The sequence below is a fragment of the Arachis hypogaea genome, chromosome 20 (genome assembly GCF_003086295.3).
Source record: "Arachis hypogaea cultivar Tifrunner chromosome 20, arahy.Tifrunner.gnm2.J5K5, whole genome shotgun sequence".
NCBI classification, from domain to species: Eukaryota; Viridiplantae; Streptophyta; class Magnoliopsida; order Fabales; family Fabaceae; genus Arachis; species Arachis hypogaea.
Window position 1 is genome coordinate 21,051,612 of NC_092055.1, and position 72,089 is coordinate 21,123,700.

General features: G+C 35.9%; 1 long non-coding RNA gene across 1 annotated transcript; it reads right to left on the bottom strand.

Moving 5' to 3' along the window:
• Positions 1 to 30,511: 30,511 nt before the first annotated feature.
• LOC112784441 (uncharacterized) lies at positions 30,512 to 32,190 on the bottom strand. The gene is made up of 3 exons (XR_003193901.3): positions 31,217 to 32,190; positions 30,972 to 31,096; positions 30,512 to 30,884 (listed from the first exon to the last, which is right to left on the bottom strand). It is a non-coding gene; the product is annotated as an uncharacterized lncRNA (long non-coding RNA).
• Between the last annotated feature and the right edge of the window lie 39,899 nt (positions 32,191 to 72,089).

The window sequence follows — 72,089 nt, forward strand, 5'->3', positions numbered from 1 at the left end:
CATCAACAGCATAAATTAAAGAAAGCAATCATAAATTTGAAATACCTCAATTTATATTAAATAGGAAATAAAATTAAATATAGGAATCCAAGAACCAAATTGGCAAAATAAACAAACTAAAGTAATAGAATAATTAAAAGTAGAAGAGAAACTAAAGTAAAGGAACATTGAACCTGGGATGAAGAAATAACCATAAACCAAGAGAAATCCTAATTCTAAAACCTAAGAGAGAGGAGAGAGCCTCTCTTTCTCTAGAAAACTACATCTAAAACCTACAATTGTGAATAATGAATGTTCTCTCTTTTGATTCTCCCATTCTCCAGCCTCTATTCTGTGTTTCTGAGCTTGGATTTGGGCCAAAAAAGGGCCCAGAAATTGGTGGGGGCAACTTCTGCAATTTTCTGCACGTGGCATCCGTCACGCGTGCGCGTCGTCCATGCGTGCGCATCTCTGCCATTTTCTTCAAAACTTCATTTTGTGCGTTTCTTCCATTTTTGCATGTTTCCTTTCTGTTCTCTAAGCCATTCCTGCCCTATGAAGCCTGAAAATACTTAACACACAGATCACGACATCGAATGGTTATAAAGGATAATTAAAATTAATATTTTTAAGGCATAGGAGACATGTTTTCACATATATCACAAAATAAGGAAGGAATTTGTAAAACCATGCAAATCTTATGAATAAGTGGGTGAAGAATTGATAAAAACACTCAATTGAGCACAAGATAAATCATAAAATAGTGGTTTATCACACGCATAGGTGAATTTTTTTTCATGTGGAAGGATCATGGGTGCGTGCACACACAGGTCCATGCACATGCACAAGAGCGAAAAGGAGAGGGGTTCAGGCGCACAAGCTGTGCCAACGCTCCCAACAGAGGGAGTGTATGGACATGTGCATGCGCACAAGCCGGTGCGTATGCATAAGGTGCACAGAAGGAAGGTCGCGTCTGTAGCCACAGGGGCGTGCGCGCGCACAGGTCGCAAAACACAGGGGAATGCACACGCACAAGGTTTGCAAGCGCTCCCAACAGAGGGCAAAAAAGCTAGTGTGCGTAGGCACAGCTCAGTGCGTACGCACAGAAGGTGAATTTTTGTATTTGTGTGCGTGCGCACAAGTGTGTGCGCACGCACATGTCCTGTTTTGCAAAAAAATTTTCTTCAAAATTCTAAGGTATTAAACCTTAGCTCAACAAAATTCAACCCCAAAGCATTCAAAACATCAAAAAATCATGATCCATATGAAAACTAACATATCTAAACTCAAAATTAAGCTAATCCTAAGCTAGCTAAAAGAAGCAAAAGGCAATGAAACAAGACTATAAACAAAGAGAAAGGGTAAGAAAGATGTTATCATGGTGGGGTGTCTCCCACCTAACACTTCTATTTAGAGTCCTTATGCACATATGTACATATTAACATATTCACCTATTAACATATTCACATATGCACATATTAACATATTCAAAAACAAACTATTCCATATGCACATATTAACATATGCACATATTAACATATGCACATATTAACATATTCACATATTAACATATTTATAATCAACCAAAATAAGCTATTCACAATATTTACATATGCACAATAGCCAGTAACAACACCATTGCAACTCCTCGGCAACGACGCCAAAAATTTGATGAGTGACCAAAAGCATAGGTTTGGATTTTCACACTAAAAATTGAATTTGTCCGTTGCAAGTATAGTCCAAACCCAACAATTGATCATCAATCAAATTTAATTTCTAAATATTGTCACAATTCAAAACACATATTAACCGAGAGTATTTAACTCCCGGGTCGTCTTTCCTAGGAGTTGCAATAAAATGTCATATTATTGGCTATGGGGGATTTTGGATTTTTAATTATAAGAGGCAAGAAATTAAAATGGCAATAAATGAAACAAGCATGAAATTAAATGGAAGCAAGTGAAAGTAATGCAAATGGAAATTAAATAATAAAAGGGACTCTTGGCAAGAATTGGGTAATTAAGGATTCCTATCCTAGTTGTGGACCATAAATATGGTAATTGTGTGTGAATTAATCCCAATTAGTCAATCCTACATCGAGGATAAGTCAAAAGAGCATAATTGATTCCAATCCCTAAGTCCTAGTCAATACTAGTGGGTCACTTAGAGTCAAGAGAAACCAAATCAATTAACAATCTTCACACAATGTGGAATGGACATCCACAACTCAATTTCACCCAATCACCCAATTTCCCAACCAAGAGTATGAAAAACTAGGTAAAAACCCAACCAAACATTTTGTCAAATACTTGGTGGGCATGAAAAGAAAGCATGATAAAATAACAAGAATTAATAAATGCTACAACTACCAAGCAAGAAAAGTAAAGATAGCAACTCAATAAAGCAATAAATGACATGAAAACATAATTTGCATTGAATGTAAATTAAAATAACAAGAGTGCTCATAAACATAAAAAGCAAGGAAAATGAGAAATTAAGACAATAAAATAAAGAAAGGTAGAAGAAACTAGATTAAAACAAGAATTAAACGTAGAAATTACAAGAAATTAAACTAAGAAACCCTAATTCTAGAGGCAAGGGGGAGCTTCTCTCTCTAGAATACAACCTACATAATATTAAACTAACCTTAATTTCTCCCCCCTTTCACATGGAGTGAGGCCCTCCTTGATATAGGAAGAATTAGCTTCAGAAAGTCTCAAAATTGGGCTCTGGAGGCCCAAAAATAGTCCCCAGCGATTTGCATTAATGAGGTCACGTGCTGGGACGTGTGCGTACGCACAGATGTGTGCGTATGCACACATGCTGGTTTTTTTTGTGCGCACACACAGGATGTTGTGCGTACGCACACATAGCTTTGTGGTTCTTGTGCGTGCGCACAGTGGTTTGTGCGCACGCACACTCCAATGTGTGCTTCTCCTTTGTTTTCTTCATGTTTTCTCCCTTTGTACATGCTTCCTTCCACTTTTGCCTTGCCAAACTTGCCTCTAGGACCTAAAATCACTCAACAAATATGTCATGGCATCGAATGGCATAAAAGTGGGATTAAAATCACTAATTTAAGCACAAAAATACATGTTTTCACATTTAGGTACAATCTAGAGAGAAAACACAAAAGCATGCTATTTTAGTGAATAAGTGTGAGTTTATGTTATGAAATCCATTCAAATCAAACCAAAATTTATCGTCAAATATGGATTCATCAATTCTCCCACACTTAAACAATAGCATGTCCTCATGCTAATCATAATCAATGGAGAAGGATAAAGGAGGGCAAGCAATTTATTTAATGCAACTACTTATATGCATGCAACTATACTAAATACTATCTATCTACATCTATACTATGGTTCCTATGAAGGTTGGCAAAAACAAACAATAGAACCTCAATCAATCCAAAACAAGCCTTAGGGCCAAGACAAGAAAATATAGCAATATAATCAATGTTCAAAGATTTTATTTGAATTTTTCACAAACTAACAAGCAACTTGCAAGAAGATACAATATGAGGGGTGGAATCATAGAATTGAGCGATTGAACCCCTCACCGGATGTGTTTACACTCTAGTCGCTCAGTGTTTAGGGCTTAATCACTCAATGCTCATTTAATCATATTTTTCAAAGATTTGCAAGTCATTAACAATCAACTAATACTTGATGAATGAATACAAATATCATGAGGTCTTTGGAGGGTTGTAATGGGACTAGGGTAAGGGTAGGATTAATATGGTTAAGTGGACTTAGTAAATTGGATCTTTGATTAGCTCAAGTATCCCACCTAATCCTATATCATCCTATATATATAACAAAACAACCTAACTACCTATTTATCCTCTTTCTCACATTCACTCATGCATCCTCTTTCCAATTCACACACATATGCATCCTTTATTTACATTCTTATTGTCATTTTATTTTCTTTTCTTTTACTTTTTTTTCTTTTAATATCAAAAAGAGATGCATATGTTTTAAGTGATGAATTCATGAGTGTTTACCCATTTTCCCAAATTTTCTCAATGAATACCCAAAGAAAACTAACCACCAATGTTTCTCCACAAAAATTCCCCCACACTTGAATAACACATACGCCTCAACCCAAGCTAATCAAAGATACAGTTCATGGACATAATGGTTTTTCACTTAGGGCAAAAGATGTGCTTAATATTAGAACAAAAGGGGAATTAAAAGGCTAAAAAAGTGGTTTATAAAAGTAGATGTAAGGGTTAGCCATATGGGTTAAGTGAGTTTAGTTCAAAAATGGCCTCAATCATACTAAATGCATTTAAAACAACAAATATAGGACATAAAAAATTCAAGCAAATCGAAGATCACAATCATAAAAGGAGTATATCACACAAGAACAAAAATTGTGGTTAAAAATGTGCAACCATCCATTAAAGCTCAAATCTCACTAAGTATTTGTTCAAGCTCTTTTCTATGTTCCACAAAAAGATACTTCATGCAAGTTCAAAAACAAGTTTTCAAATCTAATCAATGGAATGCCCTAAGAGGGATTTCTTGAAAATTCTTTGTTGTTTTTTCCAAACTTATTTACTATACTAGGCAACATGCAAACAAAACTAAAGGCAAACTAAAATATACTAGGCACATGCAAATAAAATTATAAGCAAACTAAGATATATACAAGAAAACTAAACAAAGTGCAATGCAATGTAATGCAATAATAAACAAATATTCACAAAACTTAATAACTAAGAACTAGAAATTAATGCAAAGTGTTAGGAAAGAAAGATTTATGCCCCGAAAATTGCGGATCTTCCCTCATACTTAAATGTTGCACGGTCCTCCGTGCATGCACTCGATCCAGGGTGAAGAGATGTGAGGCTTCACCTTCAGCTGGTGGGCACCAGGGGCTCGGGCTACTGTAGAAAGAAAATGAATATGAATTGAGGAAAAGGTCATAGTAGTGTGGTATGATAGAACACAATGTGTGTATTCTAAGTGTGCACGATTTAGAAAACACACATTGGCCGGGTAAAACGACAACCACATAATCAAAAGAAATAGTTAAGAATGATTTTCTCAATTAAGTAGCCTAGGTTGCAAGTAAAGAGAAGTAAAACTTAAGCCACAAGCAGCCCTAGGTAACCAAACTCAAGTGAATTGATTATATAAGACATTGGATATTGAAGTTGTGTAAGTGAAAGCGCAAGGTAAATAGAAAATGGCACAATCAACAATAACCAATTCAATGATGAAAAATAAACTACCTGTTCATCATGACACATAATGCAATAGTCACATAATCAAGGTACTTGTTGCAAAAAGTGATAAGTTTGATAACAATCAAGTTAAGTCACTCAAACAAATGCAAAGCATTAAAAACAAACAAGTGCCTTGTAATGTGATTATATTGACATGAAAATCATGATGATAAAGTAATTCAACTCAATTCACAAAAATAAAAGTGCACAATTTAAGATGCCAAACAAGGATAAAGTTTAATGCATGTCGTAGCTACAACATATGAATCAAACTCACAATTCATCTAGGCAATCAAACAAGGCTTTAATGCTCAGTGCAAGAAGCAACCCAATCAACATCAATCAAACACTTGCAAATTATTTAATTAACAAGCAACTAAACTAAATATAATATAATTACTAAAATTAAAAGTGAGATGCAAATACAAAGGAACAAGAACAAGCAGAAAATAGGGTGACAAGGGAAGAAGAGAGGAGAAGAGAGAAGAAGAGAATAAGTAGAGAAAAGAGAAGAAGAGAAGTATAGTAGTGAGAAAACAGGGGCGTGCGTACGCACAGGTACGTGTGCGTACGCACGCTAGGTGGAAAAGGGAAGGGTGTGCGAGCGCACACTCTATGCGAGCGCTCCGGGCAGAAGAGGAATTAAGGAGTGTGCGTGCGCATAAGGGTGTGCCCACGCACAGGTGAATTTTTTTTTCATGTGGAAGGGTCATGGGTGCGTGCGCACACAGGTCCGTGAGCACGCACAAGAGCGAAAAGGAGAGGGGTTCAGGCATACAGGCTGTACCAACGCTCCCAACTGACGGAGTGTATGGACGTGTGCGTGCGCACAAGCTGGTGCATAAGCATAAGGTGCGCAGTAAGAAGGTTGCGCGTAGGCACAGGGGCGTGTGCGCGCACAGGTCGCAAAACACAAGGAATGCGCGCGCACAAGGTTTGCGAGCACTCCCAACAGAGGGAAAAAAGGCTAGTGTGCGTACGCACAGCTTAGTGCGTACGCACAGAAGGTGAAATTTTGTTGTTGTGTGCGTGCGCACAAGTGTGTGCGCACGCACATGCCCTGTTTTGCAAAAAAAATTTCTTCAAAATTCTAAGGTATTAAACCTTAGCTCAACAAAATTCAACCCCAAAGCATTCAAAACATCACAAAATCATGATCCATATACAAACTAACATATCTAAACTCAAAATTAAGCTAATCCTGAGCTAGCTAAAAGAGGCAAAAGGCAATGAAACAAGACTATAAACAAAGAGAAAGGGTAAGAAAGATGTTACCATGATGGGATGTCTCCCACCTAGCACTTCTATTTAGAGTCCTTAAGTTGGACTTTATTGAGAAGCTCTCACCCAAGCTTGTATTCTCCAAAGAAAATAAAAACCAAAGGTAATAAGAACAAATAAAATAAAGTCCTAAAACTAGCAAAAACAAGCAATCAATCAAAAACAAACTATTCACATATGCACATATTAACATATTCACATATTCACAATCAACGAAAAATAAGCTATTCACAATATTTACATATGCACAATAGCCAATAACAATACCATTACAACTCCCCGGCAACGGCGCCAAAAATTTGATGAGTGACCAAAAGCATAGGTTTGGATTTTCACACTAAAAATAGAATTTGTCCGGTGCAAGTATAGTCCAAACCCAACAATTGATCATCAATCAAATTTAATTTTTAAAGATTGTCACAATTCAAAACACATATTAACCGAGAGTATTTAACTCTCGGGTCGTCTTCCCTAGGAGTTGCAATGAAATGTCATATTATTGGCTATGGAGATTTTGGCTTTTTGATTATAAGAGGCAAGAAATTAAAATGGCAATAAATGAAATAAGCATGAAATTAAATGGAAGCAAGTGAAAGTAATGCAAATGGAAATTAAATGATAAAAGGGACTCTTGGCAAGAATTGGATAATTAAGGATTCCTATCCTAGTTTTGGACCACAAACATGGTAATTGTGTGTGAATTAATCCCAATTAGTCAACTCTACATCGAGGATAAGTCAAAAGGGCATAATTGATTCCAATCCCTAAGTCCTAGTCAACACTAGTGGGTCACTTAGAGTCAAGGGAAACCAAATCAATTAACAATCCTCACACAATGTGGAATGGACATCCACAACTCAATTTCACCCAATCATCCAATTTCCCAACCAAGAGTATGAACAACTAGGTAAAAACCCAACCAAACATTTTGTCAAACACTTGGTGGGCATGAAAAGAAAGCATGATAAAATAACAAGAATTAATAAATGGTACAACTACCAAGCAAGAAAAGTAAAGATAGAAACTCAATAAATCAATAAATGACATGAAAACATAAATTGCATTAAATGTAAATTAAAATAACAATAGTGCTCAAAAACATAAAAAGCAAGGAAAATGAGAAATTAACAAGATAACGTAAGGAAATTAAGACAATAAAATAAAGAAAGGTAGAAGAAACTGGATTAAAACAAGAATTAAACATAAAAATTACAAGAAATTAAACTAAGAAACCCTAAACTAAGAATATGACCTACATAATGCTAAACTAATCCTAATTTCTCCCCCCCCCCCTTCACATGGAGTGAGACCCTCTTTGATATAGGAAGAATCAACTTCAGAAAGTCCCAAAATTGGGCTCTGGAGGCCCAAAAATCGCCCCCAGCAATTTGCATTAATAAGGTCACGTGCTGGGACGTGTGCGTATGCACGCACAGGATGTTGTGCGTACGCACAAATGGATTTGTGGTTCTTGTGTGTACGCACACTCCAATGTGTGCTTCTCCTTTATTTTCTTCATGTTTTCTCCCTTTGTACATGCTTCCTTCCACTTTTGCCTTGCCAAACTTGTCTCTAGGACCTAAAATCACTCAACAAATATGTCATGGAATCGAATGGCATAAAAGTGGGATTAAAATCACTAATTTAAGCACAAAAATGCATGTTTTCACATTTAGGCATAATCTAGAGAGAAAAAACAAAAGTATGCTATTTTAGTAAATAAGTGTGAGTTTATGTGATGAAGTCCATTCAAATCAAACCAAAATTTATCGTCAAATATGGATTCATCAGAAGGTGAAGAGGGAGAAGCGGTTGTTGAATTACCACGCCCGTAAGAAAAAGAATTTGTCCCCAAATTCTACTCCCTAAACTGGTCAATAAGGATCACGAGGTAATCTAGGTATTACGTTGGTGAACCTTTGCTATCAAGAGAGAAAAGATTTCTCATGATTAGTTACCTGTAAACAAGCCTGGAAACCTTTGTCTCATGTCTGCCTCTAGTTTCCATGTGTGGTCTCTTGAACTGTCGCTACCCCATGCTACTTTTACCAGTCATATCGTCTTGTTCCTCAATTGCTTCACACTTTTGTCTAGGATATCTATGGCTGGTAGGTCAAAAGTTAGGTCATCTTTGAGTGCTACATCTTCTCGTTGTAACACATGACTTGGTCATGCTGGTACTTTCGGAGTTGAGACATGTGAAACATGTTATGTAGTCATGACAAATTTGGAGGTAGGGTGATCTGGGATGCCAACTTCCCTATGCGTCGGAGAATTTGAAATGGACCAAATTACCGAGGGTGTAATTTTCTCACCTTAAGAGCCCTTCCTATCCCTGTGGTGGAGGTGATTTTCAAGAACACGTTATCACCTTCCTGAAATTGAAGAGGCTTTCTTCGTTGCTCTGCATAGCTCTTTTATCGACTTTGGGTTGTACGTATTATTTTCTTTATCTTCTTGATATCCTCTATGGTCTATCTTACTAGCTCTGACTCTAAGTATTCTCTCTCTTCCGGTCCATACCAACACAAAGGAGATTGACATTTTCGTTCGTAAAGGGTCTCATATGGCACCATCCTAATACTAGCATGATAATTGTTGTTATAAGCAAACTCAATTAGTGGTAGGTGACTTCCCATTTTCTTGGTTTGTCTAGCACAAAAGCCCTCAGCATGTCTTCCAATGTCTGCATGGTCCTTTCTAACTATTCGTCTAATTGGGGCTGATATGATGTGCTTAAGCATAGTCTTGTTCCAAATGCCTTCTGTGACGTGCTCCAAAACCTTGATGTGAACCTTGGATCCATATCCGAGACTATGGTTGATAGCACTCCGTGCAACCTTACAATTTTCTTGATATACATCATGGCTAGCTTTTCCAACGAATTAGTCATCCTGACGGGCGGAAAATGGACAGTCTTTATCAGCCAATCTACAATAATCCATATGACATCGCATCCAGTTCGAGTATGAGGCAGTCCCATGACGAAGTCCATCGATATACCCTCCCAATTCCATTCTGGGATGCCCAGGGGTTGCAATATTCCCAAGGGCTTTTGGTGCTAGATTTTTACCTTTTGATAGACCAAACATTTATTCACTATTGTAGCCAAATTCTTCTTCATCCCTAGCCACCAAAACATCTTTTTCAAATCATGGTACATCTTCGTCATGCCAGGATGAATGGTGAAATCTCCCTTGTGGCCTTCTTCCATTATTTTTTCAAAGTTTACCTTCCTTTGGGACACAGATTCGACCTTGGTACCCCCACACCTTGTCCTCTCTCTTGGTGAAGCCTTTCAACTTCCCTTCTTTGATGAGGCGTAGGGTCTCTTGAAATTCTGGGTCTGAGACTTATGCCTTGGTTAACTGCTCCTTGAATTGACTTGTTACTGCCAGGTGGCTCAAGCGTATGCTATTCAGGGTGAGGGTGACTTTTAGGTTCATGTCCCTGAAGCTCCTTATAAATTTTGTCTACTTTATCATCAGCCACGATGCCTTGAGTATTTTTCGACTCAGAGCATCAGCTACCATGTTAGCTTTTCTTGAGTGATAATTTAGAACAAAGTCATAGTCTTTAAGAAAATCCATCCATCTCTTCTGATGCATGTTAAGCTCCTTCTGGTCGAACAAGTATTTTAAACTTTTATGGTCAGAGAATACCTAAAACCCAACTCCATATAAGTAATGTGTAACAACCCAGTTTTCGGGTACACAATATCTTTTCTGAAGATACGAAGTTTTCCGGAAGACCAATGAAGGGAACATCTTTTACATATCATCAAGCACCTCAATTTATATCATCGTTATGTCATCAATAAGCAAGAACCTCTTTTGAGATAAGTTTGACGTCACAGTCGCAGAGAACCTAGTTTTTGAACCGTATCGGTCAGGAACTTTTGATTTTGGTTTCCGTAATTAGTCTTAGTTTGACGAACCGGACTCGATTCATGAGAGAAGAGAAATAGTAATATGATATTATTATTATATTAATATTAGAGATGCTTGAAAAATATTATAATATTACTTGATCTATTTTAGTTAAAAACAGGACATCGGTTTAACCGGGTTCACAGTTTACTGGTGCAGCTTAGCACCAGCACTCTTTGATGACTTTAGCAATGCTAATGCCTCATCATACATGTTCTATTCTCATATTAAATATTTTACTAGTGTCATTTATGCTAGTAGCTCAGAAAATAATTTTTAGAGATTTTTTACAAGTGTTTCGATACATCTAGTTTTAGTAGTTATACACCGGAGATATTTTAATATTATTTTAATCCATCTCCAAGCTAACCAATCACAACTCACCCTACACCCCAAGACCCCCAAGGCTGTCTCATTTTCACCTTGTGGCCAAAAATAGGAAGAGAGTAAAAGAGAGAAAAATTCTTAGTTCTAAATCTTCAAAGCTTGATTTCTTCTGAACTAAAACTCAAATAAAAATTTCAATCTGATCAAAATGATCCTCTCTTCTTTCTCTATATAACTATATGACTTATCAAGTCTAGAATCAAGGTGAGTTAGCTGCACCATCTTCCTTTTGCTTCGGTTTCAAGGAAACATGCTTAAATATGTGTTTTCTTGATGTTCTTCCTTAGGAATCATGCTTAACTTGACTTGTAGGCCAAGAAACATTAATTTTCAGCAAGATTAAGGTGAGGCATCTCATCCTAAAACTCATATGAAGGTTCCGTCAGTTGAGGGATTTTGTGTTTAAAGTTTTTTTTATGCGATTTAGGAGGAAAAAGTGCTTAAAGACCACCTAAGAGCATAACCGAATTTGGAGCAGAAAATCATGGCAGGGTTTGATGAAATTAATCTTGATTAATTGTATTTGAGTTGTGTGATTATTATATGGTTTGGATGTGCTTGAAATTGATGGTTTATATGAGTGATTCTTGTTGAAATTTTGGTGAAAATTTGATGAAATTCAACTTTGAATTTGTGTTTTTCATGGCTGCTGGAAAAACAAAACCCTAATCCTTAAATTTGGAGTTCAATTTGTGTTGAAATCAAGTGGAAAAGATGGGATTTTAGTGGCTGGAAATTTATTATGAATTATGGTAAAAATCGGTTACTGAAAAGATTGAAAAACAGGTGAAAACAAGGAAAGAATCTGAAACATTTACGAAAAATATGAAGAACACTTTGAATGTAGTGAATAACATTGAAGAACACCTTTTTTATCCATAAAAAGGCAAGAAAGTAATTATTTTGGTGTTTAAGGGGTTATTTTGTAATTTCTAAAAGTTAGAGTGGTTAAAGTAGAAATATTAAAAGTTACCGGGGTAAAAAGTGAATTTTAAAGGTTAAAAGGTAAAGGTAAGGTAATTTTCAAAAATTTAATAATAAAATAATAAATAATAATAAAATATTAAATAATATTATTTAAATAAAAATAACAAAATAATGTAGAAAAGGTCATTTTTCGTAAAAGTTTTAGAAAAACAACTTTAAGCGCAGAATCTCATAATTACCTTCATAAAATACTTAGGAAGTGGTAATAACATATTAGTGAGCCAAAGACAAAGGAAAGAAAAAATTTTGAAGAAAAGATAAAAAATCAAGGAAAAAGTCTGTAAAGTTTTAATGACAGAAACTAACAGAGATTTGTGAACGAACTAGGGCAACATAGTTAGTTCTTGAGTTGTGCTTAGGGTTAGGTATTATATGAAAAGTTGAACTGTTTCAATATAAACTTAATGAACCTATACTTGGAACAGGCTAACTATTCATACCAAAATCTACATAAGCTTTGAATAAATACGTTAAGCAGAGGAAAGAGTAATCAGAGCAGAGTAGAGAGACACAAAAAAAAGAGTAACTAGAGCAGAATAAAGAGATACAAGGAAAAGAGTAACCAGAGCAGAGTAAAGAGATACAAGGAAAAGAGTAACTAGAGTAGAGTAAAGAGATACAGAGAAAAGAGTAATCAGAACAAAGTAAATAGACAAAGAGAAAAGAGTAATATGATAAAGAGAATAGAGAATAAGCAGAGGGCCTGTTGAAAGGTCATTTGTTGCATTAAGGCAACTCCAGAGATATTTGTATATTCATCCGTTGCTTTTTCGTTAGCTCTAGAGGTCCTGTTGGTCCAAGTTCACCTACAGTGAGTTGTTATTCCTGTAGGCCGAAGTTCACCTACAGTGAATATCAATTGTGTATCTCAGGGTGTTGCTCCTGTAGGCTGAAGTTCACCTACAAAAAGTTGTGATTCCTGTAAGCCGAAATTCACTTACAGGGTCACTATTTCTGTAAGACGAAGTTCACTTATAGAGGTGCCATTTCTGTAGGCCGAAGTTCACCTACAGAAAGTTGTTGTGTTGTGTTTAGACTATTTCTATAAGCCGAAGTTCACTTATAGAGGTGCCATTTCTGTAGGCCGAAGTTCACCTATAGAAAGTTGTTGTGTTGTGTTTAGACTATTCCTATAAGTCGAAGTTCACTTACGGGAGTGCTATTTCTATAGGCCGAAGTTCACCTACAGAGAATAAGCCATATCTAGGATTAGTTCCTAGGTAATGTCGGGCTACAGGGTGTAAACCGACACGTGAGCTCATGGCCTGCATAGGACAAATATGCATCATACTTGGTTGTGCATTTCCTCTATTATGACTGTTGTATGAATGTATGTTTTCTTTGTTTATATTTTATTCTTTGTATTTGTGTTTTATTTCTTATATTCTTTTGTTTGTGTTCTGCTTTCTATTTTCTCTATTTTCTCTATTTATCTGTATCTTCTGTTTACTGCTTCTCAGTATTTTGCTATTCGTCTACTAAACCACACAGAATTAATGAACTTAACTAATAACCCTGGCCCTACTAAGAACTCCCCAGTGCAAGAGTACCCTTTCCTAGTTTGTTGATGATCGTTCCGTAAAGAGGACTCCACTCTAGGTAGTCTTCTGAGTCTAGAGTGAACTCCGTTATCTGTTTATATGTATATACTGTGAGACCAATCAACGTCTGCACCCCGTTTGTACGTGAACTTTAACCTAAATCTTGTGTACGAGACTCCTGTTATGTGGCTACTTGATGAGGTACCAGAGAGACATCATATGGAAATGTCTGATCGTGCAGAGGAGTAGTAGATGATGTTCCACCTTATATATGTATATAGTTATTATCTAGTTATATCTACGGGTGTTCTAACTAAAGATCTTTACTCTAATAAAGGCTGGTTAACCGAATGTTATTAACTGTTGAGATGTATATAAGTGTGGTTGTTTATAACTGTGGTATTTGTTATTATTTGCGAATTGATTGTGAATGATTCAGTTTATTAACCCAAATGTTAAAAAAAAAGTACCTCGCAAAATAACTACGTTTTTAACAACGAATTAGGCTCATATAATAAATAATAGATAATAATTAGGAAGACAAGTTGGTAGCGCTCAGTTTCTAGTATGATCATGACGCACCAGAAATTGGGTCGTTACATAATGCCTCCATGTCTTCAGTGCAAATATTAACATGGCTCTCCCAAGATTGTGTTGGATAGTTGACTTCATGGGTCTTTAGTTTCCTTGACGCATATGCCACTACCTTCTTGTCTTGCATCAGTACATAACCCAGTCCTTGTCCTAAGACATCACAATAGACTTCAAAATCTATGTTAAGGTTAAGTAAGACCGGCCCTCGGGTAGATGTCAAGCGATCTTTCAACTCTTGAAAACTATTTTCACAATCTAATGTCTAAATGAAAGGGATGTCATTCTTGGTTAGGTGAGTCAAAGGTAGAGCTATTCGAAAAATCCTTTTATGAACCTTCTATAGTAGTCTGCCACACCTAAAAACTCCTTATTTCAGTCAGTGATATTGGCCGCTCCAAATTTAACACAGACTCTATCTTGCTTCGGTCTACCGATATCCCATTGCGAGAAACCATGTGTCTAAGGAACTGAACCTCCTTCATCCAGAATTCACATTAGCATACAACTTCTTTTCTTGAAAGGTCTCCAATATCATACGTAGGTGCTTTTTATGCTCTTCTTCTGTCTTGGAATAGATCAATATGTCATCTATGAATACTACCACATAATTGTCTAGATACGGCCAAAAAATTTTGTTCATGTAGACCATAAAAATGGCAGGAGTATTGGTCAACCCAAAAGACATTACTGTAAATTTGAAATGTGCAAACCTCATTCAAAATGTCAACTTTGGAATGTCTTCCTCCCTTACCCTTATTTGATGGTACCCTGATCTCAAGTAAATTTTAGAGAATACTGTCGGACCTTGTAGTTGATCAATTAAGTCATCTATCTTTAGGAGGGATACTTGTTCTTCATCATGACTTTATTGAGTTGTCTATAATATATACAAAGGCTCATACTATCATCTTTTTTCTTTACAAATAGTATAGAGCTCTCCAGGGAGAGGCGCTTGATCTTATAAATTCTTTTTGCAGCAGTTCTTCTAGTTAGCTCTTTAGTTCAACAAGTTCCAATGGGGACATCTGTTAAGGGGATATAGAGATTGGTCCTGTTCTGGATACCAATACTATAGAGAACTCAACTTCACATTTAGGGAAAAAGGTGGGTATATCTTCGAGGAAGATGTCTGAAAAATATCTTACCATTAGTAACTCACATAGTTTCTAACTAGAGTCCACTCCTATCGAAGTTAGCAAGGCACATATTGTCCTTTATCCGTACCTGTTGAAGGTCTTGGGAAAGCAACAAGAAGATCATTCATGTTTTGCATGGATTTAGGGGGAAAGATGACTTTCTTCTCAAAATAATCTAACAAGACTCGATTTTCATTAAGCCAATCCATCCCTAAGATGATGGCTAGTCCTACTAAAGGGAGGCATATAAGGTTAGCAAGGTACGACCTACTCGAAATGAGTATAGAAGTTCTCAGAAAGACTTGCTGAGTCTTGACACTCTTACCGACTAGGGTGGATACTATTAAAATATACGATAATTCAATCATGGGTAAGCTAATCCTACTAGTAATAGAGAGGGATATGAATGAATGAGAAGTACCAGTATCATATAGAATAGCTAAGGAGGCCCCATTAATTGTGCACTTACCTCAATTCGATCTTTTGATACGTGGGATTTCTCGCTGTTGAGGGCAAAGACTCACCCTTGGCGCTATGACAAAGCGGCGGGAAGTGAAGGAGCTGTCGTGCATTCCCTGGCAATATGCCTTGGTTGAAAATATTAAAGGGTTAAGTACTATTTTTATCCCTAAGGTTTGGGGCGAAAATCAAATTCGTCCCCGACCTTTTTTTGTTGTTAAAATCATCCCCAACGTTACAAAATGTTATAAAATCATCCTTTACTACTTCAATTTTATTATCTTGACCAAATTACCCTTTATAATTAATAAAAATAATATTAAAAACAAAAACAAAAACAAAAAACCCTCCCCCTACCCTATTCCCATCCCCGATGTTTCTTCCTTTCCCATCCCCTTCCTTCTGCTCTTTTTGGATTCCCCTTTCCTCCTCCTCCCCCACCTAAAAAACTCCAATTCTTCTTCTCTTCTTCAACAACAGCAACAACTAAATCTAACAACAACAATTCTTCTTCTCTTTTTTACCAGCAACAACAACAAATCCAGCAAATTCAACAATAACAAATTCAGCTTCCTTCTGCTCTTTTCGGGCTCTCCCTTCCTCCCCTTCCCCCACCCAAAAAATTCCAATTCTTCTTCTCTCCTTTAGCAACAGCAACAACTAAATCTAGCAACAACAATTTTTCTTCTCTTCTTCACCAGCAATAACAATAAATCCAGCAAATTCAACAATAACAAATTCAACAGCAACAACAACCACAAAATAAATCACTAAAAATTTAAATTTGACAACAATTCAACAATCATCAATTACACTTCAAATCCAAAATCAGTAACCACAGAAATTAAAAAGAATTAAAAAAATATTTATGTTCTTCAAAAAAAAAGGAAGAACGAAGAAAAGGAGGAACGAAGATGAATCCAAAACCTCCTAAAACAGCCAAACACCACCAACCCACGCTCTCTCTGCTAATGGAGAACATGCATTACGTCTTCCGAGACTTCACCAACACTCTCCAATCCTACGACTTTGAGCTCCGAACTGATCTTGGAAAAGGGCTTCTACGTCGATAAGATCATCAACTTCTCTTCTCCGCTTCTTTGTCGTTCACGCCTTGCAAGCCAATCGCAGGGACAGAGTCACCGACTTCTTCACTGTCCATGGCAGTGACCTCTTGCAATGCTCACAGGATTGGACTCGCTGGTTCGGTGCGTTTTGCTGTCGACGGAGACAGCGATGTGGGACTGGGCGGCGAGGTTGTGGACCTCATCGGGGAGAAGAAGGTAGAAAAGGAGGCGGGAGCGGAGATGGTACTGTGGCGGAAAGAGAGAGAAGAAGAATTGGGGTTGTGGTTGGGAGGGGGATTCGAAAAAACGGGTAGGAGGAAGGGTAAGAAGAAGGGGATGAGAGGGATGAGAGGGAAGAAACTAAAGAGATGCAGGATTTGGGTTCGGGTGGGGGGTGGGGGGGAGGGTGTTGTTTTGTTTTTTTTAAATATTATTTTTATTAATTATAAAGGGTAATTTTGTCAAAATAATAAAATTGAAGTCGTAAAGGACGATTTTATAACGTTTTTCAATGTTGGGGATGATTTTAATAACAAAAAAAGGTCGGGGACGAATTTGATTTTCGCCCCAGACCTTAGGGACGAAAACAGTACTTAACCCAATATTAAAAGTAGACATTTTTGCCCAATGAACACCTACCCATGTGTTGGTTTCCGCACGAAGCACAGTCCTTAATTTCGGTGGTCTATCATAGGATGTTGGTAGAAATTTTCTGGTAATTCGTGCCCTGGGGAGTCTGTCTTGCTGTAGGCCTCCCAAGAAAGGCTTTCTTTTGCAGTGGTTGTTGAGAAGGTCCTTGGTTCAGCTACCACTTCTTAAAAGCTTCGCTCCTTTTCGACGCTTATTTCTTGGTGCACTCTTCAATCACTTGGCACTTGCTAACAAGGGATGAGAAATCCCGGATCTCCAGTGGGGCTATTGTGGTTAGGTGATGCGTGAGCATCTTTCCTATCTTTTCCTAGTGAATTTGCATCTAATTTGTTGAGTTTAATAAAGAATTAATTATCTTTTAGCCAATATGGATGCTACTTTGAGTCTTTTGCAATTTTATTTATTTTAGGTAGCATTCGGATGGATTTGATGGAGTTTCTGCAGCACAAGAACCAAAGGAGTTGGCAGCGACGAGCGACGCGTACGCGTGACTGACGCGTACGCGTGATTTGGCGCTTTCCAAGGCGACGTGTGCACGTGACTGACACGTACGCGTGATTTGAAGATTTGCACAGCGACGCATGCGTGTACCTGACGCGTCCGCATGACTCGCGGAAAAGACCATCGACGCGTACGCGTGACATGCGCCACTTGCAGAAAATGCAGAAAAATGCTGGGGGGGCAATTTCTGGGCTATTTTGACTTAGTTTTAAGCCCAGAAAATACTGATTTGAAGCTGTAGAATGGACAAAATGAGTGATCTCCACCCATCAGCTGAAGACTTGTTAATTAATTCTAATTTAAATTCAAATATTATTTTTAGGAAAAGATATTATTTTAATTTTAGATAGATTTTAAATTTATTAGGATTAGATATAAAAGGGGATGGGAATTAGTTAACTTTTGATTCCACCTAAACACAACATTATTTCATTCCAATTTACAATCCTATTTTTCTACTCTGAACCATGAGCAACTAAACCTCCATTGTTAAGGTTAGGAGCTCTGTCTATTTGTATGGATTGATTTTATTGCTTTCTCTATTTTAATTCATGAATGGATTTACAATTTAAGAATTATTTTCGCTCTTTATCTTATGAATTTGGGTGGAACGGAAGTATGACCCTCTTTCTATTTGAGTTCTTGTATAACTTGGAAAAGCTCTTTACTTGAACAACAGCTTGAAAACATATTCTCCTAAATTTTAATTATCTGGATTTGATGGGATACGTGACATATAATCCTTTTATTTTTGGGTAATTAGAATTTTTGTGGCATATAAACTGGAATTTGATCATGCAGCTTCTAATTGGAATTAATTGACCAAGGAATTGGCAGTTAATGAATTTTAGAGGAGACTAGAAAGGTCTAAGGAATTAGGGTCTAGTCACATATAGTTTGCTATAAATTAAATCCTACATGATTAAAATAGTTAGTAAGAAAAATTAATCCGGAAAAATAGATAACTCTGAAACCTTAACTGTTTTCTCCATATTTTCTTCCCAACCCATTTACTTTACTATTTTACTTTATGTACGATTGTTTAATGCTCTTTGAATATTCAAACACTCTTTTCTGTTTGTCTAATTAAGCCAATCAATCAATCATTGTTGCTTAGTCCTTCAATCCTCGTGGGATCGACCCTCACTCACCTGAGGTATTACTTGGTACGACCCAGTACACTTACCGGTTAGTTTGTGGGTTATAAAATTCCGCACCATTAGGACTTCTGCTCTGAGCCCCCTTTATACTTGATGCATTTTCACTTTTTGTCTAGGTTAGCCTTATACATAGCGAAAAACTTGCACAATCTCTTGAATTTAATTGTGTACTCTGCAATACTCATCCTGTCTTACTTCAGTTGCATAAATTCCATTTTCCTGGACTCTCAAACAGAAAGAAAAAAAATACTTGTAAAAATCATCTTGAAGGTAGGCTAATCGATATCTGTCCCAGCATTCCCTAACAGCCGCTTTGCTTCATCCGATCAGAATTTGGCATCACCTTTGAGCATGAAAGTAGAATAGCTAACCTTTTGTCCTTTGATGTATGGAAAACCTGTAAACACCTTTTTCATTTCTGTTAGCCATTTTTCTGCCATGTCATGGTCGAGAGCTCCACAGAACTCAGGCGGGGTGATTTTCTTGAAGTCACCGAAGGTTGAACGGACTTGTCCGACATCTAATCTGTGAGTATTGGCGTCCCCATTCACGTTGAATAGTTGTTGGGCCATCAAATCTGTGGCTTGGGCTTGCTCTTTCATTGCTTTTTCCATATCTTTTATTTGCTTTGCCAGGTTTAAAGAGCTCCAGCTTGATCCATCTGGGCGTCCACGGGTTGCCATAATTCCCCTGTTCATGGATAGCCATAGGGAGAGATCTTATTAGTTATATTTTCTAAAATAGGGTCCCTGAAGATTGACTTTGCTCTGATACTAATAATGTAACCCCATAATTATTAAACATAACTTTGAAAGGCCTTTTGGATATGGTGTTACTTATTTGGGAAAAAAGTTTCTCTCAAGCATTAGATAACAGAAGAGATGAATACGCAAGAGACTTAAATAAAAGCATGCAATGGTTTCAAAGAAAGAAAAGAAAACATATAAGCATGTTTGAGCAAATGAAATAAAAGAAAATAAAAGCCAAAGATCCCATGAGTCTTGACCTTAGTACTCAGCCGAAAAGAAAATACCAAGAGAAATAACTATGAAAAAGAAACATGACGCGTCCTAACTAAACTTTGTCAAAGAAAACTTCCATCCTCGTATCATACTCCATCCTCTAATAAAACCCTTCAGTACTCCACGAATCTGGGTACCAATAGCCCCCTTCCAATACTCTTTCACGGTGTAAGGATCCTATTCCATTGTATGGGATGCAATAAGGTCTGACGTGGTGCCGAAACTGGAGAATAGGGCACGTATTCCACTCTTAGGCTCCTAAGAGAAGTTAATTCCTCCTGAGTCCTCTTCCATTGGGTCCTCCTTCTCTCCTAAGTCTTGGCTAGGCTTGTTCTCTTCTACCTCAGAATCCGAATTGAGGTAGACTACTTCTAGTGACCGTTTCTTGGGCGTTGGAGCGTTCCTATCTAAGAAGATTATGACAGAAAGTTGGGGGTTTTCTTCCACAATATTACGACCTAAAAAGATAGTTTGAAGCATGGTAGTAGTGGTCGTAACTATCCACGCGTGCTTTGAAGGATCATATTCGGAGGCCACCCTCGGGGGCGCTGTGTTGTCTCCACCCAATGTCCCATGATTCTCTGGAGATAGTATGGGAAACAAAAAAGATGAAAACTTAAAAGATCTCATTAGGAGTGCTATGTAATATCTCCATATCTATCCCCATCCCATTTATGGGATTTAAAAAAGAACAGAGCATGGCATGTATTATTATTTTTTCGTGGGTCACAAAGCAAGGGGAAATAAATAAAAGGAACAATAATATTTGCATTGATAAATTAAGTATAAAGAAAAAAAAAAGAATAACAAACATAATCATAACAGTAACATGATCAGATTTTTCTTTGTACTTTTCATTACTTTTTTCGTAGTTTTTATGGAAAGTATTGAGTTTAAACCGATATATAAAGGTGGGAGTCCTCTTCCCTTATAAAAAATTCTTATCCCAAATATTTTAGCAATTAACTTTCCTTATCTAAGGATGAATCCCTCGGTTCAATTAATAATCAAGGTTACTTGAGACATACACAAAAAGAAAGTCATGCCAAAAAAGGGATATATATATATATATATATATCCTCAACATAAAAGCTATGCATGTGCATTTGCAAAAATGTATAATAATAATAATAATAATAATAATAATAATAATAATAATAATAATAGATTCATATAAAACATGTATGTAGTCACCAAAAAAACAAATAAAAACTCACCAAAAATATAAAACATGTATGTACTCCCTAAATTAAGAAGTTGTAATATAACCATCTTAATAGCATGAGATCACATAGTATCATATCTTTAGAAAGCATAATAGTAATGGGACATATTCAATAACTATATAGAGTTCATAAATACATGTAATCTTGACTTAAATGACTTGTAATATAATGATAATAATTATAAGAATGATATTGTTCAAAAAAATTATAAAGATATGTATATACTCCTAATTAAAAAGCCTTATATGATGAAAATTTGGATGGTGAACTAACCATGTGCGTACAAAGAAAGAGGATTAATGTCATAAAATAAATATCAAAGATGAGAAGGTACAACATTGGATGCAGAGTAGAGACAAAGATGATAAAGATTTGGTAAACAAAAGACAAGAAAAATATAATCCAGGCCAAGTAGTGACGAATCCAGAAAATTCTATTAGTGGGGACAAAATATATATAATATAATAATAATTTTTATAATTATACTATGATATTATAAAATATGATTATTCTTTAAATTATTTAACCAATAAATTATAATAATAAATAATAAATAATAAAATAATAATTCAAAATAATAACAGATAATTTAGAATTTCATTCTTTTAGGTTTTATATTTTGAAAAGATTGAATAATCTTTTTATTGTAAATACAATCAAATGTCTCTCTTTCTATGTATGTCACTAAATAATCATTTAAAAATTCATCTCCCATACGGTTATGGAGTCGACTCTTTATGATGTTCATAGAAGAAAAAGTTCTTTCAACTGATGCAGTTGCTACGGGCAAAACTAATGCTAACTTCAAAAGAAGAAACACTAATGGATAAACAGTATTTTTTCGAGTCTCAACCAACTTCTAAGAAAGAGCAGCAATTCCATTTAAGTCCGAGAATTGATCATCAGAACGCACATCTAGTATGAAGTTCTCAAGTTGACTGTCAAGTGCCAAAAGTTGAGTGGAAGAAAATTCTAATGGATAGAATTGAGCTAACTGGATCAACTTCTCCTTATCAAATGCAAAAAATAAGTGTCTTGGATTCGAACAAGCTATGCAAAGAAGCAATTCAGTATCCACCTCTGTAAAATGATTATTGAGTTCTTGAAGTTGTCTATCAACTACTTGATAGAATATCTCAACTTGAAAATGATGAAAATTTGATATCTTTTGAGCTTTGTGTCTTGATCTTCCTTGCGACACAAATATATCATCCATGATTGGAACAGTAATATTATGTTTGTTATAAAACAGTGAGACTTCGTCAAGTAAAAGAGACCAGCCATCATCTCTTATAATTTGCAATCGTTGCTTAGACACTTTGACTAATGCCATAGCATTTACAATGTCTTGATCATTTCTTTGTAATGCTTGAGATAACTCATTAGTAACTCCCAAGATATTTTTCATCAAGTACAAGTTGAAAATGAATTCAAAGGATTGAATGACATTCAATAAATGGCATGCTTTAGCTCTTTGTTTTGAATTATTTCCATCTTCCTCAACATATTTAAGAACATTAACCACGGAAGGAAATAAAGAAATTAATCTAAGTATAGTTCCATAGTGTGAACCTCATCTAGTGTTTCCAACTTTTTTTAAAGCTGTTTGCTGATTCAAACCTCGCCCACTAGAAATTTCTCTACTTTTTAATGCTTTAATTGTCTTAGTCATCTGACTATCACGAAGCATATCTCTTCGTTTACACGAAGCTCCAATAATATTACACAAATTGGTTAACAAATTAAAAAGCAGAGCAATTTTAACTTGTTCTTTTGCAACCGTTACAAGAGCTAATTGAAGTTGGTGGGTAAAGCAATGTTACTTGCACCATCATATCCTTGTCCACATACTCTTGATAAACTTAAATTATATGTTTCTAATAATGACTCCAATGCTAATTTTAGAGATAAAGTATTAGTATTAGAAACATGAACAAGACCAACAAAATGCTCCCTAACTTGTCCTTCTTTGTTCACATACCTTAAGCAAACTGACATTTGCTTTTTAATAGAAATGTCGCGGGCTTTATCAACCAAAACAGCAAATAATTCATCCCACGATCATCAACAATAACTTTTGTTATTTCCCTTGTAGCAGCTCTTACAATGTCTTTTTGGATTGAGGATGTTATTAGTTTAAGATTCCTATGAGCATTTTTGAAAGCACGGCCAATCTCTTCATTATGTTGCGCAAGAAAGTTTAGAAGTTCTAAAAAATTTCCTTGGTTAACAGAATCATCTGTCTCATCATTATCACGAAAGGCCAATTCTTGTCGCAAAAGAAATCTAAGACAATCAATTGTTGTTGTCAAGTGAATTCGATAATTCTTTTTAGCTTGCTCATATTGTTTTTCAATAGCAGCAGTGATGTGTTGTTTTGGTCTCATAAGTGCTTCACATTTTCTTCAAGCTTGATTATGAGCGCTATCATGAATCCCAATATGAATTTGTAGTCTCTCCTTTTTTTTCCAATTTGAAAAGCCATTAGTTACAAAAGCATCACCACCTTCAGTTTTGGGTTTCATGAGATAACAACAAAGACAAAAAATAGCATCTTTTGATATACTATACTCTAACCAGTTGCCATAGTCATCAAACTAATTAGGATTAAATCTTCGAAAAGACGAACCAGATGCAGTTTGTGGAAAATCATGAGTCCTTGGTTGACAAGGACCTTTTTGCAAATATGCACATCTAACTTTATCTCTGTCATTCGGGTGATAACTTGAAATCTTTGGTCGTTGTTCTGGATCTGCTATAAGACTCTCTACTTCGAATTCTATAAACCTCCTTTTATTAGAAGAGGTCGATGAATTGTTTTGGGATCCAATCTCCAATGATGAGGTTTTTTTGAAATATTTCTCCATTACTAATAGGATAAAATTATAAATCTAAGTCAATTAATTAATAAAAAATTCACAATTCTACACAAATTAAAAATTACAGTATAAAATTATAAATACAAAATTGATAAACATATATCATTTAAATTAATTTTCAACAACAACAACAAATAATAATATCCCAAATTCCTAATTTCTAATAAGTCAATACACAAAAATAATTAACAAACAAATTAATGAAACTAAATTTGCAATTACATCATCAGAACAAATTCAATCACAATTAACAAACCAACTGTATCAATTATCAAACAACAATGAAGCAAATAAGTGAATAAGCAATGAAGCAAGTAGATATCAGTTTTGGTGAATCATGATTCATGAATGTACCAAGAATAATCCAAGATTGAATCTGAACAGCTGAACTCTAGAAGGCAGAACTCAGTAGCAGTGTGGTGCCCAGCAGCAGCAGACGAAGGCGTTCTCTACTAATGAAAGGAAAAATGAGAACACCCTTCAATCATCTATAATACTCAAAATAGTTAAAACTATCATTTCCACAACTTGAACATGCAGCCCCAAAGTTTCAAAAATTAATCACATGCTCAAATCTTCAAACTCTAACCAATCTCCAAAATTTCTCTAAGGAAACAAAATCTGCAAAATGAAACTACAAAATAATTGAGGACTTCCAACAGTAAGAAAAACCTAATCCTAACCAATCTCTTTTTTTGTACTCACCTTAAAACCAAACTGATAATGAACAGTATGCAGTAAGCCAAACTCATCAAAAAAAAAAAAAAATTTTCCATAGAAACTGCTATAAAATCAAAGAAGAGCATAAATCAACTAAAAACAATTAACAAATAAATTAATGAAACTAAATTTGCAATTACATCATCAGAACAAATTCAATCATAATTAACAAACCAACTGTATCAATTATCAAACAACAATGAAGCAAATAACTGAATAAGCAATGAAGCAAGCAGATATCAGTTTCAGTGAATCATGATTCATGATTGTACCAAGAATAATCTAAGACTAAATCTGAACAGCTGAACTCTAGAAGGCAGAACCTAGTAGCGGTGCAGTACCTAGTGGCAGCAGGCGAAGGCGTTCTCTGCTGAAGACCGAAGAGAGAAGAGGATCACAGAATGTGTTTGTAGAAGAAGAAGGAAGAACCGATCGCAGAAGAAGAAGGCAGAGCCACCACTCCACCTGACGCGGCACAGCGGTGATACAAGGAGAAACCGATGGAGCCACGCGGGACGGCGGGAGAATCGCGACAATGCAAGGGAAAATTGATAGAGCCTGTGAGCCAGTGACACTGGCGGAGATGCGGCAGTGACTTTAGAGACAGGATGGCAAAGTTGTCAGCAGGGAGAGAGCTGTGACACTGGCTGAGACGCGTAGTGGCGGCACGCGGCAGCATGCCAGCATTGGCTCTGGTCTCTGGAGATAGGAAGGCAGACTGCGTAGGCTGGAGCAATGAAGAAAATTGGGGGAGAAAAAGAAGGGTTAGGGATTTGATTGGGGTGGGGTCAAAATTAATTTTATAGTGGGGGCAATTAAGACATTTTACAAAGAACTACTCAGGAATTTTTGAAATTTCACTGGGGGCAGTTGCCCCCGCTCCCCAATGAATAAATCCGTTCCTGATGCCAAGCATATAAAGTAAAGAAAACATAATTTTCCTACACTTTCTAATGTCTCTTTATTGATTTATGGGGTTGACTCTTGTGTTTGTACACGGAATATTTTTGTAGAAGAGAGAGGGAGAAGATTAGTGTTGAGAGGGATAATCCTTTACTTGTTTATATATTTTTAGTGGCAAGCATGACTAGGGTGTTTCAAAATTAAAAGAAAGAATTTGGAGTGGGGGTTAGACTTTTACCTGAATTTTAAAATCCTAAGTCTATTTTCTAACTGGCTTTTCAAATTTCAAATTGAATTTTGAGGAGAGTGAAGAAGGAGGGGTGGTTGTTACAAGGTTGTCATTGAAGAGTCTGACTACGTAGTAGTCATTCACCACATCTATGAGATCCATACCTATATTCTTGGCCCATATGGTGTCCAATCTTCTTTTTAGAACTGCATATCCTACTCTAGAAGGGATGGAGCACTCTTCCTTTTTCTTTATTCTCAGAGCTTCTCTTTGCATTTGGCTCATCTCGAGGACTTCCATCATGTCGTCTCAAACTCATCCTCTAAGAATTCTTCATCTCCACTGGAGCTATCTAACTCTCAGCCTGGTTCTGTGCTTCCTCTCATGACTAAGCTTGCATATGTTTTCGCCCTTCTGTTTGTCCTGTAAACTTTGTTTTATCAAACATTTAGTCCTCTTCTCTAGCAACTCTCGAGGTCTCTCCCCTGTATCCTCCTTCGTCAATCCTTATCTTTTTCTTACTGCGTTGGAGTTGGTTAGCTTCCTTCAGTGTGGTGTCTCTCTGATCCATATTCATTGCTTCCTCTTTCTCTCTCCCCATCAGCCTTTTATTTTTCCTAAATGTTAAAGTATATCATGGACTTGGCCCATGGAAAGCTATCATTTTTTTATTGGGAGAATTGTTAAAAAAATTTACAAATAAAATTAATTGTTTTAGGGGGACCATGCCACCTGTTTGTTAAACCAAGATTTGCCCTTGTTGATAGCGTGAAACTATGTTAATTACAATACCGCTCATAATAAAATCATATTTTTTTGTAAACAAAGAAAATCATGTTTAAGAAGATGGAAAAGAATATTATGAAATGAAATCAATTTTCTATTCAAAATTTATATTTTGAAATACTAACGTTTGCAAATTAAACAAATAAATAAGAATGAATAAAAGACACAGAAAAAAAAAGAACAAATGAAAATGACAAAAAAATATTCTTTATATCATTAAATATAAAAAAATGACAAAAAATCAATTTCAAAATTCTAATTCAAAATTTAAAATTTGAAATTTAGTAATGTGATGACGAAAAGAAAAAAACCCGTTGAATTTAAAATCATGTTGGAATAAGAAATGAAAATAAATTTGGCATTGCTCTGGTAGAAACTCCAAAGGAGAATGACTAAATTGGAAAATGATTCTGTAACCAAACCCAACAGAGTAATTTCTGTTTCGCTCTATTGTCCAGGTAACTCTATTTTCCTCTCTTCGAATATTTGTATGTAAAATTGCTTCTGCTATTGCTGTATTGAAAATGTTTGTGACTAGTTGTTGATTCCATTCACCATTAGGAAGAATTAATTCATAGACCAATGTTGGAACATAATTTGTGTTAGGAATAGGATTTGAAAAAATAGCCACAAAATCTTGGACCCAAGAATCGTCTTTAATTCTGATTAGATTGCCTCTCCCAACCTTCCATAATACCTCTTTCTCCAAAATCTTTTTTCCTTCGATAAAGCTCCTCCAACCCCAAGAGGGATTGGTTCCCACCTCAGCATTTAAGAAAGTAGTAGTCCCAAAGTATTTGCTTTTTAGCACCTTGTAAATTAGAAAGTGAGAATGGGTTAAAAGTCTCCAACTTTACTTTGCTAATATGGAAAGATTGAAGGCTTTTAGATCCTTGAAATTCATGCCCCCTTGCTCCGTCGACCCACATGTAATCTACCAACTAATCCAGGCATCCTCCTTTTTGATCCCTTTTGATCCCACCAAAACTGCAAAATGGCTCTTTGTATTTCATCTAATAACATCTTCAGTAGTTTAAAATAACTTAAGGTGTAGATCGGAACAGCAGTGGGATAAGAATTGTCTTCCCCAAGGTTTAGAGAAGAGTTCTCTTCCATTGCTATAGTTTATTATTCACCCTATCTTTTATGTAGTTGAAGGTAGCTTTTTTGGATCTTTGAACCATTGCTGGTAACTCCAAGTACTTATTCTGATTTTCTACATGAGGTACTAGGAGAATATTTGAGAAGTGGTCTCAGATAGGTTTCAAAGTATTCCTGCTAAAGAAAATAGAGGATTTATTCAAGTTCACCACTTGTCCACGTACTTCCTCATAGACCTATAGGATTCTAATAAGTATTTGACAATCCTCTTCAGTAGCATGATAGAATAAGATAGAATCGTCTGCAAAGAATAAATGACTGACTCTAGGACAACTGTGATTAAGCTTCAAACCAGTGAATTACTGTCTCTGTTCTCCTCTATGGAGCAGGTAGGAGAGACCCTCTGTGCAAAATAGAAATAGATATGGGGATAGGAGGTCACCTTGTCACATCCCCTGGCATGGTTTGAAAAAACCATGTAGTTGACCAGCCACAGTAATAGAGTAAGAAACTGTTGTCACACATTCCTTGATCCAGTATATCCATTTGTTATAAAAACCCAATTTTCTCATAATCTCCTATACAAAAGACCACTCCACCCTGTCATAGGCTTTGCTCATGTCTTGTTTCAGAGCCATATCATTCTAACCATATCTCGTATTTTTCAAAAAGTGCATGAATTTATGGGTAATTAGGACATTATCATTGATTAGTCTACCCTTAATGAAGGCACTTTAGGAATCACTAATAACCCTGTTTATCACAAACTATAATCTATGCACTAAAATCTTAGAGATAACTTTGTAAAAAACACTACTAAGGCTTATAGGTCGAATTTGAGTCATAGAAGTAGCATTAGCAATCTTCGGAATAAGGCAAATATGTGAATGATTAAAAGCTTTCAAAATTTTACGCCCCGTGGAGAAACTCCTGCTCGCCTTCACCAAGAGCTGAGAATGGGTTTATAAAAAAAATCGCTGATTTGATCTCTTGCTCGGTAACTGGACGAGTTAATCTCTAATTAGTATTCGTAGTGATCTTGGTTGGAATATCTTGTAGTTCTTCAGTAGGGTCTCTCAGGTTACTAGAGGAGAAAATCTTAATAAAATAATTCTGAGCAATTGAAGCTATTCCTTCTGCATCCGAGGCCAAATTTCCTTCATCATTTTCTAGCATGTGAATCTTATTTTTCTGGTTTCTTGTTTTGAATTTTGAATGAAAGAACTTTGTGTTTCAATCTCCACATTTGAGTCATTGAACTCGCGACTTCTCCTTCCAGTATCTTTCCTCATGCTCCCACTCATCTTCTATCTCATCCTCCAAACATCCAATAGCGACCGGATTAGCATGTTCACCTTTGTCTATTTCAACAGCTAATTTTTCTTTTAATTCACTAATTCTGGTTTGGGAGTTTGCATTGGTGCTTTGCTATCATGTACTAGCTTATGTCTTCATAGCTTCAATTTTTCAACTAGTTTGAACATTGGAGAGCCCTTTATTACTGAATTTCAATAGCTCTTTACTAGGTTAATCACTTCAGTTTTCTCACACCATTGTTCTTGGAACCAGAATCTTCTTTTCGCTCTTCTTTCTTGCCTTTCCGTACTTAGGAGGTAAAGGCCTATTGTCAGACCTAAGATCATCCATATGAGAGACAAAAGTATTTGAAAACTCTTCCCTCCAAGCATTTGGAGCAATGCCAAATGAAAGCCTTTTGGTCCAGTATCTGAAAATTGAAGAACGAGCCCAAAATAAGAAATTTCTTGTGGAAATTAATGTATAATGCTCTACCTGTGAAGAAGAAAATTAACTCCAAAATTTCAGTAATGAATCCAAAATTCCCTCGTTGTGGTGTAGCAGAGGAAATAGCTTACCATTGCATTTGGTCTTGTCCAGATTCTATGGAAACTTGGAGATTGATAGAGTTGCCCACTCCATCGTCAAATGCTGAACCTTAAAGCTGCTAAGCTAAAGCTTTCGACAAGATAAGCAGGAACAGAGATGGTGGATACCAAATGGAGTTGATGGGGAACCTCATATGGCTCAACTGGAAGACCAGGAATTGCTTCATCTTCGATGGATGTCGTAAACCCCCTTCTACCAGTGTTGAAGAAGCTTGAAGGTTGTTAATGGAGAGAAAGGAAAATGCTAATTCTCCTCTAATTTAGAGACCTAGATTCTGAAATAGGTGATTAAATTTTTGTAGTGGATTTTTTTCTGTCCTTATTGCATGTAGTTCTATTGGACCAACACTTTCTTTATTGAAATAAATACATTTGTTACAAAAAAATTGAAAATAAAGCAGAGAAAAAGAATAAAACAAAATATTATGTAAATAAATATTCTGAACAGTGATATATAGGATGTAGTTTTGGCTATGAAGATATATGAACGATGTTAATAAAACCAATAAATATATATGTATGGTTTAAAGTATAGCATGTGAAGAATGATAGGAATGTATATGTGGAACCATGGTTGAGAGACTTGACAGTGTGGAACTTCACTAATTACATATTCTCTTTTAATAGGATAGTATAGGATTTGAATTCAAAAAGAAATTTTTTTAACATAAATATTAATAAAAATAAAAAAGCTTATATAAATTTTTTTTATTAACAACGGAGCTAAAGAAGCCCAACCAAAAAGCAAAACTAAGAAGCAACTATCCTCGAATGGCACGTGCTAATCGCATCAGAATGAAAGCAAAGCGAAATACAGGAAGGTAAGGTAAAGAAAACATGACAACCAACTAACAAGCTATGCCCAAAATTAGCAAGTCCATCCGCACACGAATTCACCTTACAATATTGGTGAGTCAAACTCCAATTACATACTTTGCCACACCTATCCTTGATAGCCAAGACGATGGGCCTTAAAGAATGACACTCAATCCCTTCCTGGGAACACAGTTTCACTGCAGCCAAAGAATCCACATCAATATGAAGGCTTCCCAATCCAAGACTTAAAGCTAAGTCAACACCCAGGAAGACACCCTAAAGCTCCGCTGCTGTAATAGTTTTATAGTCCAAATTGGCACAAAAACAAGCAATAAAACTTCCATTGCTATCCCTAATAATGCCTCCACAAGTAGCTCTCCCATTCTGCAGGACAGATCCATCAATGTTCAATTTAAAGAAAGACAGATTAGGCGGCAACTATTTAACATGCTTATCAATGAAAGTACTTACTTTCTTCTTCATGTTGCCGATAGTAGTATACACATGCTAAAAATCATTGGCAAGATGAATAGCAAGACCAGCTAACTTTCTAGTTTCAAGAACCTCGGCGGCATAGAAAAATAACCTTATTGCGCCTGTACCATAACAAATCCATCGTGGTAGCAAAAAGAAGAGGCCACACACGACCTTTAGAAGGAGTATTAGGAGATAATTATCCAATAACCAGATCAAAAGAGGAGTGTTGAAGAAGTTACCAGTCACCAAACTATTGCCAATGCTCATCCATGTTCTTCTCGCCACTTCAGTCGTTGAGACACAATCTTGGTAATGAGTTTGTATGATACATTACACAAACCAATCGGCCTGAAATGCCTTATGGTCTCAGGGTTAATTTTTTTATGATCTTAGAAGACCCTTTTAACCCAACTGATCAGAGAATATTTAATAGAAGACCAATTACTTTGGTAAAACGTCAGAAGCAAGCCATCAGGATCTAGAGCTTTCTAGGCCCCCATTGCAAAGAAGGAAGTTCTGATCTCATCAACTGTCACCTCTTTAGTCAACATTGTTCTATCCTCTTCGAAAATCATTGGAAACAAACCTAGAGCTTCTAATCTTTCATTCCTGGTATCCTCCGTATAAGGTTCTAAAAAAAATTGAGACTATGATCTTGCAACTGCTGATCCTGCTCAATCCAAACTCCTGCTTGATTTTTCAGCATAGTTACTCTATTCCATCTTTTTCTTAAAGTGGCTACACCATGAAAATAAGAGGTGTTCGTGTCATCATAATTTAACCACTTATATCATGAACATTGCTTCCAATATATTTCTTTTTGAACGAGCAACTCTTCTAATTCCTTCCACAAACACTATTGAAGACCCTGAAAAAAAGGATTCGGCTCAAAAGAAAGTTAGCAGTGGAATAACTAATTTGCTTATATTTAACTTTTGCCAATAAAATATATGTTAGTTGATTTACACATATTTTGCAAAAATATTACACAAAATTTTAACATTGAAATATGGGGCAGAAAGCACATACAAAATGATAAATATTTTAAAAATTATACAAATTGATAAATAATATTTTTATTTAAATTAAAAAAAAAAAACTTAACATCGATATGTATGTAATGTGTGTTATTTTCCTACGACGACAATCCATCGTATAAGTGGCCGATCATTCTCTTTTCTTATCCCATTTAAATTCTTCAGTTATGCAAGCCAACCTACATCACAATTTTAGCCACTAATAGGTAATAGTGTTAGTTACTATCTCAAAGTCATACTTTATGATTTGTCAACGATGGAATCCAATACAGTTATGTGTGTTTAGTGAGTGGCCGAAATCTTCCATTATTAGTAACATGCCAATTACAAAGCTTATTCTTTTTCTATTTCTTTATATATTTGGTCCACTCTCATGATATAAGCTTTTGTGTTTGAAGCTAACGTTGGACTCAATCACTGCATGTGCTATGCCTCTGAAGGAGTGTTTCTTCCTTTTCAGGTATTCAAGCATTTCAAGTTTTCAACAATAAAATACGTGGGTGATGAAAGAGACATTGGCTCTAGCACAACAAAACAAAATGTTGTGACTAATCTAATCTGTACTCCAAAAAATAAACAAAATAAGCGCACATCACTAGATTTTATTTTTTATTTTATTTATTTAAAAGATTTTCGTTCGTCCGATATAGCTTCCGAAAAATAGATGCACTCGTGTTTCTTTGAAGAAGATCACAAAAGTTTGACAATTTTCATCCCATATAAATGGTTTGGGGTTTTTAATAATTGGTTTGGAACTAATTAAGTATGACTTGGTAGAGTGACATGTCTATTAATCTCAATGGTGAAAATATTACAGTAGGTGAAATTTGTCTAACTTTGTGATAAATTATTTGATGTACCACGAATGTCTTTCTTCTTTTCTATGAATATTTTCTCAAAATCATAATTTTTTAAATACCAAAATAATGTTGATCCTTTGTTTTATTATTTTATTATTTTATTATTTGATTTGCAAAACTCATAAATACATATAAAAAATAGTCATTAAGTCAGTCATTGTATATTTATATATTTTATATATTTTTAGTATATTTTTTATTCTAATATATATTATCTATAAATGACTAATTCAATAATTATTTTTTAAAAATACTATAAAATTAATACAATTTAGTATTTTTAATTAGTAATTATTCATTAATATTTTAAAATAGCTAAAAGTATAATATTAGACTATATACTCAAAGTATTAGACTGCTAATAAAAAATAATAACCAATATAAATTAAAATTATTAACTCAAAATTTTCTCGTTATACTTTTTATATACACGTACATAACATATATTTTGTATTTAATGATTATTTTTTTTTAATAAATAACATGTATTTTGTATTTTACATGACAATGAGGTAGTTTTTCTTTGATGTGACACTGCGCTACTTGAATTTGTTGTTACGTGCGTCTATTCAAAGTCCATGTGCTTGCATGTGGCATTTAAAGTAAGATAATTTTGCTAAAGTACGAAAATTATTTTATAAGTGTCGTTAATAATCAATCATAAGGGTCTTGGTAAAGCAGAAATTCTTATTAGATAATAAATTCATTGAAAATTTTCACATTTTTATTTTGTTAACAGAAATTTGATTTTTACCATTATTTGATTTTGAAAACGCACAACAAATATGCTATGTAACATTCTAAAAGAAATTAAGTCGAAGAAAAGTACTCACATCTTAGAATTGGATCAAATTCAACTTAATTGTTTTAATTTCGAAGAATATACATACTTCTGATAAATTTTAAATATAGTATAAAAAGTATGAATGTGTTTTGTATATATATATATATATATTATAAAAGGTGCATTATTCTATATTTTTTAACTACATTTTGTAAAGATTGTCAAAATTTCATAATTATCATAATCATCATAAACTCATATAATTAACCACTCTAGAATTTACCTTAAAATTATTCTCCATAGAAAAGAATTAATATCATCCAAACAAATATATAAAAGAAAATTATGATATTAATTTCACTAGTCATCTTTTAAATGCTCCTTATTAAATAAGTAATATTATATTTTTTGTAAACTAAATAAATTTTATTTTTTTTATTATATTTTATATCAATAGTTCATAAGAAAAGTGCTAGGGGCCAGCAGATTTTGTAATTTATAGTTATCAATATTATTTTTAATGGTGTAAGCTTTCATCTAATGGTAGAAAATCACTCTTTTTTTGCTGACAAAGTACTAGCTAAATTTTAATAAAAGTGCTGATTTTCTAGACTTTTTTTACTATAAATTTTATAATTTAAAATTTAAAATATTTTATTTTTTTATTTTAGTAACAAATTATTTTTCAGAGAGTGCTGCGCCTTTATTTTCTTTAGAACATATTTGTATTTGCCAAATTTCACTAAACTTCACAAAATTTAATTTATCTTTATTTTTTTTCACACAAAATTTAGAATAAAAAATAAAATAATAAAAGATATAATTATAAAAATTTGATAGTTAAAAAAGAACATAAAATACACAAATTTAATATTTTAAAATAAGTCTTTATTTATGTCTTACTTACTAAATATAATTTTGTATTTTTATTTTATGTCTTAGTGTGTCTTTATAAACAAAAGCCACCCAAGAGATTGTGAAGACTTTTCTTACAAAGGCTTACATTTATTTGTGGTAGACTGGTAGCTACCATTAAGTCCATTCAGATTAACCTTTTCCCCAATGTATATATGCTTGTGAGCCAAACTCATAAGTCATAACATAGCTTGTCCTATATGGTGAATAAGAGGCATTTACAAGTTTATAACCCTCTATTGAATATTTGAATTCGTTCAAATTATTCGGATCAGAAATGGTGCTCCGTGCTTGAGTGCTCGTTAATTCTTCGTAATAAAATCTCGAAACTCAAAACTCGTAACATAACAGGCCAAATTTGTGAAACTATGGTTCTTCTATCACATGAAATAACCATTCTTTTAGGTGTTTATTTCTTAACAACAGCCTTATTATTTATTTATCTAATTATTACCAACTTCCATGTTTTAGGATGAACGCTCTACAAATCCGGGCCATCTCTACTTTTTTATTGTTGGGCCATGGTACAGGTTATGTTACCAATATTGGCCATTTAGCAACATTGAGGATTGAACCCAAGAAAAAAGACAAAAAAAAAAACACCCAAAAAATATAAATAAATAAAACCCAAGTGGACGGGTGGTGAGTATTAAGATTTAAGAATTTATGAAAAAAAAAAAAAGACTTAAGAATTTAAGATAACCATCAAGCCTATCACAAGTGATAATTGCTTGAGTTGCTTGAGTTGTATTACATGCCATGTTCGATTATTACTTATTAGTAGGGGTGTGCAAAAAAACTGGTTTCACTGAACTGAATTGAAACTGAACTGAAACCATAGTTTTTATAAAACCAGTTTATTAAAAACCAGTTTTTATGGTTCAGTTTAGTTTTAAACTAAATAAAAACTGGTTTTATTTAAACTCTAAAATTAGTTTTTACATACTCTTTCTCTCTCTCTCTCTCCCTTCACTCTCTCTCTCCCCTTCCTTTCTCTCTCTCTCCCCTCATCTCTCTCTCTCTGTCAATCTCTCTCTCTCTCTCCCTCTCTCCCTTCTCTTTGTCTCCCCTTTCTCTCTCTACTCCTCTCTCTCCCCCTCTCTCTCTTTCTCCTCCTCTTTCTCCCTCTCCTCTCTCTCTCTCTCTCTCCCTCCTTTCCCTTTCTCTTTCCCTTTCTTTCTCTCTCTCTCTCTCTCTCTCCCCCTCCCATCTCTCTTCGTCTCTCTCTCTCCCTCCTCTTTGTCTCCCTCCTTCTCTCTCTCCTCCTCCCCTTCCCTCTCTCTCTCTCTCTCTCTCATTTTCCTCTCTCCCCCTTCTCTCTCTCCTCTCTTTCTCCCTCTCCTCTCTCTCTCTCTATCTCTCCCTCTTTTCCCTCTCTCTTTCCCTTTCTTTCTCTTTCTCTCTCTCTCCCCCTCCTATCTCTCTTCGTCTCTTTCTCCCTCTTTCTCCCCCTTCCTTCCTCTCTCTCTCCTCCATTCTCTCTTCCCCCCCTCTCTCTCTCTCCATCCTTTTCCTCACTCATCCTTTTCTTTCTCTCTCTCTTCTCCCTCCTCTCTCTCTCTCTCCCCCTCTTTCTTCCCCTCTCTCTCTCTCTCATTCTCCTCTTTTTTCCCCTCTCTCTATCTCTCTCTCTCTCTCTCCATTTCCTCTCCCTCACTCTCACTCTCCCTCTCTTTCTTTTTTCTCCCCTCTCCATCGCTCCCCCTCCCTTCCCCCTTCTCTCTCTCCCTCTCTCTCTCTCCCCTTTTGTTTTTCTCTTTCCTCTCCCTCCTCTCTTCTTCTTTCTCTCTTTCTTTTTTTCTTTTTTCTCTTTCTCTCTCCTATTTCTCTCTCTCTCCCTTCCCTTCTTTCTCTCTCCTCTTCTCTCTCTTTCTTCTCCCTCCCCTCTCTCTTTCTTCTCGTTCTTCCCTTCCTTTCTCTCTTTTCTCTTTCTCTCTTAACCTTCTCTCACTCTATATTCCTCTTCTCTCTCTCTCTCCCTCTTTTTTCTAAAACAAGAGAGAGAAGGAGGGAGAGAGAAAAGAGGAAAAAAAGAGAGAAGAATGAGAGATAGAAAAAAGAGAGAGAGGAGGAGGAGAGAGAGAAAGAGAGAGAAGGGAGTGGGAGAAAGAGCGCAAGAAAGAGAGAGAGGAAGAGAGAGAGGGAAAGAAAGTGAGAGAGACAAAGAGAAAGAGAGAGGGAGAGAGAGAGAGAGGGAGAGAGAGATAGAGAGGAAGAGGGATAGGGGAGAGAGTGAGAAAAAGGGATAGAGGGAGAAAAGGGAGAGAGAAATAAAGGGGAGGGGGAGAAAGTGGGGCAGGGAAGAGAGAGGAAGATAAAAAGAGAGGGGGAGAGAGAGAGAGAGAGAGAGAGAGAGGAAGACAAAGAGAGGAGAAGGGGAGAAAGAGGAGGGAGAGAGAGAGAGAAGAGGAAGAGTGAGAGCGGAAAGAGAGAGAGAGAAAGGGAGAGAAGGAGAGAGAGAGAGAGAGAGAAAGAGAGAGAGAGAGAGAAAGGATGGAAAGAGGGGGAGAGAAGAGGAGAAAGAGAGGAAGAGGGGAAGAAAAGAGAAAAAGGGAGAGAGAGAGAGAGAGAGAAAGAGAGAGAGGAGAGAGAGCGAAGGGGAGAATTAGAAAGAGAGGGTAAGAAAGAGAATATAAAATCTAATTTTATATATTTTAAGAGAGAGAGAGAGAGAGAGGGAGAGAAACAGAAAGGAGGGGGAGAGAAAAGGAGAAGATGGAGAGAGAGAGAGAGGAAGAGGGATAGGGGAGAGAGAGAATGAGAGAAAGGGAGAGAGAGAGAGAGAGAGAGGACGGGGGAGAGAAAGAAAAAGACAAAGATATGGGAGGAGAGAAAAAGGGGAAGGGGGAGAGAGAGAGAGAGAGAGAGAGAGAAAAGGAAAAGAGAGAGGATGGAGAAAGAGAAAGGAGGAGGAGAGAGGGAGAGAAGAAGAGAGAGAGAAAAAGAGGGGAAGGAGAGAGAGGGAGAGAAGGGAGATAGAGAGAGGATGGGGAGAGAGAGAGAGAGAAAGGAGGGGGAGAGAGGGAAAGAAGAAGAGAGAGAGAGAGGGAGGGAGAAGGGAAGGAGAGAGAGTGGGAGAGAAGGGAGAGAGAGAAGGAGAGGGGGAAGAGAGAGAGGGAGAGAAGGAGAGAGAGAAGGAGAGGGGGAGAGAGAGAGAGAGAGAGGGAGAGAAGGAGAGAGAGGGAAAGAGAGAGAGGGAGAGAAGGAGAGAGAGAAGGAGAGGGGGAGAGAGAGAGAGAGGGAGAGAAGGAGAGAGAGGGAGAGAGAGAAAATATAAAAACTAATTTTATATATGTTAAAAGTTAGAACTAGTTTTAGCCTATAAACCAGTTTAAACTGGTTTTTTCTATTAAAACTGATTTTATTTTTATGAACTGGTTTAAAACCAGTTTCTAATTTGACAAAGTAGTTTGGTTCAGTTTCTAAACCATTTAAAATGGTTTAGTGCAGTTTCAGTTCAGTTTATGAAAAAACTGAACCATGAACACCCCTACTTATTAGGAGTGACAAGTATGTGGCCCGTTTCATGATTAACGTCTGAAAGAAATAAAACATATAATTTTTTACTCGTAAAAATTAGAGGAACAATAACATTTATTGACAAATAAATAGCAGCAGTAAATTAATATACTATTACAGTAGAAAAGATACTCAAAAAATTCAGAAATAAAGATAAAAATACACCAAAATTCTTAACGTAAAAAAACTTTTTTAAAGTGAGAATTAAAAATCACAAATCACTAAGATTAAAGAAATAGTTTTACTATGATTAAAATAGGATACAAGAGAGTCACAAATCATTATATAAAATATACGTACAACAAGCCAAACAATCCAAGAATCAAAACTTACAAAATAATAAACAAAAAGATAAAAATATCATAAAATAGAGTTGTTGTTACGTGGCCAATATCTCCAACAATAGACCTTTTATTCAAAATCATAACGGTGAAAACAAAGAACCAGGTGTTTGAAATATGCTATTCAAATTTTAGTTCGATCCAACGGTTAAGGAACCTGCAGTGACGAATTTAAAGAGATAGCTTTATATATATGCGAAAATAACTTTCTCTCTTCTCTTCTTTCTAGTGTTTGTTATTTCCTCTCAAATGAGACCTCTCTCTTACAACCGTAACTCAAGCTCATCAGTCACTTTATTCTCAGCCAAGAGAAATTACGGGCTTGGATACCAATATTTAGGCTTTTTCTCCATGTAGGAAGAGAGCCCAAAATCTAACAAATCTCCCCCTCACGACTATGTGGAGGTAACCGCTAACCCGACAATTAAGCAACAAGCTTCAGTCTTTTACATTGGTAATGCCTTGGTCATCATATCAAAATCGTTCTCATCCGTGTGAACCTTTTCAAGTTCCAACAACTCAATATCCAAAACATCACATATCCAATCATATCTTACATCAATATCTTTGGATCGAGAATAAAAAGTAGAGTTTTTACCAAGATGTATAGCACTTTAACTATCACAAAATAACATATATCTCTCTTGAGTAAATCCGAATTCTTTCAAAAATTTCTTCATCCAAAGAATCTCCTTGCATGCTTTGATAATGGCAATAAACTCGGCCTCTGTAGCAAATAAAGCAACACAATTTTGCAATTTAGATTGTTAAGACATAGCTCTACCCACAAAGTTAATCAAGAAACCTAAAATGGATCTTCTAGAATTAATATCTCCTACTATGTCTGAGTCAGTATAATCAACTAGAATAGGCTTCTCAGTTTCATAGCACAACTTCGTGTTAAAAGTACCACAAAGATATCTCATTATTCTTTTTACAATATTCCAATGCTTTCTTCCTGAGTTTGAAATAAAACAGCTAACATAACCAACAAGATGAGCTATATTTGATCTTGTGTACACCATAGCATACATTAAACTACCCATGGCTAATGCATACGAAACTTTTTTCATGTCTTTTTTTCTTCTTCACTTGATGGACTTTGCTTGAAACTCAATTTAAAGTGTGTATCAAGAGGAGTACCAATGGCTTTTGCTTTCTTCATTTAGAATCTGTGCAACATTGTCTCTATATATTTCTCCTATGACCGCCAAGGTTTCTTTTTCTTTCTATCACACTCGATTCTTATACCATGAAACTCCATTGCTGGCCCAAGATTCTTCATTGCAAATGATTCTGCAAGTTGCTTCTTGAACATGACAATCCTAGAAGCATTCTGACTAAAAATAAGTATGTCATCAACATATTTTAAAACAATAATAAAATCACTACTAACAAACTATTAAACAACTACACAACAATTAGAAGTAGTCTTCTTGTAGCCTTATTTTGCTATAACAAACTCGAACTTCTTGTACCATAGTCTTGGAACTTGCTTCAAGTCATATAAACTCTTTTTCAGTTTGCAAACATGATCCTCTTTGACTTAGATTGTTCCATGTAAATTTCATCCTTAAGATCACCATGAAGAAAAATAATTTTCACATCCATTTGCTCTATTTTTAAATCAAGACTTATAGCCAAACTCAAAATTGTTATAACAGAAGACCTTTTCACAATCAGTGAAAATATTTTATTATAGTCAACTCCCATTTTCTGTTTGTAACTCTTGACCACCAATCTAACTTTATACCTTGGAGACTAAGAACTTCATGCTTCAACTTATAAACGGACGTGTTCTTCAAAACTTTGTTTCCTTTTGGAAACTTCACAAGTTCAAATGTTCTGTAGGAATTTTCTTTCATCTTGCATTGTATCAAACAATTTTTTATTGTCGTCACCTTCCATAATATTTAGGTTCTTCTGCATTATTCAATGTCACATACTCATCAGTAAATGTTACATACCCATTAGGAGGATACCTCTTTAAAAATCGTCGCTCTCTAATAGACATCTTAGGATAGAAACCTGGTGGATCTTTAGGTAACTCAAGTTGGTTATCAACATCAATATCAACTGGAGTATCAAGTGGATCTCCCATCTGCCAATCATCAAAAACCAAATGCTCATTTTGGTGCATATGATCCTGAGCTTGATTCTCTGCTAGTTCTGGTGAAGGAGGTAGCTAAACTAGATCTATATCACTCAAGTCATTGCTCTCTTGTGATTGACTCTTCTCTACCATATCAAAATCTTCAATAGTTTGGTCCTCAATAAATTTTACATCATAGATTCTTATAAGTTTCTTTTCAACCGGATCATAAAGCCTGTAATTAAACTCATTCTGACCATATCCAATAAAAATGCACTACTTTATCTTCACATCCAACTTGGATTTCTCATCCTTTCTAATATGAATAAATGCTTTGCATCCAAAGACCCACAAGTGATCATACGAGACATCTTTGCTCAAACAAACATGATTCGAAACATCATTTTTCAAAAAAATTGTAGAACTCAGATTAATCACATGAGCCATTGTAAGTAATACTTCACCCTAAAAGACTTTAGGTAGCTTAGCTTTAGTAAGCATATACCTAATTCTTTCAATCAGTGTTCTATTCATCATTTCTTCCAAACTATTCACTTGAATTATTTTAGGAGGTATAATCATCAATAAAAGTAATAAAGTAAATAGCTCCATTAAAAGACCGTACCTTCAAAGGATCACAAATATCAGAGCGCACCAATTTCAAGAAGTTTGATTTTCTTGAAAGTTGATACTTCTTGAAGGATAATCTTCCTTATTTTCTAGCCAGGCAATGAGAACAATTCTCCAATTCTGCATTCTTCAAACCGAAAAGAACATCCTTTCGAGCCAAATAATTTAAGTTATTTTTCACTGATATAACCAAGTCTTCTATGCCACAAACTACAAAATTCTTTACTTTCAACAGCATTTATACTATCTTTTGCAACTAAGGCATGCATCACATAAAACTTGAAGTAGCCTTTTCTCGACCAAGTTGCCTTTAGTGAGCATCCATTGTCCAAAGCCAAAAGTGTTAACAAAGCATTCATTATGAAGCTTTTTTAACTGAAACCAAATTCAAGCGAACATCTGGAGCTTGTCTAACATCTTTAAGTAGCAACTTCATTTTCATATTAGTCTCAAGACAAACATCTCCTACACCAATCACCTTGGCCAAGCCATCGTTACCTATCTTAAGCACTCCAAAATTGTCTGGAGTATAAGAAGTGAAAAACTCCTTCTTTAGTATAACATGTATTAAGGCACCATTATCAATTACATAATTGAACTCATCATCCAGAAACAAGATTGACTTTGTATTTATAATCAACAATGCCAACAATGAGAAAGGTCATTTGAAATAACAGATACACGATTATTACCACCATTTTTCTTCTTTTCTTGCTTAACTTTGTTCAGTTTTTTTTTCAAAGAACAATATTTTTGTCTGTGACCTCTTTTATGACAGTAATGACACTCAACATTTTTGTATCTTGACTTGGATTTACTCCTGCTTTTACCTCTACCTTTTTTACTTCTGCTCCGATTTTTCTCCCTTCTTTCAGTTGCTAACATTTTAGACTATGAAGAAGAACTATGCATCTTCATTCTCATATCTTCATTTAAAATGCCACCTTTAACAAGTTGCATGGGCACTTTACTATTTAGAGAAGAATTAGTTAGAGATATACAAAATGTCTTTCAAGAATTCGGTAGACTATTTAGCAACTACAATCCTTGAACCCCATCTTCAAACTTGATTCTCAAGCTTGACAATTGATAAAAAAAATTCCTTAAAATTCATTCAAGTGATCTAATGCTAGTGACCCTTCCTTGTATCTCAAATTCATCAACATATTCAATAAGTGCAATTTATTATTGCCAGACTTGAAAGCATACAAGAATTCAATTTGATTTCACAAAACTCTAGCATGAGTCTCATTCAATGGGACTGTAAACATTATCATCCATCATGCCTAATAAAATGACAAATTTATTGATGTTCAAACTCTCATACTTCATCTATTTTAGACTCTGATTTCTGTATAGTAAATACGGATAAATGTAGATTTTTGACAAAAATAAATTTTTCATTTTGTCCTTCCATAGATAGTAACTAGTGCCATTTAAATTTATCATCTTAATAGAATTATTTGTCTCCATCTTTTAAGCAAGTTAAAATCAAATACCCAGCTCTGATGCCAAATGATAGGAATAAAACACATAATTTTTTACTTGCAAGAATTAGAGGAGTAACAATACTCACTCACAAATAAATGATAGCAGCAAATTAACATACCAATTCAGCAGAAAAGGAATAGAAAAACTAGAAATAGAGACAAAAATATACACAAATTTTTAACGTAAAAAACCTCCTCAGTGTGAGAAATAAAAACAACAAGTCACCAAGACAAGGAAAATAGTTTTACTATAATCAAAATATGGTACAAGAGAATCACAAATCACTGCACAAAATGTGCATACAAACGGGCAAACAACCCAAACACCAAAGCTTACAAAACAAGAACCAAGAAGATAAAAATACCATAAAATAGAGTCATTGTTGTGTGGCCAATATTTCCAACTACAGATCTCATACTGAAGATCCGAATGGTGAAAACAAAGAAACAGGTGTCTTAAACACACTGTCTGAATTTGAAGTTGATCCAACGATTAACAAATCTGCAGCGGCCAATTTACAGAGATAACTTTGTATATGTGCGAAAATAACTTTCTCTCTTCTCTTCTCCGGTGTTTACTGTTCTCTCTCAAAATGAAACATCTCTCTTACAACCCTAACTCAACCTCAGCCAATTTATTCTTAACCAAGAGAAACCATGGGTTTGGATACCAATATTTGAACTTTTTCTCCATATAGAAAGAAAATCCAAAACCCAACAAACTCCCAAAAAGGTTAACACTTAGTATATTTTTTAAAAAAATAGAAATTTAAGATGTGAAACTAATGTGCTTTGTTCATTTGTTAAATTTGTTGTTCACTGATGTATAGTTGATCTTAGAGTGAATACCCCCAAACGACCCTCATCTTGGAAAATAATTGGACAATTCGACTTCTGTAATCGGTTAGTAGAAAGTTATCCATATGATGCGTCAGTTTGTGGGTGATGTGGCAAATGTCAGTACCATGTCGTAGTGAAGAATTTTTACAGAGACTAGATAGCCCCTCCCCCAAATACGAAACATCATCACAGAGAGTCAACGGTGTGTTCTTTATATTAAAATCTTAAGGTCGTCATTCTTCCATCAGTTGAGGTCTTTTGCAGACCATGACTGGTAATGAAGGAGGGTCTTGGTCACACAGTACAGAGAAAAGGAAGTGTGGTATGGAGGAAAGTTTTAGTGCAACGGTGAATTCTAATGGTAGTAGTCTCATACAAGTATCGAAGAAGAGGAACAAGAAATTTATGGTACTAACTTGTAACTGTGGCACTTACACCATCTTATTCGAGTCTCACACTTTGGAGAATCTAAATAGGTTCTTTTTTTGGTGTTCATACTTCAAGGTATGATTTTGTAGATAATTTTATAGTTGAGTTAGATATTATTTATAACAACTCGAGTTTTTAAAAATTAAATAATGAATTATTCATGATTTATTATATTTGTTGAGAATTTTATTTAAAAAAATTATTTTTCTAAAAGTAATTAAATTAAATTTTATGATACTTTAAGTTTAAAATTCATTAAGATTTTTAAATAATTTTTTTATAATAAAATATTTCAAATATTATTATTATTATTATTATTATTATTATTATTATGAGTCCATTATGTATATATAAAGTTTTTAACAAAGCCATTTGGGAACAATGCAAAAGACATTGACCTATACACACACACACATATATATATATGGGCTTGAATGCATATATGTACATCAACGAAGTTATTAAGGGAATAAAAGAAAGAAATGGAAATATGACTTATAAGCATATATACATATATTTATAACCATGACACATGTTTCCTTTATTTATTATCCTTAATGTTTTATCACCACAAACTTTTATTCATCACTGTTAGCCTTAATCATCTTTAATTCTTTCCATTCACCACCGAACTGAAGTTGGAAGAAAAAGAAAGAGAGAAAGACCGAGAGTGTGCTTGAGAAGAACCATGGAACCTCGGAGTTCTGGTTTCGATTTTTTGAGATCCGTAACTCCAATAAAAAATTTAATTTGATAAAAGTGTTTATATCTTCTTCCTCTACATGTTGGCGTCACTTTTGTTTGATAAAAGTTGACGATGACATAATTCTCCATTCTCTTGAAGTTCGGTCCTTTAGTATTCTTAGCGGAGGAATTGATTTCTGATGTTTTCTTCTTCGGCAGCTCGATCAAAAAGTTTCTTCAGAGTTTCTAGTATTTTGATTTTGTATGGAGGTTGAGTTTTGGTAAATTCTCAATGATTAAATTTGTATTAAATAAGTGATTTGGTGCTGTGATTGATTATTGATTGATGATTGAGTTTATATTTAATTTTTGCAATATAAATTGATGTATTTGTGAAGTTTATGGCTTGATTGCGATGAAACCAAAAGGGACCGAACTATTTTGGAGATTTTTGGACTGGAATATCGTTGAGGATCAAGTAAAAATTGGTGAGGTTTGATACCCGAGAAATTAAATTAAAAGTTAAGAAGAATCGGTAACCGAAAAACTCGAGAACGGATTAAAACACAAGTAACATTTTTAAAAGAAAAATGTTAAGGTTTTCGGTTTTGATATAAGAAGAAGATTAGTAATTAAATTTTATTTTTGAAGGGTAACATTGTATTTGTACATAAAAATCAAGGTAAAATTTGTAATTATATAAGTTTTCGGGTATTTTAGATAATAAGTAAAGTACAGGGGTAAAAATGGGTATTTGGTAAAAATTTATGGTTGTTTTTATAAATATTGAGATAAGTGAGGTTTGAAATATAATTTTATAAAAATATTGGGTTAAAAATAAAATATTTATAAGTTTGAGGTTTAAAACGTAGATAATAAGAGTTTAAGAATAAAAACTTTACAAAGCTAAGTTTTTAAAGAAAAAAAATATAAATATTATTTATTTGTTATTTAAATTATCTTATTTATATTATTGTTATTATTTTATTAAGAATATTATCTAGTAAAGATATTATTAATAATATTATAAGTCAGAGAAGAGCAAACAGATTGATCTTAAAAACTTTAGAGAACACAAAAGATATTATTTTATTTATGATATACTCAAAGGGTAAGCAAAGAACTATCCCAAAAGCTTTTAAAAAAAAATCTAAATAAAGAATCTTTGATTCTCTTTCCATAAGACACTTAGGGAAAGGAGAGGGAATAATGCAAAGATAATTTATATTGTGGAATGTTAAGAAAGAAAAGAAAGAAAGAACGAAAAAAAGGAGATAAGCAGAGATATGGTGGCTGGTGAGTCCACCGAGATTTGCTTTCCAGAGATACATCGGCCAATCTAGGGGATGGTCGCACCTGTAAAACAGAGATTGCTTACAGAGGTTATCAGTACATACATTGGCTAGAGAGAGCCTCACCTATAAGATCGAAGTTTCTTACAGAGGTTATGTTTGCATACATCGGCTCAAGAGAGTCGCACCTGTAAGACATAGGTTGCTTACAGAGGTTATGGCACTAGAAGCCAAACTCAGACAAAGGTTGCTGAGTTAAGTCGGAATATAATTTAATAAATAACAGAGAATAAAAGAATTAAAAGAATAAAAGAAACTAAAGAACCTCTGCCACATGAGAGTAGAGAACACAAGAGAAAGAAATGTATTAATTAAAAGAATTTCTATCATAGGAGAGCAGAGAACAAAGATTAAAAGAATTTAACGAATCTCTGTCATAGGAGAGCAGATCAAAGAAAAAAAAAGAATGTATTAACTGAAAGGATCTCTGCCATAGGAGAGTAGAGGGCAAAGATAAAGAAAAAATTTTAAAAGACTGTCTGCCACAAGAGAGTAGATGCGCCCTTGCTTAGGCCATAGTGTCAAATGTATAGTAGGGACGCCAACACACTGAGAACTGTTTTCCAGATGTAAGCATATTGAAATACATTTAAAAGTCACACTGTATGCGGCCTGACCGTAAGACTTATATGTACACTGTATGCATATGGAAAGTCATCTCCGGGACTTGTGCCCGGGTAATGTCGGGAGCGGGTAGGCAAACGACACATGAGCTCATGGCCTACATAGGATAGACATGCATCATACTTGTTTACGCATACTTCTCTGTGATATGTGTTTCTATGATTGTGTGTGGGTGTTTCTTGACTTGTGATTTTCTCTATATTTCTGGCTTGTTAAAGTTATTTGTATTATGAGGTTTGTTGCTATTGGTCATCTGTATATTAAAGATTGTAAGTATTCTGTTGTGGAATTCCTATATAACAAATAATAAAGTGAACATAACTATACACCCTAACCGTACTAAGAAACTCCCTAGATCTTACCTCCTATTTCCATCCCTTTCAGCTACAGGTGCAAAGGTTTAATGCGGAGTTACAGGAGCATAAAAGATTGTGTTTACGAATTGAGTTGTTAGAATTTATTTTTTCCTTGCCTTTTTAGTTAAAGTTTTATTGTAGGTTTTTTTAATTATTTTTATATGTACTACTATAATGTATTATTAATATTAAGTATGTGAATATGTGTTGTTTGTTCTGGTTGAAAAAAGTTTTAAGTTTTTAGTAAAACCATCGATAGATTTACGCGTAAAGGCTCATACCTTATTATTTAACATATGAGAGTCGTCGTAACACCCGCGCCATCAGAGTGGCACACCTGGAAGTCTGACATTCTGATAGTAAGGGTGTTACAGTATGGTATCAGAGCAGTTCATTCCTGTTAGAGCCTTGGGAATGGACTCACTATGCTTCACTGCATAGTAGCATACTCTGAGTGTCTGTCAAGCAGTAGAACTTGTCCTAATGACAAGAGTTTGAGTTTCAAATGCATGATTGCCTATTGATTAATGCTATTAGTCGACTGTTGCATGTCTCATGGTATTAGGTCTGGCCAACATAATACTGATAATTTGTGTATATGGAAACACTATGGATTATCATAGACGAAATATAAGTAATAGGTAATGTGAATTATGGGGTTTAGGAACGTTAGAGGTTACCAAGATAGCTCAATTTCAAAGTATAATCTTTATTCGTGCTACACGAATTCGTGCCATCTTTTCCTTCATTATCATCATTGGAATTCTTTGCTTCGAATTTTTTAGAATATGATTTGATTATTTTCCAACCAAACCTTATTGTCCCTATGTAGCTCTGTTTGTCTGTAAATCTAATTACCTACCTGACTTTTTTCGAATATTTTCTTTAATGTTGCCTATACTTCTTTTCGTGGACCCTATTTTTTTTTATTTGAGTTTAAACTTGTTCCAATGTAACAATTTTTTAAGACAAAATTTTATAAGATAGATAGGATATAATAACCTAAATTTTTAAAAATTAAATAATGAATTATTCATGATTTATTATATTTGTTAAAATAATAATATGCAAGTATATATATATAAAACCAAAAGAAAGAAAATGAAACGTGGCCTTGAATGCATATATGTACATCAACGAAGCTATTAAGGGAATAAAAGAAATAAATGGAAATAGACTTATAAGCATATATATATATATATATATATATATATATATATATATATATATATATATATATATATATAACCATCACACATGTTTCCTTTATTTATTATCCTTGACACCTATTAATGCTTTATCATCACAAACTTTTATTCATCACCATTAGCCTTAATCATCTTTAATTATTTCCTTCCATTCACCACCGAACTGAGGTTGGAAGAAAAAAGAAAGAAAGAAAGACCGAGAGTGTGCTTGAGAAGAATCATGGAACCTTGGAGTTTTGGACTTTGATTTCTTGATATCCGTAACTCTAATAAAATATCTAATTCGATAAAAGTGTTTGTATCCTTCTTCTGTACACATTGATGTCACTTTTGTTCGGTATAAGTTAACAGTGACATATCTCTCCTTTCCCTTGAAGTTCGTCCTTTTGATGTTCTTGACGAAGGAATCGATTTATGACGTTCTCTTTTTCGGCAGTTCGGTCAAAAAATTTTTCCAGACTTTTGAGTATTTTGATTTCGTATAGAGGTAGGATTTTGGTAAATCTTCAATGATTAAATCTGTATTAAATAAGTGATTTGGTGCTGTGGTTGAATATTGATTGAGTTTGATTGAGTTTATATAGAATTTTTGCAATATATTGATGTATTTGTGAAGTTCATGGCTTGGCTATGATAAAACCAGCAGGGACCGAACTATTTTGGGAATTTTTATGCTGGAATATCGTTGAGAAACAAGTATAAAATAAGTGAGGTTTGATGGCCGAGAGATTAACTTAAAAGTTACGAAGAGTTGGTAACCAAAAAACTCGAGAACGGATTAAAACACAAGTAGCATTTTTAAAAGAAAAATGTTAAAGGTTTCGGTTTTGATATAAGAGAAAGATTAGTAATTAAATTTTATTTTTGAAAGGTAACATTGTATTTGTATACAAAAATTAAGGTAAATTTTGTAATTATTTTGGATAATAAGTAAAGTACAGCGGTAAAAATAGATATTTGGTATTTATAAATATTGAGATACGTGAGATTTGAAATATAATTTTATAAAAATATTGAGTTAAAAATAAAATATTTAAAAGTTTGAGGTTTAAACGTAGATAATAAAAGTTTAAGAATAAAAGCTTTACAAATGTAAGTTTTAAAGAAAAAATATAAATAATATTTATTTTTCATTTAAATTTTTTATTTATATTATTGCTATTATTTTATTAAGAATATTATCTAGTAAAGATAATATTAATAATATTATAAGTTAGAGAAGAGCAAATAGAGTGATCTTAAAAATTTTAGAGAACACAAAAGATATTGATGAATTTGAAAACCTCAAATTATTGTGATGATCAAACATTGTTAAAAATATTAATTATAAAATTGTTAACTTAATTTTTGGTTATTATTAACTTAATTACCAATTGGTTGTTTAACAATTTTTTTTTTTGATATAATAGAGGGGCAAAAGCCCAGAAAAAAAACCTAATTACAAACTAAACGGGGTAAGGTAACCCCTCTATTATCTTCATTCAAGATTCTCACTACTTCAGGAGGAGGCATATCCCAAAAAACAAAATTTGGTTCTATCTTTAAGCTCATTTTAGCAAGGTAATCTGCACATCTATTACCTTCTCTATAATTTTGTACAAAAAATATGTTCCAATCCTTCCTTCTCATGTTATTTATCTCTCTAACATTTGCATTGGGATGTCTTTCCAGTTTCTTTCCTCCATTCAAAAGGCTGACCACTGCTGCAGAATCAATCTCCACCACCACTCTCTTGAAGCCCATGGTCCACGCTAACTTGAGGCCATTCTTCACTCCCCAAAGTTCTGCCAGAAACGCCGTTCCATCCCCAATCCTATGGGTGAAGCCTGCGATCCAATTTCCTTCTTCATTCCTGAGGAGACCGCCGCACCCAGTAACAACCGGGTTCCCTTGCGCTGTGCCGTCAGTGTTCAATTTAATCCAGCCCTTCGGAGGAGGATGCCAGCCAATGTTTCTCTCAGTTCTTCCTATCCGCTTTCTACCAGGTAATCCTTCTCTAATGCTTCTTTAATATCTTGCACCTGTTTGTAGATTTCTTGATGTGGTTGTCGTGGTTTGTTGTAACTAGTATCATGCATTTCTTTATTTCTCCAATACCAAATTCTCCAGCAAGTTGTTATGAAGGTATCTAGCCAATTTAGGTTATCATTTTTCCCTAATTGCTTTTGTAAATTCACTCCAATCCAGTCCTCCCAGTTTGATTGGAAAAAGCCAGGAATTTCATTACTTTTCAGCAAATTGACCCATATGGTGGATGCTTTGGGACAATTTCTTAGAGCATGTAAAGTATCTTCTATCCCACTATTGCAGAGAGAGCAGTTTCCTGTACCACCAAATATCTTTGCCTTTGGTTTGTCATGATTCTCCTGTGCATAGCTGTCCAGAGAAAAACTTTAGCCCTTTGTGGTCCCTTCCAACTCCATACTTTTTCCCAAATGGTATTCCTTTCTTTCGACCAGTTTCTGAGAGATTTATATGTAGCATTTAAAGAGAAATCACCATCCTGTGATAGTTTCCATCCAATTCTATCATCTTCTAATTCTGCTTGGGGTGCAGGGATAATAATGATTTTTTCCACAATATTTGGGGGCAGGTTTTGGTGGAGCTTGTCTATATCCCAATCTCCATTTGGATTTGTCCATTCCCAAACAAAGCTGTCAGGGTCAATTGAGTCAGGATTTAGAGCTAAATCGAGCAGACAACCTTCTTCTTTCACCCATTGATGTTTTCAAAAAAGAGTTGATAGTCCATTTCCAATGTAGTAGGTGGAGAAATTTTGAAACATAGGCCATAATTTCATCAACTCCTTCAAAAGAGGAGAATCTGTAGTCTTCACATTGATTGGGTTGTTCAAGCTTCCTCCATTGCAATACTTATGCCTTAACACTTTTACCCACAACGCTTCTGGATTTTCTTTGGCTTGCCATAAAATTTTGAGCAAAAAAGCATCATTCACTGTTGTTAGTTGACGAAATTCAAGGCCTCCTTCATGTTTTGGCTGACAAAGAGTTTTCCACCCAATCAGATGCATTTTTCGTTGATTGTTATCCTCCCCCCAAATGAAATTTCTTTGGATCTTTTCTACTTCTCGGCAGATTCCTCTCGGAATTCTCTCGTGTTGCATATTAAAATTTAAAGTTGGGCTCAACACTGATTGTGCTAGAGTTAATCTCCCTGCAAGGGACAAACATTTGCCCTTCCACCCCTTAAGCTTATTCTGCATTCTTCCCAACATGTCTTTATAATTTTCTTTCCCCTTCCGATTATTTGTTATCATAGCCCCTAAATATCTGCCCAAGTCTCTTTCTTCTCTAAACCTGGTTAACTTTGTTATCTCCTCTCTGATGTTTGGTTGGGTTTTCTTTGAAAAAATTACGGAAGATTTTTCTCTATTAATCTTCAACCCAGACACATTACAAAATGCCTCCAACACTTCTATGACTCTAGTTATTTGTTCCATAGTTGCCTCTGTAAATAGCAGCAAGTCGTCTGCGAACATTAGATGAGAGATGTCTGGTCCTTCTCTTCCAACTCTGATAGCTTTCCATCCTCCATTCTGAACCTGCTCTTCAATGAGATAAGACAGGGCATCCATTGCAATAACAAAGAGATAGGGGGATAGAGGGTCTCCCTGCCTCAGCCTTCTAATAGGGGTAAATTCCTCAGTTCTGTTTCCATTCCATATCACACTGTAATTCAATGATTGGATGCAGTTCATGATTAGGTTTATAAAGTGGTCAGGGAACTTGAAGTTCTGAAACCTTTTCTTTATGAATTCTCAATTAAGCCTATCATAGGCTTTTTCAAAATCAATTTTAATAGCCATGAATTATTTTTTTCCTTTCATCTTCTTCATAATGTGTATTATCTCTTTTGCTATAAGAATCTTGTCTTGTATTTTTCTTCCGGGTATAAAACTGGATTGGTGAACTGCAATCCTGTCATTTAGGTAGGGCTTAATTCTATCCACCATGATCTTTGTTATTACTTTGTAGCTAACATTGCACAAAGCAATAGGTCTGAATTGGTTGATGAATTCGGGGTTGTTGATCTTGGAAACCAGGACAAGGAGAGTGTTGTTACACTCTTTGATAAGGTTGGGATTCCTCCAGCAACTCCAGATAAAATCACACAACTTGCTCTTCATAACTTCCCAATTATTTTTGTATATGAGGGCTGGAAAACCATCACTTCCAGGTGCTTTTAGGGATCCAATGTTGAATAAAGCCTTCTTGATTTCCCATTCCATAGGTGTTGATATGAATTTCCTGCAATCAGCATCACTAAAGTCAGGTAACGTTATTGTTAAATTATCAATTGGACAAAAGGTTACCTTTTCTTGATAGATTCTCTGAAAGTGGTTGATGATGTGAGTCTTTAAGGTATCTTCATCTTCTATCCAATTTCCGTTTGTGTCTCTCAACTTTAAAATTTTATTCTTTCCTCTTCTTATGATGGTTTTTGTATGATAGTATCTAGTATTTCTATCTCCCTCGATAATCCAATTTTGCCTAGATTTCTGCATCCAAAAGGTTTCCTCTCTATCCAAAATGTCATTGAGTTCTTTATTTAATTTTTGCTCTAACTCCTCCAAAAAGGGGTTATTTCCATAGGAGGCACTCCTTTGGATCCCTGTGATTCTGTTCAATATAGTTCTCTTAGCTTTGAATATGTTTCCAAAAATATCTTTATTCCACTTCAGCAGATCATTCTTTAGGTTTCTTAATGCCGAAGGGAGTGTACTATCTCTGTTCCAGCTGTCTTTGAGGCAGTTTTGAAAGTCTGGATGGTGGGTCCACATAGCCTCAAATCTAACGGGCTTTTTTCCTTCTCCGTTAATAAGCTTCACATTCCGAATGAGGATGGGATGATGATCTGAGTTTGTTCTGGTGAGAACTTCAGTAGTCGCTTCATGAAATCTCGTTCTCCAAGAGTGGTTTGATAGGGCTCTATCCAGTCTCTTAAAGACTCTGTCTTGACCTTCCCATTTAGGACCTTTCCAGGTAAATCTAGGGCCAACGAACCCCAGATCTATGAGTCCGCATCTATTGATCCAATTTGAAAAAATATTGCACGCTCTGATATTCACAGCTGCCCCTCCTTTCTTTTCCGATGCTTCCTTAATTTCATTAAAATCTCCAGCTACGAGCCAATCTCCTGCCATTGAGTTCGCAATGTGCACAAGCTTTGGCCACAAAAGTTTTCTTATTTGATTATTTGGACTAGCATAGACCGCAGTTAAATACCACTCTTTCTCTCCGTGGGCTTGAACTCTAACATGTATGTATTGACTATGAATTTCCATCATGGTGATGTCAATGTCCATCCTATTCCAGAGAATCCAAATTCCACCCACAAACCCTTGAGCTTCCTCTCTTATGGATTTAGTAAAACCAAGATGTTGAATAACTCTAGAGGCTGTATCTCCACTACATTTAGTTTCAAGAAGAATAGTGATGTCAGGTTTGTATTGGTTTATCATATTTTTAAGAGTGCGTCTAAAAGTACCACTAGCTGCACCTCTCACATTCCAAATTAAACTAATCATTAAACAGAAACAAAAAAATAAATAAAAACCAAAGGATACATAAGAAACCACATCAGGCTAACTGCATCTGAGTGTCATTCAGCACACTATTGACAGGGGTTGTAAAATCAACTCCCTTAAGTAAGCTTTGATGTGTATCTTTCTCTTCATTCTCTGTCTCCATCATCTCCTTTCCTCCTTCATCTGTGATCATGGGATCAGGTGGTTTTCTTTCATTTGGTGGGGATTGGATTGAGGGTGCAATCTCTTCTTCCATTATTGTTGGTGAAGATAAATTGAGAGAGAGGTACTTGCATGTTGGTTTTACTTTCGGTTTCCCTCTCTCTTCTCTCTGCCCGAACCAGTTTTGATTATTGGAGAAGTTGTTGGTGGCTTGGTTCAACCGGTTTCAACCTTGGAAGCTTCCCCTTCTATAATAAGGGTAAACGGCCAAGGGTTGAAGCAAGGAGAGAAAGCACAGAGTTCTCATAGCTACCCTAATCTTACAGAGTTCTTCTCCTTCAATGGGTTTTATTTTGTATTCTTTTCTTTAGTTTTGTCTGTCTGAGTCTCATGGTGAAAAAGGCAAATAGAATGAAGTTTGTAAGAAAAAGCCAGTGAGAGAAAAAAGGCAGAGTGTGCAAAATTAAAGAAAAAACCATAGATGTCTAAGAGTTTCTTTGTACATCTGTTGTTGTGTTTCATGATCCTATGTGGATTTCCTTGCAAGTTGGGTTAGCAGTTTGCGATTGAAATTTTGGTAGGTGACCAAGTCCAAGTTCAGTTTTGGGGATAGATTCTGGACTTGTCCCAGATAGAAATGGGTAGTTCCTAGGAAAGAATTGGTGTATGTAATCTGATGATTATAGTAAAATTCCGTCACAGTTGTGATGGAGACTGGATGTAGGCTGCATTGCACTTAGCGGCTGAACCAGGATACTTCTGGGTGTGATTCTCTCTTTCTCTTCTACTCCATTTCTGATTCTGTTACGTAGGAGATAAAATTGAAAAATATCTCCTCACCGGTTACGAGACAAAAAAAATGTCTCTTGACTAGTTACGAGACAAAAATAGAAATATCTCCTGAAGCTATTGATGAGCGGATAATTTATACGATTTCTGGCATTGTTTTTAGTATGTTTTTAGTATGTTTTAGTTAGTTTTTATTATGTTTTTATTAGTTTTTATTTAAAAATCACATTTCTGGACTTTACTATGAGTTTTTGTGTTGTTCTGTGATTTCAGGTATTTTCTGACTGAAATTGAGGGACCTGAGCAAAAATCTGATTCAGAGGCTGAAAAAGGACTGCAGATGCTGTTGGATTCTGACCTCCCTGCACTCGAAGTGGATTTTCTGGAGCTAAAGAAGCCCAATTGGTACGCTCTCAATTGAGGTGGAAAGTAGACATCCTGGGCTTTCCATCAATATATAATAGTCCATACTTTGCCCAAGATTGGATGGCCCAAACCGGCGTTCCAAGTCAGCTTAAGAATTCTGGCGTCAAAACGCCAGAACTGGCACAAAAGCTGGAGTTAAACGCCCAAACTGGCACAAAAGCTAGCGTTTAACTCCAAGAAAAGTCTCTACATGTGAAAGCTTCAATGCTCAGCCCAAGCACACACCAAGTGGGCCCGGAAGAAGATTTCTGCATTAATTACTTATTTTTGTAAACCCTAGGCTACTAGTTCTCTATAAATAGGACCTTTTACTATTGTATTTTCATCTTGGTTCTTCGGATTCCATCTCTGGGGCCGAAGCCAATGAACACCATTATCACTTTTGTATTTTCAACGGTGGAGTTTCTACACACCATAGATTAAGGTGTGGAGCTCTGCTATTCTTCATGAATTAATACAAAATACTACTGTTTTTCTATTCAATTTACGCCTACTTCTTCTCTAAGATATTCATTCGCACACAAGAACATGATGAATGTGATGATTATATGACACTCATCACCATTCTCACCTATGAACGCATGCCTGACAACCACTTCCATTCTACATGCAAACAAGCTTGAATGTGTATCTCTTGGGTTTCTAATATAAGATTAGAACCTTCGTGGTATAGGCTAGAATTATTGGCAGTCATTCCTGAGATCCAAAACGTCTAAACCTTGTCTGTGGTATTCTGAGTAGGATCCGGGAAGGGATGACTGTGACGAGCTTCAAACTCGCGAGTGTTGGGCGTGTGACAGACGCAAAAGGATCAATGGATCCTATTCCAACATGATCGAGAACCGACAGATGATTAGCCGTGCGGTGACAGCGTGCGTAGAACATTTTCACTGAGAGGACGGAAAGTAGCCATTGACAACGGTGATGCCCAACATAAAGCTTGCCATGGAAGGGAGTATGAATGATTGGAAGAAGGCAATGGGAAAGCAGAGGTTCAGGAGGAACAAAGCATCTTCATACACTTATCTGAAATTCTCACCAATGAATTACATAAGTATCTCTATCTTTATTTTATGTTTTATTCATCTTTTAATTATCAATCCTCCATAACCATTTGAATCCGCCTGACTGAGATTTACAAGATGACCATAGCTTGCTTCAAGCCGACAGTCTCCGTGGGATCGACCCTTACTCACGTAAGGTATTACTTGGACGACCCAGTGCACTTGCTGGTTAGTTGTGCGGAATTGTGACAAAGTGTGATTCACGTTTAAGAGCTCCAAGTCTTTGGTGCCATTGTTGATGATCACAATTTCGTGCACCAAGTTTTTGGCGCCGTTGCCGGGGATTGTTCGAGTTTGGACAACTGACGGTTCATCTTGTTGCTTAGATTAGGTAATTTTACTTTTTATTTTTGAAAATTTTTTTTAATACAAAAAAAAATTCTATTTTGTTCTTCAGATTTTTTAAGAATGAATTCTAGAGTTTCATGATGATCTGTTGAAGTCTGGCTGGCTGTGAAGCCATGTCTAATCTTATTGGACCGAGGTTTCAACTTATCATCACAAGAGCTTGTTGATTTCTATCAATTTTGCTGTTGTTAGCAATGATCTGCTAAAGCTTGGCTGGCCATTGGCCATGTCTTGTGTTTTGGACCGGAGTTTCATTGAAAGCTTGGCTAGCTAGTAAGCCATGTCTAATTCCTGGACCGGAGTCTTAGACTAACATTGCAATGATTCCTGGAACTCTTATTAAAAATTTTGAACCCCTTTATTTTCTTTTCCACTCAATTTTCGAAAAATCACAAAAAAGTTTATAAAACCATAAAAATCAAAAATATTTTATGTTTCTTGTTTGAGTCTAATATCAATTTTTAAGTTTGGTGTCGATTGCATGTCTTTATTCTTCTTGCATTTTTTTGAATATATGCATTATGTTCTTCATTGATCTTCAAGTTGTTCTTGATAATTTCAGTGCTCTGATCTTTGATTTCTCTTATTCTGTGTCTTTTGTTGTTTCATACATGCATTTTCAAATTGTTATAGTCCTTAGTATACAAACTTCTAAGTTTCGTGTCTTGCATGCATTGTTTATTTGATCTTAGTTGCATTTCTATTGTTTCTCATCATTAAAAATTCAAAAAAAAATTTCAAAATTGTGTCTTTTCAAGTCAATAACACAGAAAATTGAAGATTCAAAACATTCAGCAGAGGAATTACACTGAAAAAGCTGGGCGTTCAAAACGCCCAGTGATGAAGGAAAACCGGCGTTTAAACGCCAGCCAAGGTACCTGGCTGGGCGTTTAACGCCCAAAAAGGTAGCATTTTGGGCGTTAAACGCCAGAATAGATGCCATTCTGGGCGTTTAATGCCAGGATGACATAAGAGGGAAGATTTTGTTTTTAATTCAATTTTTTTTCAAGTTTTCATAATTCTTCAAAATCAAATCTTTTTCAAATCATATCTTTTCAATCATATCTTTTCAAAATCAATTTCTTTTCAATTTTTTTTATTTATTACTATTTTCGAAAATCCTTGCTACAATTAATAATTTAATTCAAAATTGTCTAGTTGTTACTTGCCTATTAAGAAAGGATCAAAAGTTTTAATTCTAGAATCATATCTCCTAATTTCTTGTTAGTCAAGTAATCAACTTTAAACTTTCTCTTTTTAATTTGATTTTCAATCATATCTTCTCAATCATATCTTTTCAATCACATCTTTTTCAAAATTATATTTCAATCATATCTTTTTTATTTCTAATTTCAAAATCTTTTTAAAAAATCACTTAATTTCTTTCCCAATCTTAATTTTCGAAAATCCTTTACCAAATTTTCAAAATTTCTTTTAATTATTTCAAAATCTTTTACTTTAATTTCGAAAATTCTTCCCCTCTTCTCACATCCTTCTATTTAAGGACTAACACTCCTCCACTATCAACAATTCGAACTCTATCCCTCTTGATAAGTTTGAATTCTTCTCTTTCTACCTCCTCCTTCTATTTTTCTTTTCCTCTGACACCTCAAGGAATCTCTATACTGTGACATAGAGGATTCTATACTTTCTTCTTCTCTCTTTCATATGAGCAGGAGTAAGGACAAAGACATTCTGGTTGAGGCTGATCCTGAACCCGAAAGGACCTTGAAGAGAAAGCTGAGAGAAGCTAAAGTACAACTCTCTGTAGAGGACCTAACAGAGCTTTTCAAACAAGAAGAAGCCATGACAGCCGAAAACACCAACAATGCAAGGAAGGTGCTTGGTGACTTTAGAGCATCTACTCCTGACTTCTATGGGAGAAGCATCTCAATCCCTGCCATTTGAGCAAACAACTTTGAGCTTAAGCCTCAATTAGTTTCTCTAATGCAACAGAATTGCAAGTTTCATGGACTTCCATTGGAAGATTCTCAGTTCTTAGCTGAATTCTTACAAATCTGTGACACTGTCAAGACTAATGGGGTTGATCCCGAGGTCTACAAGCTTATGCTTTTTCCCTTTGCTATAAGAGACAGAGCTAGGACATGGTTGGACTCACAACCTAAAGAAAGCCTGAACTCTTGGGAAAAGCTAGTTAATGCCTTCTTGGCAAAGTTCTTCCCACCTCAAAAATTGAGTAAGCTTAGAGTGGAAGTCCAAACCTTCAGGCAGAAGGAAGGTGAATCCCTCTACGAAGCGTGGGAAAGATACAAGCAATTGATCAGAAGGTGTCCTTCTGACATGCTTTCAGAATGGAGCATCATAGGTATCTTCTATGATGGTCTGTCTGAACTGTCCAAAATGTCATTGGACAGCTCTACTGGAGGATCTCTTCATCTGAAGAAGACGCCTGCAGAAGCTCAGGAACTCATTGAAATGGTTGCAAATAACCAATTCATGTACACTTCTGAAAGGAACCCTGTGAATAATGGGACAAGTCGAAAGAAAGGAGTTCTTGAGATTGATACTCTGAATGCCATACTGGCTCAGAACAAAATATTGACTCAACAAGTCAATATGATTTCTCAGAGTCTGTCTGGAATGCAAGCAGCAACAGGCAGTACAAAAGAAGCTTCATTTGAAGAAGAAGCTTATGATCCTGAGAACCCAGCAATGGAAGAGGTGAATTACATGGGAGATTCCTATGGAAACACTTACAATCCTTCATGGAAAAATCATCCAAATCTCTCATGGAAGGACCAACAGAGGCCTCAACAAGGTTTCAACAACAGTAATGGTGGAAGAAACAGGTTTAGCAATAGCAAGCCTTTTCCATCATTTTCTCAGCAACAGACAGAGAATTCTAAGTAGAGCCACTCTGACTTAGCAACTGTAGTCTCTGATCTAATTAAAATCACTCAAAGTTTCATGACTGAAACAAGGTCCTCCATTAGAAATTTGGAGGCACAAGTAGGTCAGCTGAGTAAGAAAGTTACTGAACTCCCTCCTAGTACTCTTCCAAGCAATACAGAAGAGAATCCAAAAGGAAAGTGCAAGGCCATCAACATGACCCACATGGCCGAACTTGGAGAGAAGGAAGAGGCAGTGATCTCCACTGAGGAAGACCTCAATGGACGTCCACTGGCCTCCATGGAATTCCCTGATGAGAAACCATGGGAATCTGAGGCTCACACAGAGACCATAGAGATTCCATTGAATTTACTTCTGCCATTCATGAGCTCTGATGAGTATTCTTCCTCTAAAGAGGATGAAGATGTTACTGAAGAGCAAGTTGCTAAGTACCTTGGAGCAATCATGAAACTAAATGCCAAGTTATTTGGTAATGAGACTTGGGAGGATGAACCCCCCTTGCTCACCAAAGAACTGGATGACTTGACTAGGCAGAGATTACCTCAAAAGAGACAAATCCTGGAAAGTTCTCAATATCTTGTACCATAGGCACCATGACCTTTGAGAAGGCTCTGTGTGACCTAGGGTCAAGTATAAATCTCATGCCTCTCTCTATAATGGAGAAGCTAGGGATCATTGAGTACAAGCTGCAAGAATCTCACTAGAGATGGCAGACAATTCAAGGAAACAGGCTTATGGACTTGTAGAGGATGTCTTGGTAAAGGTTGAAGGCCACTACATCCCTGCTAATTTCATAATCCTAGAGACTGGGAAGTGTATGGATGAATCTATCATCCTTGGCAGACCCTTCCTAGCCACAGCAAAAGCTGTAATTGATGTTGACAGAGGAGAATTTATCATTCAAGTGAATGAAGACCCCCTTGTGTTTAAAGCTCAAGGATATCCCTCTGTAACCATGGAGAGGAAGCATGAAGAGCTTCTCTCAATACAGAGTCAAACAGAACCCCCACAGTCAAACTCTAAATTTGGTGTTGGGAGGCCACAACCAAACTTTAAGTTTGGTGTTGAACCCCCACATTCAAACTCTAAAGTTTGGTGTTGGGAGGTTCCAACATTTCTCTAAACATCTGTGAGGCTCCATGAGAGCCCACTGTCAAGCTATTGACATTAAAGAAGCACTTGTTGGGAGGCAACCCAATCTTTAATTATCTATGATTAATTTCTATTTTCTTTTGTTATTTTATGTTTTCTGTAGGTTGATGATCATGTGAAGTCAAAAAACAAAAAAAAAAACAATTGAAAAAGCAAAAATAGAAGAAAAAACAGTATTAAAAACAGAACACCTTGGAGGAGAAACTTACTAGCGTTTAAACGCCAGTAAGGGTAGCAGAATGGGCGTTAAACGCCCAGTCTGGCACCATTCTGGGCGTTTAACGCCAGAAATGGGCACCAGACTGGCGTTTAACGCCAGGAATGGGCAAGAAGCTGGCGTTAAACGCCAGAAATGGGCAGCAGCCTGGCGTTTAACGCTAGGATTGGCAGAAAGGGGCATTTTTGCACACCACTTGGTGCAGGGATGAGATATTCTTGACACATCAGGATCTGTGGACCCCACAGGATCCCCACCTACTCCACCTCTCTCTCTCTTCTTCACCCATTCACCAATCACCTCAATACCTCTTCTCCAAAAACCCCTCACCTATCAAATCCCACCATTCTCTTCACCACTCACATCCATCCTTCATAAAACCCCACCTACCTCACCATTCAAATTCAAACCACTTTCCCACCCAAACCCACCCATAATAGCCGAAACATACCCCCCTTTCCACTCCTATATAACCCATCTTCACTCCTTCATTTTCACACAACATACACACTACTTCTCCCCCTTGGCTGAAACATTAAGCCCCCTCCATCTCCTCTATTTCTTCTTCTTCTACTCTCTTCTTTCTTCTTTTGCTCGAGGACGAGCAAACCTTCTAAGTTTGGTGTGGTAAAAGCGTTGCTTTTTGTTTTTCCATAACCATTTATGGCACCTAAGGGCGGAGAAACCTCTAGAAAGAGGAAAGGGAAGGCAAAAGCTTCCATCTCCGAGTCATGGGAGATGGAGAGATTCATCTCAAAGGTGCACCAAGACCACTTCTATGAAGTTGTGGCCAAGAAGAAGGTGATCCCCCGAGGTCCCTTTCAAACTCAAAAAGGGTGAATATCCGGAGATCCGACATGAGATTCGAAGAAGAGGTTGGAAAGTTCTCACCAACCCCGTTCAACAAGTCAAAATCTTAATGGTTCAAGAGTTCTATGCCAATGCATGGATCACCAAGAACCATGATCAAAGTGTGAACCCGGACCCAAAGAATTGGCTTACAATGGTTCGGGAGAAATGCTTAGATTTTAGTCCAGAGAATGTAAGGTTGGAATTTAACTTGCCCATGATGCAAGGAGATGCACACCCCTACACTAGAAGGGTCAACTTTGATCAAAGGTTGGACCAAGTCCTCATAGACATATGTGAAGAGGGCGCTCAATGGAAGAGAGATTCAAGAGGGAAGCCGGTTCAACTAAGAAGGCATGACCTCAAGCCCGTGGCTAGGGGATGGTTGGAGTTTATCCAACGCTCAATCATTCCCACTAGCAACCGGTCTAAAGTTACTATAGACCGGGCTATCATGATCCATAGCATCATGATTAGGGAGGAAGTAGAAGTTCATGAAGTTATATCCCAAGAACTCTACAAGGTGGCGGACAAGTCCTCTACTTTGGCAAGGTTAGCCTTCCCTCATCTCATTTGTCACCTCTGCAATTCAGCTGGAATTGACATAGAGGAAGACATCCTCATTGATGAGGATAAGCCCATTAGTAAGAAAAGGATGGAGCAAACTAGAGATCCCACTCATGGACATGAGGAAATTCCTCATCATGAAATTCCTGAGATGCCTCAAGGGATGCATTTTCCTCCACAAAACTATTGGGAGAAAATCAACACCTCCCTAGGAGAATTAAGTTCTAACATGGGACAACTAAGGATGGAGTACCAAGAGCATTCCATCCTCCTCCATGAAATTAGAGAAGACCAAAGAGTCATGAGAGAGGAGCAACAAAGGCAAGGAAGAGACATTGAGGAGCTCAAGCACTCCATTAGATCTTCAAGAGGAAGAACAAGCCGCCATCACTAAGGTGGACCCGTTCTTTAATCTCCTTGTTCTTTATTTTCTGTTTTTCGAATTTTTATGCTTTATGTGTATTTATGCTTGTGTCTTTATTAAATTATCACTAGTGTCTAAGTGTCTATGCCTTAAAGCAATGAAAATGAATCCATCACCTTTCTTAAATGGAAAATATTTTTAATTGAAAAAGAAAAAGAAGTGCATGAATTTTGAATTTTATAACAGATTAATTATTTTGATGTGGTGGCAATACTTTTGTCTTTCTGAATGAATGCTTGAACAATGCATATTTTTGAATTTGATTGTTCATGAATGTTAAAAATGTTGGCTCTTGAAAGAATGATGGAAAAGGAGAAATGTTATTTGATAATCTGAAAAATCATAAAATTGATTCTTGAAGCAAGAAAAAGCAGTGAAAAGCTTGCAGAAAAAATATATATATGCGAAAAAAAAAGAAAAAAAAGAGAGAAAGAAAGAAAAAAAAAGCAAGCGGAAAAAGCCAATAACCCTTTAAACCAAAAGGCAAGGGTAAAATAAAAAGGATCCAAGGCTTTGAGCATCAGTGGATAGGAGGGCCCACAGGAATAAAATCCTGGCCTAAGCGGCTAAACCAAGCTGTCCCTAACCATGTGCTTGTGGCGTGAAGGTGTCAAGTGAAAACTTGAGACTGAGCGGTTAAAGTCGTGGTCCAAAGCAAAAAGAGTGTGCTTAAGAGCCCTGGACACCTCTCACTGGGGACTTTAGCAAAGCTGAGTCACAATCTGAAAAGGTTCACCCAGTCATGTGTCTGTGGCATTTATGTATCCGGTGGTAATACTGGAAAACAAAATGCTTAGGGTCACGGCCAAGACTCATAAAGTAGCTGTGTTCAAGAATCAACATACTTAACTCGGAGAATCAATAACAATATCTGGATTCTGAGTTCCTATAGATGCCAATCATTCTGAACTTCAAGGGATAAAGTGAGATGCCAAAACTGTTCAGAAGCAAAAAGCTAAAAGCCCCGCTCATCTAATTAATACTGATCTTCATAGATGTTTTTGGAATTCATTGTACATTTTATTCTTTTTATCCTATATGATTTTCAGTTGCTTGGGGACAAGCAACAATTTAAGTTTAGTGTTGTGATGAACGGATAATTTATACGCTTTTTGGCATTGTTTTTAGTATGTTTTAGTTAGTTTTTATTATGTTTTTATTAGTTTTTATTTAAAAATCACATTTCTGGACTTTACTATGAGTTTGTGCATTTTTCTGTAATTTCAGGTATTTTCTGGCTGAAATTGAGGGACCTGAGCAAAAATCTGATTCAGAGGCTGAAAAAGGACTGCAGATGCCGTTGGATTCTGACCTCCCTGCACTCGAAATAGATTTTCTGGAGCTACAGAGACCCAATTGGCGCGCTCTTAATTGCGTTGGAAATTAGACATCTTGGACTTTCCAGAAATATATAATAGTCCATACTTTGCCCAAGATTGGATGGCCCAAACCGGCGTTCCAAGTCAGCTTAAGAATTCTAGCGTCAAAACACCAGAACTGGCACAAAAGCTGGAGTTAAACGCCCAAACTGGCACAAAAGCTAGCGTTTAACTCCAAGAAAAGTCTCTACATGTGAAAGCTTCAATGTTCAGCCCAAGCACACACCAAGTGGGCCCGGAAGAAGATTTCTGCATTAATTACTTATTTCTGTAAACCCTAGGCTACTAGTTCTCTATAAATAGGACCTTTTACTATTGTATTTTCATCTTGGTTCTTCGGATTCCCTCTCTGGGGCCGAAGCCAATGACCACCATTATCACTTTTGTATTTTCAACGGTGGAGTTTCTACACACCATAGATTAAGGTGTGGAGCTCTGTTGTTCTTCATGAATTAATACAAAGTACTACTGTTTTTCTATTCAATTCACGCCTACTTCTTCTCTAAGATATTCATTCGCACACAAGAACATGATGAATGTGATGATTATGTGACACTCATCACCATTCTCACCTATGAACGCGTGCCTGACAACCACTTCCGTTCTACATGCAAACAAGCTTGAATGTGTATCTCTTGGGTTTCTAATCTAAGATTAGAACCTTCGTGGTATAGGCTAGAATTATTGGCGGTCATTCCTGAGATCTGAAACATCTAAACCTTGTCTGTGATATTCTGAGTAGGATCTGGGAAGGGATGACTGTGACGAGCTTCAAACTCGCGAGTGTTGGGTGTGTGACAAACGCAAAAGGATCAATGGATCCTATTCCAACATGATCGAGAACCGACAGATGATTAGTCGTGCAGTGACAGCGTGCGTAGAACACTTTCACTGAGAGGACGGGAAGTAGCCATTGACAACGGTGATTCCCAACATAAAGCTTGCCATGGAAGGGAGTATGAATGATTGGAAGAAGGCAATGGGAAAGCAGAGGTTCAGGAGGAACAAAGCATCTTCATATGCTTATCCGAAATTCTCACCAATGAATTACATAAGTATCTCTATCTTTATTTTATGTTTTATTCATCTTTTAATTATCAATCCTCCATAACCATTTGAATCCGCCTGACTGAGATTTACAAGATGACCATAGCTTGCTTCAAGCCGACAGTCTCCGTGGGATCGACCCTTACTCACGGAAGGTATTACTTGGACGACCCAGTGCACTTGCTGGTTAGTTGTGCGGAATTGTGACAAAGTGTGATTCACGTTTGAGAGCTCCAAGTCTTTGGCGCCATTGTTGATGATCACAATTTCGTGCACCAGCTATCTTAAAAGGCAGAAAGTAATACTTAGCAAAAAGGGGCTAAGATTCAACCCCCCTTCTCTTAGCCACTAATAACCATCAATTGGTATCAGAGCTTGATCTCAAAGAGATCAAGCTTTGCAGCTTGGAGAAAAGATCTTGATGGTGGCTAACAGTGGCTCAAATCTGGTTGCCTATACTGTGACAGAAGGGCTGTCAAGCAACAGACCTCCATTCTTCAATGGAAAGAACTACAGTTACTAGAAAGAAAAGATGAAGATATTTGTTCAATTTGTAGATTACAGACTCTGGAAGATAATCCTGGAAGGACCACAGTTTCCAATTGTTACAGGGGCTGATGGGGTGGTTACACTCAAAGGAGAAGCTGATTGGAATGAGGAAGATAGAAAGAAAGTAGAGCTCAACACCATAGATGTCAACCTGCTCAACTATGTGGTCAGCTTCAAGGAATACCGACGGGTATCAAGATGCACAACAGCAAAGGAAATCTGGGACAAACTTCAAATCACTCATGAAGGAACAACCCTAGTAAAGAAGACCAGAATAGACAGGGTTTTATTTTGTATTCTTTTCTTTAGTTTTGTCTATCTGAGTCTCATGGTGAAAAAGGCAAACAGAGTGAAGTTTGTAAGAAAAAGCCAATGAGAGAAAAAAGGCAGAGTGTGCAAAATTAAAGAAAAAACCATAGATGTCTAAGAGTTTCTTTGTACATCTGTGTTGTGCTTCATGATCCTGTGGGGATTTCCTTACAAGTTGGGTTAGCACTTTGCGGTTGAAAGCTTGGTAGGTGACCAAGTCAAGTTCAGTTTTGGGGATAGATTCTAGACTTGTCCCAGATAGGAATGGGTAGTTCCTAGGGAAGAATTGGTGTATGTAATCTGATGATCATAGTAAAATTCTGTCACAGTTGTGATGGAGACTAGATGCAGGCTGCATTGCACTTAGCGGCTGAACCAGGATACTTCTGGGTGTGATTCTCTCTTTCTCTTCTACTCCATTTTTGATTCTGTTATGTAGGAGACAAAATTGAAAAATATCTCCTAACCGGTTACGAGACAAAACAAAAATGTCTCTTGACTAGTTACGAGACAAAAACAGAAATATCTCCTGAAGCTATCTTAAAAGGCAGAAAGTAATATTCAGCAAAAAGGGGCTAAGATTCAACCCCCCTTCTCTTAGCCACTGATTACCATCAATTGGTATCAGAGCTTGGTCTCAAAGAGATCAAGCTTTGCAACTTGGAGAAAAGATCTTGATGGTGGCTAACAGTTGCTCAAATCTGGTTGCCTATACTCTGATAGAAGGGCAGTCAAGCAACAGACCACCATTCTTTAATGGAAAGAACTACAGTTACTAGAAAAAAAGGATGAAGATATTTGTTCAATCTGTAGATTACAGACTCTGGAAGATAATCTTGGAAGGACCACAGTTTCCAACTGTTGCAGGGGCTGATGTGGTGGTTACACTCAAAGGAGAAGCTGATTGGAATGAGGAAGACAGAAAGAAAGTAGAGTTCAATGCCAAAGCTGTCAACCTGCTCAACTGTGCAGTCAGCTTCGAGGAATACCGACGGGTATCAAGATGCACAACAGCAAAGGAAATCTGGGACAAATTTCAAATCACTCATGAAGGCCCAACCCTAGTAAAAAAGACCAGAATAGACATGATGAACAGAGAATATGAAATGTTCTCAATGAAGGAAGGAGAAACGATTGATGAACTGTTTGAAAGATTCAACATCATCGTCACTGGCTTAGATGCTATGGGATCACATATCCTGAATCTGTGCTTGTGAGAAGAATATTGAGATGTCTCACAAAAGAGTGTGAAACCAAAACAATAGTGATAGATGAAAGTAGTAACATTGATTCTATGACATATGATGATTTGAGAGGAAACTTGCTTGCTTTTGAAAACACTTATTTGAAAAAGGATACAAAAAAGAAAGGAATTGCCCTCAAATCCGTTACTGACCCTTTGGATGATGAATCCAGTGATAACTTATCTGAAAATGAATTTGTTTTGTTTGCAAAAATATTCAGAAAAATGGTGAAGCTGAAGGAGCGAAACAAAGGAGGCAACTCAAGGAAGACGAAGAAGGATCTCAGCAAAGTAATCTGTTACAACTGTAAAGAAGCTGGGCTCTTCAAGTCTGATTGTCCAAAACTGAAGAAGGAGGACAAGCCGAAAAAAGGAAAGAAGAAAGGTCTCATGGCATCTTGGGAAGACCTTGAAAATGACTCTGATGAAGATGAAGAATCAGAAACCAAGTCTCAAACCTATCTCATGGCTGATCACATAGAGCAGGTAGTTTTTCTTAAACCTGAAACTGAAGACCTTCATCTTATGATTGATCATCTTTCTGAAAAGATTAAATGTTTCCTAAGTGAAAACCAAGATCTTGAGTCTCAAATAGAAATACTGAAGGCAGAAAATGGTTTTCTAAAAGAAAAGTTGAGAGAGGCTGAAACCGCTGTTGATCTTGTTGAAGAAAATAAGCGGTTGAAAGCTGAAATAAAAGCTTGTGAAAAACAGCATTCTGTAGTTGCATATCTTAACTGTTTTGAAGAAAATTAGAAGTTGCTTAAAGAGGTAAAAAGACTTAAAGAAGACTTAGCCAAATTTGCTCAATGTTCTGAAAATTTAAATCAACTCTTGGCTAGTCAAAAACCTCTTTATGATAAAGCTGGTTTGGGTTTTCATAAAACTGCAAAATTTGTTGAAAAACCTACTTTTACCAACATGGCATCATCTTCAAATGATATAAGGTTTCAAAACCCAACAAGCTTTAGAAAAACAGCAACTCAAAGATTTTGTAGACTTTGCAATTGGAATTGTCATTTTCCTATTCAGTGCTTCTTTAATAAGAGATTGATTGGAGAAAAGGTTTACAAAATTGTTTGTGATTATAATGGCTTGGGACAAAGAAGATGGTTTGACATCAAAGTATCCAAAAAGATTTGGATACCTAAGTTCACTTGAGCTTGTTTTGTAGGTTCGCCTAGCATCCAAAAGAAAGGACAACATGTGGTATATGGACAGTGGGTGCTCTAGGCATATGACCGGAAAGGCAACGTTCTTCATCAAGCTTGATGAGTATGATGGAGGCTTTGTTACTTTTGGTGACAATGGAAAAGGAAAAATAGTGGCCATAGGTAAAGTGGGTAAGAGTTTTTCTTCTTTTATTAATGATGTTTTGCTTGTTGATGGATTAAAGCACAATATACTAAGCATTATCCAATTGTGTGATCTTAGTTATGAGGTTATTTTTAGAAAATTGGATTGCTTAGTTATTTGTGAAAAATCTGGTGAAGTCTTGTTTGAAGCAAAAAGGTGTAATAATATGTATGGATTGACTCTTGGGGATCTAAAAGATCAAAAAGTAACATGTTTCACTTCTCTTGAATCTGAAAAATGGCTTTGGCATAAGAAATTAGGTCATGCAAGCATGTACCAAATTTCTAAGCTTGTTAAGAAAAACTTGGTTAGAGGAATTCCTAATATTAAATTTGATAAAGATATTACTTGTGATGCTTGTCAACTAGGCAAACAAGTAAAATCTTCTTTTAAACCAAAAGATAGAATTTTCACTAAGAGGCCATTAGAGATTTTGCATCTTGATCTTTTTGGTCCAACTAGGACTCAAAGTTTGGGAAGTAAACACTATAGTTTGGTAGTGGTAGATGATTACTCTAGATTCGGTTGGGTTCTCTTTCTAGCTCACAAGAATGATACTTTTCATGCTTTTTCTACACTTTGTAAAAATATTCAAAATGAAAAAGATTTGAAAATTGCCCACTTGAGAAGTGATCACGGAAAAGAATTTAAAAATCAAGATTTTGAAAAATTTTGTGATGATTTTGGTATTACACACAACTTTTTATGTCCTAGAACTCCTCAACAAAATGGGGTAGTTGAAAGAAGGAATAGAAGTCACCAAGAAATGACTAGGATAATATTTTGTGAAAATAAAATACCAAAATTTTTGTGGGTTGAAGCTGTAAATACAGCTTGTTACATTTTGAATAGAACCATCGTTCGAAAAGGTTTAAAGAAAACTCCATATGAGCTATGGAAAGGAACCCCACCGAATCTTAAGTATTTCCACATTTTTGGATGCAAATGTTTTGTTCTTAACAATAAAGAAAATATTGGAAAATTTGATCCAAAATCCTATGAAAGAATGTTTGTTGGATACTCCACCACTAGCAAAGCATTTAGGATTTACCTCAAGGAACATAGAAAAATAGAGGAATCCATACATGTATCCTTTTGTGATTCTAACTCTATTCCTAGTGCTATGATAGAAGATGATGCAGGTTGTGATACTGAGGTGAACCAAGAAGCCAGTCAAGATGATCCCAAGTCCGTCCCAGCTGCTGAACCTGACTGTCCAGAAATGTCTCGTCAGAATGAAGGAGACATTTTTGTTTTGTCTCCTGAACCAGCCAGAGATTCCAGAACAGAACAATCCACTGAAATTCATCAAGGCGGAACCCTCCCTCAAAGGCAACGAGAATGGAAGTTTTTGAAGGGTTACCCCGATAATTTTATCATTGGTGATCCTACCCAAGGTGTAACCACTAGATCCAAGCAAGAAGCAAGTCGAACAAAGCAACGTTGCTTTCTTATCCCAATTAGAGCCTCTCAATGTTAAGCAATCTCTTGAAGACCCCTCATGGGTTAAGGCCATGGAAGAAGAGCTAGCTCAATTTGAAAAGAATGAGGTTTGGACACTTATACCAAATCCAAATGGTAAGAAGGTAACCAGTACAAAGTAGATTTTTAAAAATAAATTGGGTGAGGATGGTAATGTTATTCGTAACAAGGCTAGATTAGTGGCCCAAGGTTACAATCAAGAGGAAGGAATTGATTTTGATGAGTCATTTGTCCCGGTAGCTAGAATGGAAGCAATTAGGTTCCCTCTTGCCTATGCTACCCACAAGGATTTTAAGATGTTCCAAATAGATGTCAAATGTGCTTTCCTTAATGGTTTTATAGATAGGAAAGTATTTGTGGCTCAACCCCCCGTTTTTGAAAGTAAAGAATTTCCAAATCATGTTTTTAAACTCTCAAAGGCTCCTAGTGGTATTTTATTCACCAAGGTAAATATGCAAAAGAATTAATCAAGAAATTTGGCCTTGAAAATTCCAAACCAATGGGAACACCTATGCATCCAAACACTAAACTTGATAAGGATGAAAGTGGCAAAGATGTGGATGAAACACGGTATAGAGGAATGATAGGCTCACTTATTTATCTTACATCCTCTAGACCAGATATTGTTCAAAGTGTGGGTGTATGTTCAAGATTTCAATCTCACCCTAAAGAATCCCATCTTTCGGCTATTAAAAGAATCATTAGATATATTAAGGGCACATGTGATCTTGGCTTGTGGTATCCAAAATCTAATGAGTTTTGTGCAGTAGATTTTTGTGATGCAGATTATGCGGGTGATCGAGTGGATAGAAGAAGCACTTCCGGAATGTGTTGCTTCCTTGGAAGCTCACTCAGCATGTGGTCAAGCAAGAAACAAGCCACTGTTTCACTATCCATGGCTGAAGCTGAATACATATCTGCCGCAGCTTGTTGCTCACAATTAATTTGGTTGAAAACTAAATTAGAGGATTATAAATTGAAAATCAATAGTATACTATTATTTTGTGACAATATGAGTGCTATAAACATTTCTAAAAATCCTGTTCTGCACTCTAGAACTAAGCACATTGAAGTAAGATATCATTTTATTAGGGAACATGTGCAAAAAGGTATTATTGATATTCAATTTGTGAAATCTGAAGAGCAACTGGCTGACATCTTCATTAAACCTCTATGTGAAGATAGGTTTTGTTCTTTAAGGAATAGTTTGGGAATGATGGATTTGAACTATGTTAAAAAATTGTGATTTTTATGTTGCTGTTGGTTTTTGTCTTGTAGAAAGCAGGGAGACAAATCTGGGCATGTGATGAACAAGCTATGAAACAGAGGGAGACTGAACCTTGGTGCCTTCTAACTTAAGCCCAACCCCAACTACTTTGATCCATTCCATGATTCTGGCCCGCTTTCATTTTTTTTCTTCATCATGTTTTCAATAAAATATTTTTTAAATATTTTTTTGGAAAGGTTGTCACATCATATCTTTAAAAGGGAGTTCATGTCAAATCAAATCTCTTTTCCTTTATTCTCTCCCACGTTTTAAGGAAAAGATCTTTCAGTTACTTAATTTAATTTTAAATGTCCTTAATTGAAAACTATTTTCATTAAATGCTCATTTCTTTAAATGACATTCTCTCTACTAAGAATTTAATGTGATTAAATCTCTCCTCACCTTCCACCTTCTTTGGCATTCTCTTCATCTTCTCACTCTCCACATAACCTCTCTTCTCATGAGAAAGAAGTTAGCCACAAGAAGAAGTAGCCGAACCCCCATTGCCAAGAATTCTCTATCTTCCTCTACTCCTCAAACTCACACTCACATCCACATTCACCCCCAACTCCTCATCTTCATCTTCCTCCCACTCAACCGCATCTATGGCACGTAAAACAATCCATGCAAGAGCATCTGCTAGACAGGAGGCTGGTTCATCCAAGAAGAACATCAAGGGACAGGAGCAAGTCCCTGAAGAAGAAGAAGAGTCTCTTCCATATCTTCAACCTTCACCACCGAGGTGGTTAACACCCCCATCCATCCAGCCAGTCCCAAAGATCAAAGAAGCCAGTACTCCACAACACCAGAGAGCCTTCCAACCTGGACTCACTAGACTTCAAAAAAAAGTTTAGTAAAAATCATTCTCATTTTGATCCTACTCGTTATATGTCTTGCGCTGC